Source organism: Hetaerina americana, unplaced genomic scaffold (genome assembly GCF_022747635.1).
Source record: "Hetaerina americana unplaced genomic scaffold, ioHetAmer1.1.p SCAF_2, whole genome shotgun sequence".
NCBI classification, from domain to species: Eukaryota; Metazoa; Arthropoda; class Insecta; order Odonata; family Calopterygidae; genus Hetaerina; species Hetaerina americana.
Genome location: NW_027286763.1, coordinates 102,848,230 through 102,920,318, shown reverse-complemented (window position 1 = coordinate 102,920,318; position 72,089 = coordinate 102,848,230). Strand labels below are relative to the sequence as shown.

Sequence of the window (72,089 nt, the reverse complement as noted above, 5' to 3'; positions counted from 1 at the left end):
TTTATGAATAATAATTACTTATTCAGAAAATTCCTGTTTCATTTGACGCATTCTCAAACCCCATCAGAGTGCTAGAATTTCTCGTAAAAAAGGAGAATAATCTTTTTTCATTTTTAAATGAGGATTGTCATGACCTCCAGATGAATTATGCAGGTTTTCCTCTCTGTTAACATAAGTTTGATGGCTCATTTTGATAAAATGTTGATCAACATTATGCCAACATGGAGAAAGCCCAGAAACCTTTACAATTCATCTTTCTCATTTACTAAATTTTTCAGACTATTGACAGACAGGCTCACTAACTCCCTCTACGACCCTCAAGACCTTGGTACTTGATTAACTACAATTTATGACAAGGATTTATGGGCCTTGCTGCAAACAAAACCAATCACATAACCATCCTCCTCATTTAAACATTATCTTGAGGAAAAGTATTAAGAAGCTAGCTTAATAAATTCTAAAATGGAACTTAAGAAGTAGTTGAGCAATTCAAACCACTAAGACCATGTTGAAAATAAATACTGATCCAATTGGAATCTGTTCAAAGGCTAACTTCCCAATATTAAAATAAAATCACTACAATGGTGCGTTCCTAATAACACAATTTTTTTTATTTTTATAGAATTTAAAAGTAATATTTCTCTGCCAGAATTTGGTTCAAAATTGCATCAGAGAGTTGGATTCTGGCCCTAGAACATGGATGAAAATAATAACAAGGCTGCAGATACAGGGAAGGATGGGGAAGGATGGAGTGTATGGTATTGGTGAGGTGGGTAAGGTGCCATTTTAGGGATGTGGGACCAAGAAAATGGCAAAATAGTTTTTCTATATGCTATATTTATCTTGGCACTTTATAATAATTCCTAAAATACAACAGCAAGTAAATTCTACACAGAGGGGTGCCATGGGAGAGAGATGTGAGCACTTGAACCCATGTTTATTTGCTCTGGGTGACAAGGACCATAGTCCCAGTGTGATACAGTTTTTTGAAAGTGCAATGCTGAAAAAGTATTGCTCATAAATTATGGAGTAAAAGTTTACACAAAAATAATTCCAATGGACTGAGGTGTCAGTAAATATTTTTCATGCTAAAAAATTCAACTCTCTTTTGGGTGTAGAAATGATAAAAAGCCATTCCCTTATTAAGGATAGAGGGTAATATATTTTAACAAGCCAGCACCATTAATACACAACATTTCATACCAGGTCAGAGCTCATGTTTCTGTTGCCTCAAAGTTTGTGAGACTGCCTACACATGAGCACAGCCACCAGTGGTGATGTCAGAAACAAATGACCAAAAACATTTACCCTATCCATACAATCTAGGATCCACATGACGACAAAGCAAAAGCACATCCAAACTAAACACACTTCATAAGTAACACCCTCCTAAATCTTGACTTCCTACTTATTTATTCTATTGTCCTGTTTGTTAGGCATGTGACATAGGACATAGTTAATTTAATGATACACTGAAATTAGAATTTGAACAATAAATGAAAATACTCACTTCAATGAAATATAGCTGTTGAAGCCATGAAACATTTTGAAAAATATATGGAAATACTAAATGCTCACCCATACAAGTAACACAGCTGACAATCACATGTTATCACTCATAAACTCATCCACTCTGTAATAACACTTCATTGATAGAAGCTTCTAAAGTTCAGTTTAAAACCTATTTACAATGGGTTAATTTTTTTATATTCACAGCCAATTTGTTAAAGTCATGTGGAGGATGGTGTGTGTCACTTTATCATCATTATTTATATCAATTTTATTTGTATCACTTAAGTTTTTTATTGCACATGACTTTCCATATAGAACATTAATTTGGATCTAGTAAATAAGCAATGATATTTCATATATTATAAAGGTAATTTTTCTAACCATAAGTGAAGGAATAATAAGGAATTAACAGTCAAACACAACATCATCAACAATAGTCATAATATGATCTGCAGCGAGGATTAATATTCTATGATGTTCTTTCCTCACTCCACAATCCAGATACTTGCATGCATTATGGTAGTTTTTACAGGTTTCTATGCCTGGGGAGATCACCATTTCCTTTTACCAAGCCATAATTTCAAGTTTAAGAGCCAGTAAGTGAAATTGTTCCTCCTATATTCAGGGGGGATTATGCAACTTGTGATCCAATTAACCTATTTTGATTCAAATTACCGAACTGAGAAAGTGTGCTATATTTAGTCCCTTTAAGCTTGTTTTCCTCCAAAAGACTCTAAACCATAATTAAAATTCCATGCCATTACCACATTTTTCCTCCTTGTGAGAAGTTATTTACATTTCCAGATCAACGTGTACATTTAAATAAGCATTTGTGAAGTATACGATTCCTTGTCAAAGAGGACAATGAGCCACAAAGATTAAAATTAAGAGGTTTCATACTACAATTCTATCATTGAAAGAATCCTGAATGTTACTTTCACTAAGTTTTCACACTTTTCAGCCAGTTCCCAAAAAAAGACAATCCTACCTGGGAACATAAATGTGTGCCATGGCGACCTAAATATTCTATTACATTTAATTTTTTCAGTGCAACATGACATTAAATGTAATTATAAGAAGGAAGGCCTTCATGTGTTAAAAAAAAGCTTACCCTGAGCTGTTTAAGAACATCCAATGCACACATGACATCTGAGTGAGCTGCTCGAAAAAAACACAGAGCATTCCAGGACGAAGCTGCTTTTCTGGTGTATGACTGAACCCATATTCGCAAGGTGTGAAGAGAATGGTCAAGACGGTGGAGAACAGGAATTTGGTCAGCAGAAAATGAGTAGACACCCTCTTTCCTGTATTCGTCAACATCCCTCTGGAGGGTGGCTGTAGAAGTTGTTTTGATTTCGCTTGCTTCCAACGCACCTCTATCTTCCCAATCGTTTGCCAAAGAAACAAGGCGGCGTAGAACCTAGAACACAACATGGAAACTGAAACTTCCGAACAAAATGAAAACAATCCATTTTCAACAGACCTATCCCAAATGGGTGACTATATCATCGACTTTTTAATAATTAAAACTTAAAATATCAACTTAGAATTATTTCTGGTTGACATTTTCATCGCAGCTCATTAATCTTATTTGTCCCATTGATCAAACTTTTTGGAGAAAACAGTTAAATCAAGTCTATGATGCATTTCCAGATAAACCAAAGCTATAAGCTATGGCCAATCATGGGATAAGAATATTATGTCATTTTCTAGTACCTAGTTTTACTTAATGCTATGTCTAAACGTGTGGCCAAATGATACAGATATTAAAAGAACTGGATATTTTGTAGCATGACTGTCCTATCAACCCAAGTTTAAATTTTAAAACTGACTTTTGATATTACTGTCTATATTATGCAAGGGATAACCAAATAAATGAAAGCCAATGACAAGGTATATGTGGAGATTAATATTATTTATCTTTTGGCCCTTGGATGAATCCCTCAGTAAACTTAAGTTAGTATACTCAGTAAATTTATAAGTAATATTGACAACATTTAATATGGTTTAACCATTTATCAAAATGAATAAAGTATACTATATTATTATATTAAATCACTTAAAGAGTAGCAGATTCTACATTTGAGAGTTTTCATTCAGGTGGTCTGAAGTCCTGATCTACCTACTAGAAGTGACAATATTCAAATTTGATTCAGCTTAACATTGGAATTAAATGAATATCCTCTAATCCTCTGTTTAGGGAACTTTAATTAATTCTCCACTTGATTGTGGGGAAATTCTCACTTCACTATTTTCCATATATTTATAAATGAAAAGGATGTTGCTGATGTAGGAAATCATACTCATGGATTAACAAAAATAATGAAAAAAAACAGTGCTATAAATGTGTAAACTAAGCAGACCATAATAACAGTAGTAAAAAATCAGTGGTTCCATGCTCCATTTGATGTACGGTTAAAACAGGAAAAAACAGGCAACAAGAAAATTAAGCTGATGCTCCTTTGCAGCATTGTCTAATAGTGGTCACCTTTGACTGGTACCAAATGGCAAAGATGAGAGCATTTGTTTACTAATAATCCACTAAATACTAAGCCATTGGACCATTACCTCAACAAATAACCTTCCAGTATATGTGCCCTTCTCAGCCCCAGATTGAACATCATCTTGCAAAGTGACTGGCTGTACCAGTGCCATTCGAAAGCTGTGGTCCCATGCAACTGTCATTATGTGAGATGACAGACCATCACAAAGGCTTTGAATTGCAGCAGCCATAACTCCTGGAAGAGAATCTGGAACAGAAAATTCAAATAAATGCGAGCAAAATAAATTATAAGCATTACCTTGAATTTCTTCAGGATCACTTGAATAAGTGACATGCAGAGCTTTTCTCAAAAAAAAATTATTCTAGAATCCTCCCATTTATTCAAAATTCCATCAAAATACCAGGCTCTGGAATGTAATTCCAGTTTAAAACAGTTGGAGATGGGTTCAGCCGTGGTACTGGTGATTTTTGTACTGCATGGGAGATCAGTGTATGGACTGAGGCTCTTACTTAGATAGATTCATCAGCAATTAAAAATCAATGCAAGTAGCGGTGAGTCCAACATAATGAAGCATCAAGGAACAAAAATTAATCTCAATAGTGCTCAAGTAGCATGTCTCCCACTTTATTCAGGGTTAAATTATAAATCATGTAGCTATACTAAAAGAGATTGAGTCCTAACATAAAGAATTCATGTGCCTTTACTGATGAAAATAAATTCAGTAATGTGGTCCAACATGTATCCTGTAATGACTCATTATAAATTTTACAATTCACGCAGAATAATTTATACCTGGGATTTTTGTTTTCTAACTATGCAGTGATGCCCAAGCCATTTCCAACCTAGTTATTTTTAGAAACAGAAATAATGTGGTTTACTTTAACCTTATGCATGACCAAGTAGTATTCCTTTCTCTTTAAACCATGATCAGTGGTGGTGATAAAACATTGGTCATAATATCAAAATAATGAGCAAATATCCCTAAAAAACTAACAGGTATTCACCTAATGTCATTCTCATATTACATCAACAGAATTGCACTTAATTCATGTACTTTTTTCTTAAAATCGTTATTTGTCAATATTTAACTATTGACCAAGCAGCATATAAGACGATCCACTCTTTTACGGCAAAATGCTTCATAAACTTACCATTTCTTGTTGTTAATTCCTGAAGCCAATCGCGAAGTCTAAGACATGTTTCGGGGGAATGGAATGCCAAAGGCAGGTCCTCACTGCCCTGAGACAATACTTGGTCAACCTCCAAGAGCAGGTCCACTTCCTTTCTTCCATCCATCCACCAAAGCATTGCACTGTCTATGACTGAACCAACCTCTCCCCATAAGTTTTGTCTAAAATACTCCACAGCTTTTGAAACTTTATCTGCATTCATGGCTCCTTTCAGTTCGTCATAACCATAGTTTGCATTATCACCATTTCTATTTGATTTGTCATCAAGGTTTTCAATCCTTAAGGACCTTTTCAAAATGTTTTCAACCAAAGAAGTTTCCACCGACTGCTGTTCAACTAAATAATTGGCATTTAGAGTTGGGGCAGGACTTTGGTAGTTTGGGAAGAGCTGCAAGTAGGGCTTTCCATAATTCACATCAGTTGCTATGGGAGGTAGAGGAGGGGTGACATTCCGTGTTAGGTCTCTGCATATTTCAATGCTAGTGGCGTGGGATCCATCAGAAAAACTCCCTTCCTCTGTAGACACTTCACTTTTGAATTTAAATTCTTTCGAATATGCACGTAATAAAGCAGCAACAAGTTTATGACTACTTACTTCCCCTCGACCTCGTGCTACCACACTCAATGTTCTTGCCATTGACAAACGTTTTAAAGGCCTAAGTAAAATAGGGCACGTGTTTGAGCACAAGTCACTGGCTTTTGAAATATTACCACAAAGTGTTTGATGAAGGACGCTGTCATGAAGTTGAGCAAGGAGTAGAATTGGTTCAGTGACTTGATTTGCAGCTAATGCACCAATGATGAATCTATGCAACAAAAAACAAAGAGATGTCCTGGCCTTAGATATCATCAGGTATACTTCCTGGGCCCGGTAGGAGGTAACACAATCAAACGATGGTAAAATGTCCGCTATTTTAGCATCATACATGTCTTGAGCACTTTGAAACCCTTTTAATACAATTTTAATGTCCCTCACAACACCATCTATCTCCAGACAGAAATCGAGGGTTTTATTTGTTGATTCAATTGTGCAAAAATGTTTCAACAGCTTACTGACTGCTCTTCTTTCTAACTCATATGCTTTAGATCTGTACTTACGGCATTGCACGAAAAAGTCATTAAGAATATCAATCTCATCCGGGCCAGGTATAAAGTCATGACAATTGCGGCTCATTACCCTTCTCCACCTTTGCTTCTCCCTTTGATCTATCGTTAAGATTCCATGGTCTTTTGGATATTTTTCTAGCCCTATGGTGAAAACCAATGATATTTAAAAAAGCTATTTTTTCTTTTGAATATATTATCTTAGGGCATATCAATAACTTCCTCAAGTGTGACTGCTCCACCTCTGATGATTTCCCATTAACACTACTCCCCATCAGTCAACAAACTGTGAATGCACAATCCGAAAACTGTATTTATTATGTCAATAAATAAGAATTCATTCCCAGTATCTACCAAATAGGAAATGTTTAAAGCTAATAACAGTAGAGCACAGTTTTTATGTCCTGCAGCATCATCACACTATGATGAAAATCTTAATGAATTTTTGGTAAAGAACTTCAACAGGAAACAAAAATAACCTAGAGATGTGCTGGATATTTATTTTATAACACAACCTTCAATCGTACCTGTCGAGGTCATATCACAAGCAATAGTTAGTATTTAATACGCACCAAATGAGTACAATATTTCAACGTAATATCATAATTTTTATGTCACACACAGAATAAAAATACTCGTGTTATATGAAATTACAGATTCCCATGCTGAATATTTTCCGAAAATAAGTATCTATATCACTTCATATTTTAAAAAATACACTGTTAACCTGACACGCAGCAGCGAAATCCAAACACATCAACGAAGAAACAAAAATCTGGTTAAAAAGTAAGGCGGCCGTAATCATATCTCACAGAATTCTAATATCTTTCACAGCTCTACCGCGCTCGTGTTCGAGAAGACTGCAGATGCGAGACCGGTGTGATGGTGGGTCGATAGGTAGTACCTGGCACGCGGTGAACCACGCAACGAAGCCACCGGCTTCCCACTGTACAAGGTCCCAAAGACGGGGAAAATGTGCCTTGGGCAGGTGGAAGAATGAAACAACTCCCTTATGCATTCAGAACCCCTCCCACACCACCTCCTGACTCTCGTGACCTATATGAGTTAATCAATTTCAACTCAACTCTGCCGACAGCTGGGTCCCTGCTCGGAAATACAATGTCTAAATCTGACATTTATAAGCAGAGAAAGTATTTTTAGAAAGGGAAAGGTTAACAGAGTTTAAGCAGTGCAAAGAATCGTCACCTGATTAAGTATAGCATAAGTTTTGCCAACTCTTTTTTCCTATGAATGCCATTTAGGTAGAACGTTTGTAAACATCGTTGCCATGGTCACAATGGCTAGCCTTCGAGCCAAGTTTGAGGAATGTTAATATTGAAATTAATCCGTAGTGTATACTCTGGTGTAGGTTCGATCGTTAATTCAATCTATCACTGGGTAATTGGTGATTTAGGAAGTACTCCAGAAGTCGGTGAGGTGAATACAGACGATAATGCAAGTAAGTTACTTCTAAGCATTGCGGATACACCTGAAAAGATATTATAACTTAATGTTTTTATTATTTGAACGCAGAAGCAAATCACAAGTAATAAAAATAAAGCTTTTTGGGTTAAATTTAGAGGTAGTTACTTTTGGTGTTTAATTGTTTAAACTGTTGCATCCGTCCGTTCTATCCGTCTCAACCTCCAAAGAAATTCGCGCCACCGAGCTACTTTGCACCGCTGGCGCGAATAGCAGACGCTATGATAAGAAACACGTACAAGCGAAATATTCATTAATGTCACCTAAAAGAAAGTAAACTAAAGTATATCTTTTTCAAATTTCATCCTCATCAAATAAATCCTGGAAAGACACATCCATTAATGTTCTTCCGCATCAGATGCAATATTTAAGACAAAATGCACAACGACCTCCGTGAGCATTCCAGTTCATGACATAATTATTTTCTATTGCGAATTCCATGACCATAGAGGTATGTCCTCTTTCGGAAAGTGCTGTCATCCTAAATGATTGAACTTCCACGATAAATATCCAGTTATGGCGTCTTAAGTTCCGTCTTCTATTGCAGGATGATGCCGAAAATTTCAGCTCATTACCATCTTCATTATGGGCAGTATTCACTGGTGCTTGATAGCGTCCGAAAGTGACATGTAATATAGCCTATCCCCAACGAAATGTATTTAAAATTCGGAAAATACTGACTCCAAATCCTATCAAATTTGAATAAACAATTATCAAGTTAAACGCTCTCCAAATTATATGTCTACCTTGCGCGCATTACAACATTACATACTTACAAATTAAAATGAAGAACACCAAATAATGTTTTGTGGAAATGTAATATTTTAAATTTTTAACTCCATGTAGACTGCTGCATATGAGATTGATAGCACCTCAAGAATATATGCAGCTTATTTCATGTTTCAAAAAATCAGTTAAATTTTTGAGCATCCCAGATTTCCTCAGGTAGTGGTACAGTTAAAAGCTTTTTTTTTCAAAATGCAATGAGAATGAATGCATACGTACATTCTCGATTTAAAAGAAATAACACATTACGGTTCTTTAACAAGAAATGGTTAAACTAATTAGCCTTCTTAAAACAATCACAAGAAAATATCTTATTAAAAAGTCCAATGGGAAATATTTTAAAACTTCCTATACAAATATGTTACATTCTTAAGGGGAAACGTTGAGGGTTTCCTATTTGTTGAGCCATAAAGGGCCATCTTCCGCCTGTCAGTACTTCTTGTTTCCCAATATTATCATTTGGGAAACAAGAAGTACTGACCAGATAGTACCCCACAGGTATTTTTCTGAAAGTGTCCACTGATGAAGACTTCATAGAAGAAATATTTTCCCTCATAATAAACTATCTCAAATCAAAATCAATTGTTATCGCACCGAATGTGAATAATTTGAAATTACTTATTTCTATTGACCTAATAATCAACCATCAGCTGCCCTTGAGGTAAAGTGGTCATTATACTCTATACACTATCTCCTGCCTCATTGACACAATACCCCACAAAAATAAGTGATATGGGTATTAAGGTGCAGCCTTTTCTGTATAAATGTTCCCTATGAATCCATGTACATTTTGGGCATATGCATTCATGTCTGCCTACATTTTGCAATAATGAGCATGCTCAAACAAAACATTGCATTAACTTTCTTAATTTAAAATATAGGAGTGGTTGTTTGATTTTGTTTGGCTATCCACTGTATGATTAACGAAATTGTACATACTTGAATCTGTCAGTAGAGGTATCTCATGATATATCTCTCATTTTACCCTGTTGATCCAACATATCAAGATATGCCTGTGTATGTCAGTGTGTGTGTGTGTGTGTGTGTGTGTGTGTGTATTTATATATATTTAGAATTGTTACTGCCCTGTATTCCTTGTTGAATATTTTCAATACTGCAAATTTTTATCACCTTCATTTTTATCGTTTCCACAAGTCCAATTTTGCCTCAGCCAATCGCAATGACATATACATTACATAAATCTTTAAAAGCAAGATTCTAGTGTGGTAAGTCAAAATTACATTGATTTTATTATCTTGAAATGGAAAAACACTGTACTATAACAAAAACACTGCCTTTATTATTTCTGCTATATATCAATGATTTGACTAAATATATTGAGAATAACAACATAGTTCTGAATGCAGATGATACAACTCTGGCAATAAGCCACAAGGGCCCAAATTTGTCCGAAGCTAAGCTTAATAGCTTATTATTGCTCTTGGGAAAATGGTTTAACGTAAACAAACTGTCAGTAAATTTACTAAAAACAAATTATATTCGATTTAAAAAAAAGAAGGAAAATGCCTCACATTAACCTCTGCTTCAAAGGCTAACTCATAGAAAGGGTACACAACAACAAGTTAGGTTTGTCTATTGATGAGTTCTTAAACTTGGGGATTCATACCAATGGCCTATGTTCCGCTTTGGCAAAAAGTGGATTTATTCTACAAAATTTTACAATCATTGTAGATTTAAAGATTCTGAGAAGGGCTTACTATGGCAACTTTCAGCCTCGTATGAGGTACATAATTATTTTTTGGGGAGTGGCACCTGGCATTCATAGAGTATTTAAAAAACAAAAAAGACGTATTAGGTATATAGCAAAAATACTCCCTTGGTATACTTGCAAATCTTATTTTAAAGAATTGAAAATTTTAACTTTACCTTGTCTGTATATTTATTACGAATGTATGTATGTTAAGGATAATATGGAACAACAAATCACCATTATTCAATTACATGGGCATAATACTTGACAGAGTGTTGATGTACAATTGTTCTGCCACTCTTTTGCTATGTGTAATAGAAGTCCCTTTCATTTGACCATCAAAATTTTCAACTATTTGCCACCAGGCATAAAATCTGCGCCTTCTGGGGATATATTTAAGAAATATCTCTAGCATGTTCTGATAGATAAATGCTATTATAGTGTGGGAGAGTTTCTGGAACACTGAAGCAGCTGATTGTTTATTCTTTGACTAATCCTATATTTTACTTTGTGAAGTTCTGGGACCGATAAAGTGTATTTTCTTTTATTTTAATTTATTCATGGGATTTTTTTCTTGGGTAGTGTTTCTTAGAGCATACTAAGACTTAATCCAAAATTAGAAGGTAAATGACTTAGCATTTAACTACGAGTCCTCAGAATTCTAATTGACCTTTCCATTATTTCCATGGCTTATTCATAGACCCAGACATGAATGTGCAACCTAATATTCCTCCAGTTCCTCCACCACTGGTAGGGCTGCAACTATTAGCAGACATGCAATTCCCATTTCTCAGGGGTAACCGACCAAGTTTGAGGAACCTTTTGGGGCCACTGGCTGAAGCTTTATCTGAACCTCCTGCAACTCCCCAGCCGCAGCTTCGCCTTGGCAAAAGATGGCGAAGAGAGAGACAAGTAGAAAATATGCAAGCAATTGAGAAGGCACTGGAGCAATTCGAAACAGAGGAAAATATTACAAAACGAAACAGTCAAGATTCTTTGGGGGATATGACAAGCAAAGATATTAGCAATGAAATTTATATTGAAAAGGATATAACAAATCCTACATCACTATGAGATAATGCATTTCTGTAAACAAATTGACTCAATAGAGAAATATGAATTATCTCACTTTTATATGCTAAAATCAGGATCATTGTTAATTATTTCATAACGTTGCTTTATACTCATATCTGATAATTTTTATTTGAACTACTCCCTATTGAATGGATTAATCAAGATAAAATTTGAAGAGCAAATACATGAATATTTATTTTAATAAAATTAAACTGAAATAGCAATTGAGAAGGCATTGGAGGATTTTTGAATAAAATGGTTTAATGGCTAACTTAGGTTACCTGCGTTATTTGAATATTTTTATATTCATGACAGTTTCAGAATGCTCTAGAGGAAACATTGATAAGTTTCAAGTTTCAATACCATAGCAATTACATCACTCCTTAAATCTCTAAAATACATTCAAATTGCCAATGCCCAGGAAAGGGGAAATAATGACTAAAGGGGGTTTTGGCTAATCAGAGGATAGCTTACCAGAAAAGGATTTGCACCAGGTGAATGGCATTTTAATATGCTTCTCTCAGTGATGTTCTAGCTCTGCTAACCATTGATGAAATATAAGATTTTATTAGGTCAGCACACCATCCAAAGGCTATATTCATAACTCCTTTGGTGATCTTTTTTACATTCTTTGGACAATTACTTGGTCACCAGTCCCATGGTGGACCCATATTTCATCCTGGGTGACCAAACGAAACAAGGAATAATGTAAGCACAAAAGTGCCAGAGTCGTGCTTCTGACAGCTTCACTTGGTGTCATTTTTAATCATCTGTTAGATTTTGCATGCTGAGACCTTTTCCAAGAGCATACTATAAAATGATGACACTGGGAGTTCAACCAGGACCCTTTAGGGGGGCAAGCAGCATATTTTTCTCTGCATCATCACAATCCCGACTATGCCAGACAGTCAGGGACATTATTATGGGGCAGGTGGGCCTTTCAGTGCTGCCTTATGTCCTATATTATATGTAGTTGTCCAAAAGGTTTGAGTAGGTTTTTGATATAACCAGAAATTATAACTGTACCACCATACCCTGAGTGACAAGACAGAAAACATCCTTAAACCCCATATTACAATAAGTAATTCTTTATCTCTGCATACTTTCCATCTCTTTTAATCCCACCCAAAATGTCTATTCCTTCCCTCAAGCAATTTTGCTTTCCAAGCATCATCCCCTTTTTTTACCATATTCAGTATTGTATTTCATTACCTCTTATTATCTCTTGCATCCACCTGTCCTGCCTTCATCGAATTTCTCACAGTAGCCATCTCTTCATGTGCTATGCATATCTTTCCTTGTTCTCCTTTTGGCCCATTTTATTTTTTCCATTCTTCTCCACGCCCACGTCTCAAAAGCCTCCCAACCATTTTTAACATCTTGCCTCGAAGACCAAGTTTCTGAGTCATACAAAACTTAAGTTCCATATTTAAGTGTTAACTGGTCTTCTCTTAAAATCTACATACAAAAAGTCTGTCATCCGACCCACTTGAAAAAGATGTAATTCTTCTTTAATGTCCTCAATATTTATACCATCCCTATAACATATCGCAAATACAAGAACTGATCAGTGGTCTAGGTTATTATTCCCCAACTTGAATGTTTACCTTGACCTTCCTATTTCTTGAGAATCTGATTACCTCAATTTTACGATTGATTCTATTCCCTCAACTAGCATTCTAGCAACTAGATTCTGCCACAAGCCAAATAATGATTGTATCCCTTTGGCAGACTGGTTAACTAACTCCTGATCATCAGATCTAACTGACCTGGAGAGCTACCTACCCACGTTCACTTGTCTCCAGCCCTTCCCATGTTCTCCGCTTGTATATTGAAAAGAAAACATGATAATGGACTGCTCTGTTTACCTCCCCTGCCCATCCTATCTCTCCATTTGGTATCCCCATTGGTGCAGTATGAGATTTGCACAAGCTCCATTTATTCATTTATCCCTCCAGTGTACTCCTCTATCTTCTCCAAAATATTCAATATTTGTGCCAGATTTACTTCGTCGAATGCCTTCTAAAACTCCATGAACCATACAAATACATCCTGGTTAACTCCACGTTCCTATTCTACAAGTGGCCCCATTAATGGTAAGATATCATGCATACCCATCTCTTTTTTGATGCATACATTAACTATCTCTTATAAAACCAAAACAAAATTCCAAGGAAGCCCACAAATACACATAGTGATTACTCCAATAACCTCAAGGAACAATGACACAGGTTCCTAAAATCACTTTCCCCATGATTTATGCATTATTGGTACGTGGACAAATACTTCGGGGAAATATTTAATTCCTAAATTGGATTTATTGAAATTATGTACTTCTAAAACATGCTAATCTTCATGAAACCTAACATACATACTTATGATGACTTTTGGGTATACACGATATAATTTTCTGTGAAAAACTGATGCATTGGTTAAGCTTGGATTTTGTTGATCACAATTCAGAGAAGTGGGATTTTACTGCAGATATTTAACATCATGATAACCATAATAGAGCATATGTATGAGGGAATTACATGCAAATATCACAGTAATTTTTTCAAGAGTCAATCAATGCTACTTATAGGTAATGAAAAAACACAGGTGTATGGATTTATTCATATTTTATTAAATGGTTTCAATTAAATTAGATTCACTCTAATATTAGGCTTTACAGGCCATGTCTTTATCATACAGTCCATTTTATGTAAATTACACAGAACTTCTTCCTACAAGGAATACATTAGACATCCTCATTATGACGGAAGTAAACTCTTAATACATTAGCCCTCATTACACATTCTTAACATTAAAAATACCTTTTGCAATGTCTCCATTATTTTTCCATTTGCCAAAACTAATTATTTTAAAGTAAAAAAAACACAAATTATTTAAACTGGGCCACTCAGTTTTGTCATTAAAAATAATTCAGCTGACAATTAAATTTTGCTTGAATTTGCAGTTGCTAATTGGTTTGCAAGCCACATACTCCACAAGCTTTTCCTGGGCTGAAATCATTACTTAGTTCACATTCCTCAAGATGATGTTATGAGACAAAATAAGAAATTCAAAAAGATATGAAATAGAATTCAGCACAGCCTTGGCACTGTTAGGCAGAAAACCTTTACAGGTCCTCAGTATTAGTAGACCAGAAATGCACTCAAGAGAAACTGCTTTGAAATCACAATACAATAGAAATGATATTATGGCATACATTTTAAATCCAGAATAGTAAATCATTTTGGCCTGAGATATTACTGATTAACAGGAAAGTTTACTTTTCTTTTACAATTTGTCTACCAAGTCACAAGTGATTTCATCTCCAGTAAGTAAAAAAGTTTGAATAATGAGCTCAAAATATACTTAGGTAATACCCACACTTCTTCCAGCATTATGAAACAAAATGTCATGGAATGTGTACTTTTCCACTGGTTTGGAGGAGGGTCTGGTGTCCTTCTGTTCCCTCCTAAATATGTAAATGAGGCATTGGAAGTCTAATACAACAATTAAGAATTCACATTCACGGAACCCAATAATCTGGGAAATAGAAGTTAAGAAAGAGTTAGTCTTCTATCCCTTCCATTTATTTAAATTTAGCAAGTAGCAAAAAAAAATATGCAAGTGCACATAGATCAACACATGGAAACGAACTAGGAGCAGATGAAATTGGGCACTTAGCACAGCAAAATCAGCGCATCAATGCACAAACCAGTGGTGATGGCTGTAAGGAATTGGATAGCGTAAGTTGACAAGGCTGTGGTTTTAAATGAATCAATTATCACTGGACAAGCTCAGGACACATCATCATATACGTCAATGTAAATTTGAAACATATCAATTCATTAAAAAATTCCAGAACGTACGGAAATGAGATAAAAAATTCTTCATTTTCTCTGAACTGCTATGTAGTTTATTAATTTCAACATGAAGTTACGACAACTGAAACGCGTGGGCATTATCCAAGCAAACAAGTTAATTATGGAAGCTTAGAACTTCACATTGAAAATCAGATACATGATTACAGAAATGTAAACAGGAGTTTAAATGATGCATATTATAGAATGTTTGGGATTATATAACCACAAAACATAACCATCAAAGACACATGGGAGTGTAAAATCATCCTATGTACAAAACTGAATTGAGAATAACACTTATAAATTTTTGTGTATTGACTAGCATAGCAAAAAGAGACTATGATTACAATGAGAAAAAATGCCAATACAAGACATTTAGGTGTAAGAAAAATGCCTATTAACTGGCATAACTCCTAACATTTTCAACAATTTTCCCCTATCTTTTACAGTGGACACATCACTACCAACTAGCTAATTTGACACAACACAACTCCTTTCATGAATGGCAGCATTGGCAAATTTTCCTCTGCAAAATAAAAATTCAACTTCTTGATCACTTCCCCTCATCTATTTTAAATTAACACATGATTCCATAATCAACCTCATCACATTTTTTTACAATAACAAATAAATTAAGAATTATAATTTCAACTGCACTTCGTGGGAGGATATGAAACTTTTAAGCAATACAATGTTTAAAAATGAAAAACTGCCAAAATTTACATACCCACAATAAGTACTGCATCATAACCCCACACAAGATAATGAACCACATGTGCTTGAGAGGAATTATAAAATACTAGTATTGCAGTGCATAGTTCTTCAATTACCACAATCTTTACATTTACAATTTTGAGTTCATACTAAAGATTAATTACAATGACTTGGTGCAAGTAATGAAAACATAAAAAGTATCCAACTCAATGAGTTTAAACTGTCAATGATGAATAATCACCCAATAATGTATACTAAGTGTATTAGGTAACCAAAAATGAAATGGTTGCAAGCAAAATATGGGTCAAACTTTTATCTTCAAACAGTACCCCGAGTACTTCCATATTTTAGATTTTTTTATACCTCAATTTCAGTATAAAAATAAGGATACATGATCAGGTGAACATAAACATATATTAACAAATAATTTGAAACTATAAGAATTGAATTTCAATGAATACAATAATCTATCTCACAACCATAACTATTTATTTGCAAGAAATATAAAATTGATGAAGAGGAATTGTAAAGCCAGTGTTGCAAGGCACAACATTCCTGCCATCAATAGTTATTCATAATCAATTATGTAAATGGGGTCAGCAGGGTTGCTTACACCTCAATTTATCAATCTCCTGATATCTCCAAACAAAATTTCACTAGATCCATGGTAACTTTAGGGAAGAGAGGCCTATATGAGAGCAGGAATTTTACGATATGAGTCAGCATTAGTGTCACCACAATGTTATGATAAATCACATTAAGTATTGCATGTTTAGAATACACATCCGATTTCACACCTCACTTCCATTTCCTACTCTCCTCAGAGACACTCGCACTCATTTCAACTATACAGGACTCGAGGATTTGTCAAATTAACAATGCCAAATGCCTGAAATTTTTTAACATGATCTCAATGCTTGTTTGCATTATTGCAGAATGCTGATCACTGAGTAGGCTAATGCAATGATAAGCAAAAATTCCTCCCAGACTGCCCAGGCACTGTTAACAACAAAAACTGCAGCAGAGTCACCTTCTTATCAGCTCACACAATTTATGACTACACCCTGATGTAACTACATACTGTGTGATGCAGGATTCCAGGCCAGTAATCTTAAGATATTATTTTTTTTAAACCATCACTGTGAAACTGTAAAATAAATTTTGTATTGCTCCAAGGATTACCTACAAAAATATCCAAATTTGATTCTATAAACTATTTTCATTCTTCCTGGTTGACCTGGCAAAATTTTCAAAGTTCTACATGATTTCCAGGTTTTCAAACTTACAACAAGGAGTACCGTGGCCCCACTTCATCATGGGTTAACATCATTATAATAAGTTAACTTCACTAAGTGCTATGAGAAGAAACTCCTGGGCTTACTTCATGACTGAAGACTCAAATTACAACTGTGGACATCTTTATCCAACTTTTTTTTATGTATCTATAATGACCCAATTCATTGGACTGAACTAATTACCATAAATCAGTGTATTATTGGATTTATGAGATAACATTATTGCAATATGAACGTGGACAGAAGAAGAACATAAACTGTGGGCATCATCTACACTTACTCCATGCTTGTAGCAACCCTGACATGAAAATTTGCAAGTTAAACCCTTTAAAAATTAGCCTCTGATCTCACCAAAACTAATGACCTAGGCTTATGTTGAAATTTACTACAATAATTCTTCTATTAACCAACAAGTATATCACATAATGTGTATCCTTTAATAGTATAACAGGCCAATAATTCACAAGGCATATATGATGTAGCATGAGCTCCCATAAAAACTATCTGCGGTCAAACATCAAATGAAAACAATGTTTCTATTTGTATAAAGCCATTGAACACACAAGAATGTACTGCAGTCTTTTAAACTTTCATGTCAAATATTAAAATTCCAATTATTAGGCGCCATGGGGATTACCAATGGAATACAATGGTGCCCCTCAAAGAAATAACAATCAGGATATTTTAAATTAAGATATATGCAAAATGAATACAGGGCTTCCATAAACATTTTATACTGCTTTCCAATCCAAAAACATATAAAAAATAATAACTTCATCTTTATAATCAATTCCCAATCACTGAAAGATCCTTAGCAATTTATTTTTGAGGAGATAATTTCATACGAATAAGAAGTTTATAATCCTAATTATGAGAGTAAATAACATGATTTTTGTTTCAAAGTTATCACTTACATATACAAGCTATAACTTAAATGAAAAATCATTTTATTTCAATCCCATCACTATCTCAATACTGAACAGCTTCCATCCCATCATAAAATGCCTACTTACATATAAATGGACACTACATACGTTTTACAATTTACAACAGACCTTAACCAACTACTTGTATCACAAATGCTCAACAATAGGCAAAAAAATATTTACATTAAACATCATTCAAGTAAATTATGGAAAATAAAATCATTTACATAGTAGTAATTAGCGGGGTTCTTCATAAGAAAATATTTATTGCGCCCTTAAAATGCATTAAAGGGCAATTCGATGTAAACATAGAGGTAATTCTTTGGAAAATATATATATTGCTACTTTTAAGAGCAGTCTTTCATCATAAAATATTTTGATAACATAAACATATCACTTAAAAAATATAAAATAAATATTACATACAACGCACAGGAAGACAAAAATTTGAGCCAAATATCAAAGAAATATAAATAGGATTTTATAATACGAATCGGGCTTATGGTAGGCTAGCAGAACTAGCCGATATTTGAATATTATTAATATTTAATTACATGCTGCAGCTCCACTTACAGCATCCCTAGATACAGGATTAGCTATTTGAAACCTAGAGTGACCTGCAGACCTGGGCACCTCTGAAAGCCCAATTTGTGACATGTGCAATGGAGTCAGCATCAGCTCTAAGGCTGCATCCTTCAGGTTTGCTCCCCTAAGATTTGCTTCCTGAAGGTCACTCCCAGAAAGGTCACAGTTCTGCAATAATACAAAACTTTGAAGTTAAACCCAAATAAAACAATAGTCATTTCTGACGATACAAACAGTCACCCACAAACACACGAGGTGGAAAAGGAAACATATAATGCATCGCAACCAAAATATTCATTCAAATAATTACATTCTTTAGATTTAAAATGTAAATCTATACAAAAGTGAGCAAACAAGATTCCTCAATTGGTTAAAATAGTCGAATAGATTTTTACATTACTTGTACAGAGTAACAGACAAAGAGCTTTTTCCAGGATTGCAAAAATATTATCAACTTCGGTTTATATTACACCACAAGTAGGAGAGTCCTAAAATTTTAAGGTCTAGGCCTAAAATCCAGGCCTAAAATTTTAAGGTCTAGACCAGATATCTGAAAGCGTTAAAGAAATAAAGATATTCCAGAAAAGCTAATATTCTCCCAAGTGATGTGGAAATACATATAATATGAGGGTCATCCGGAAAGTAGTACCCGTTCGTGCCGCATGAAGTGCTGACGACGCGAGTAGCCGCTGAACGAGGTCAGATAGCTTCAGTGGCTTGTCTGCCTTCTCTGAGCCAAGTTGCGTGACGCTAGCATTGCCTGTGTTGTTTCTGTGATTGTTTACAATGTTTAAAAAAATTGAGAACGCCGCCAGTTGTGAAGTGAGGGCAGTGATTAAATTCCTCAATGCAAGAAACGTTCGCCCATGTGATATTCATCGCCAATTAAAGGAGGTGTATGGAGACAATGTAATGGACGAGTCGTCTGTTCGGCGGTGGTGTCGCAACTTCAACATGGGGAGGGGGAACACACACGACGATGAGCGTTCGGGGAGACCGTCTGTCATTACAGACCAACTGGTGAGCTCAGTTGACGAATTCGTGAGGAACGATCGGCGCGTCACAATTGATGACATCTGTGAGCATTTTCCCAATGTTTCTCGAACAATTGTTCATGAAATTGTTAAACACCATCTGCATTATGCAAAAATTTGTGCAAGATGGGTCCCTCGCGTATCTCAATGAGCTGGCGGCGAAGGACTATGCAGCAGGAATACAGAAACTTGTCACACATTATGACAAATGCCTTAATTTGCTTGGAGATTATGTTGAGAAGTAGTTTAAAGTATCCTCTTTCAAATAAAATTTTTTATGTTTGTTAATATTTACTTTTGTCTTTTTATTTCACGAACGGGTACTACTTTCCGGATGACCCTCGTATATTTACGCATATTAGAGATGTAATGGCTTATGTCCAATATTTTTTCAAATCCTTACCGAGAAGTGAAAATTATGATGCTTTGACTGTTGATTCATAACAGTCAGAGCAAGATTACTTTTCGACAGATAAATGATCAAAAATGTACTTTTTTTTAGGACCAACTTTCAATAAATTCTAATAAGTTAAGGATTTTCACAAGTAGTAAAGACTGCTACCTTCCCAATATCTCAAAACTTCCAAAGCATGGTAAGCCAAGTTTCAAAATTCTCATATGTATGATATTTTATTATCTTTCAGCAACATATATAAATAATAATGTTAACATACTGTTATAATTTTTAGTGTTCATACATCAATTCAAATGTGATAGGCATGATTTAAAGCTGCTTAAATTTTTTTATAAGTCTCACCCGCAGAAAAATGTAATTAAGAATATTTTTAAATGAATAAGTCAATTTCAGAGGAGCTTAAACTTTCAAATACCTCATTGGGGAAAACTTACTGTTTCTGGAGACATTACCATTACTTTAAAAGGTTTGAGACATACAACAAATATAATTGCAAGAGAAAGTGAATGCACGTTGTATTAAATGATGCTTAGCTCAGTGGTCCATTTATGTACATAAATAAAAAACAATGGTTTCTCTCATTTTCCCAATGTGATAATTTTTGGCCAAAAAACTAGAATATTTGCCTTCTTTTCATTGTTGCAGTTTCGATGCATCTTGCTTGTTGCCTTGGGATTAATTTTTCTATTATAATTTTGATCAGCCCTCTTTGAGTACTTGCCATTATCATACGTAGGTCAGTAGTAACTAGTATTTTTTAGGCATCCAAGAAAAGAAAAACCTTACGACAGATGGTGATAATAGTACTTAGCAATCAGGTACGTTTAAGTGAATCCAACAATGTAGCTAACTATACAAGTACATTGGCGAATGAAAAGTTTTGGATCTATTGACCGATTTTGAAATATGACATCTGTTACCACTTAGCTTAATTAAGTAGCTTATTTCTGAATCATGATTAAGAAAACTGAGCCGAGCTTAATCATAATTTTTCATGCCAGTATTTTATTTCTTCTGCCACATTTTATACTGACTGCTCTGAAGTAATTATTCTTAGTTAATGATTGATCTGTGAAAATTTCCATTTACAATATTAGCAATAAAGGAAAAGTGAACACAAGTGCCCTTTCTTCCACCAGTTAAGCATTTTAGACCATTAAGTGACTTCTGCAGAAGTGACCCCAAGTTTTGTAATGCCTACACCTGATAAGGATACCTAGGCATTGCATTGCATTATGTATGCTACGGTATCAATTAATGGACAGTAAGGAAGTACATCTTCCATTTATCAAATGCCGCTCAAACATGACACGTTTGAATTACAACATGATGCTTAACTGCTGTTCAACTTTTTAGCTTTGATCCGCAATTTTTTTCTCAAAATAATTCAACATTTTGACTCAAAAACCATACATTTCTGACAGAAAATTATGCTTACCAATAAAGATGAACCATCAAATGAAAGCAGAATTTAAATCGATGGCACACAAATACATTTTCAGTTCAGAAGCACACTTCATCTTCCAAATCTTTTACCTCAAGATTAGCTCCAGCGAGAACGGCAGCCCTCAGTACACAGTTTTGTAAATTTGCATTCTTCAAGGTGGCAACCCGCAAATTTACTCCGGCCATATTGCTTCCTTCAAGATTGGCTCCCTTCAAGTTGACACCTACAGCATGGGGAAACGTACATTTTTAACTAGTGCGCGAGCATACTAATTGTTTTCAAATATTTACACATCGCACAAAACATTATCAGCAAATAATAAAGTCAGACCATCATTTTTTACAACATACTTCACATTCTTTGATGGGTCTGATGACACAAAACATGGTTTATGTATTTTATTTATTACCACAGTTGTCAGGCTATTCCACTTATTTTCCACTTCTGATGCTTCTCTAGGCATAACCCTTTGGTCATAACCCCTATTGTCATAACCCATATGGTCTAAAGTTCACTTCTACCCTTCCTCAAAATCATCAACATGAATAGGCGAATACCATCATTGTTTTTTAATAATTCCTTATTCAAAAATTAATGTCTTTGTGTCTCACACATTAAGGATCTCTGAGTACATTCATGAGGACTAGCAAGGTCGAGATTCCATGATTCTATCAAAATTCCATAGTAGCAGTGGCATAACCAACCTTTGGAGCCCGATTTCCTTCCTTCTTTGAATACTTAAACAATAACATTTACAAATTATTCTCAGCCCATCTCGTAACAACCTCTTCCAAAGACATTCTCTCATTCCCCTCTGCTGCTTCAAGAGGTTCATTCAGCAAACTAAAAGTGGATCTAGCTGTGCAATTGTCAACATGGTCCCAACATTTCACAAAAGTTTGGTAAGTTTTTGTTGAAACTTTCATGTTTTTTCAGCGAATAAACAGGAATGATTCTGAAGGCTGCACTTCCAATAGGCATGAAAAAATTGAGGATGTTTAAAAAGTCATATTTGATTTTTCAGATTGACAACATTCTTTCAAGCCAAGGTAAGAAAAGACTGTTTTCAAGGGAGAAGTTTAGAATACGTATGAGTTAACATAATTAAGTGTGCATACGAGTACATGGAAGGAGTCAAGAATAAAATTAAAACCAAAATTTCAGCTGAGCATCTTGAAGCTCTATAACCCACTCACTGAGACTTTCAACTTAATTTTTTTTTAATAGTAATCTACCATTTAAGTCTCGTTTTTCATGGACAAAGACTGAAGACGGACACACATTTATTAGTCTTACCTTACAACACAACCTGACACTCCTAACTACAATTAAACCCTTCTTCAATTTCACCTACTTCTATTTTCCCTTCATTCCATCCAACATGCCTCTCATTTTCCTCCCCTTACTTTGCCTCCTTAATGTTCCCCCCTTCTATCACAGTCTTCAACATCCCATTACCAATCAAAATTCTCAGTAACCACCTTTCATGCCTCTTTTGGATTTCTCCCAATCAATCTCCTATTACTTCTTCCAGAATTTCAACAATATCATTAAAATTATCCAGGGACCATTACTTGCTCACATTTGCCACAAGTGTTTGTATTTATTAAGCAGCCCAAGACATTAATTCTTCTGCTAGAGTGGCCAAGAAGACCCCAACGGTATGACACCACTGTCATAATTCAAATATTGCTTTTGGTCCATCATGAGTGTTTAAAGTGACTGAAATGAAAGTTCTCAACAGAGTCTATTTGAGAGATAGTCCAACCAATAAGAGCAAACAAAAAGCAGTGGTTGGATACAGGAGGGACAACATCATTCAATGGATTAGAATGGAAAGATGAATTGTCAAAGGAAAAATTACTGGTGGAGTTCGCTATTGAGAGCATGATATAAATAACACTATCTTTTAATGCCAAAAACACAGAAAATTCACACAGAAGATAGAGAGAGTCAAGATAAAATATCACAGGGAAAATACCATCCTACTGATATCACAACTTCGATTACTTTTGAAAGTTTCAAGTTTCAATGATGTCCCCTGCTGTATTCAATCATTAGGCAGACTTAACAGTCATATCACATTCAAATGTGTTTTTTAAATAACACCTAGAATAAGCTAGAATGAATTTCAGATTGACCTTTTCATTTGTTATCTAGTGATTAGGATATCATAGACCTAGCCTGATTGCCCACAGAATTGAATGAAATGTTGATCCATCATTAATTGGAAAGAGAACAATAAAATGGACATTATTTAAGGCTTAAAATATACACAAATATGAACTTCAGATTGCAAATAAAGGCTCCCAACGTTTGCTAGAAATTTCTGGACTTGTAACTTACGCATTAATCATGTTCTACCTCCTCGAGCAGAATATCTATGTTAGACCCGACTAGTTCTACATAAGACTAAATTTTCATTCCCATACTCAATCTCAATTTTGTCTGGACCCTCCCTTTCTTTAATTGTTCCAGGCCATAATATTATCTACCAACCAAGATTAGAACAGAATTTCCTTACTTTCCATATTAGCACGACTACCAGCAGGATCCTCAAAATTACAGCTACGTAAACTGGCTCCTTCTAAATTAGCACACAGCATTTTCACTCCCAACAGCTGAGCGCCCTCCAATTTGGCATGAGACAGATCTGCACGTTCTAAACAGCACCAGCTCAAGTTGGCTCCAACCATCCGACATCCATGCAAGCAGGCATACTATTTCATAGGGATGAATAAAATATCAACTATCATAAATACCATTAGAGAGAGAGAGAGCACACTGGGAAAACATATCTGTACAGCTAACCTTGAAATTAATATTTCTCAAGTCAAGTCGAGATAGATCAGCACCAGCTAAATTGACGCCTTGAAATCTCAGTTCAGTTGTGAATGGAGTGGTAATTAAGGCATTGACAACATCTCTTCGGGTTAGGGGAACTTTATCAAGAGGACACTGACTGCTGACGATTGCAGCTTCAAGCTGAGGAATTAGGGACTCTATCCCAAAGAACCGTGCTTCTTCCAAGATGCCTATAAAAAAACATCAATATTAACAATGAAATCGTTGCCATTCCCATGAAAACTATTTGGACGGGCAAATTCTAGTCTCTTTTCTTGCTGGATCTAACACAATAACACCGAGCATTAAAACATTCAAATGATATCAATCTTTACATCTACATTATGGGGTTTTTAGACTTGTTTCTTGAATATTTCAATTAAAAGATTTACTTGTGATATCATCAATTTTAACAACTCATGCACGGTGTGAAAATCAAATAAAAACTAACCTTCTGGGTTTATGTTTTTGTCGAATATCAACTGTCCATTACGGAGATAATTGAGAATTGGTTCAAAATAAGCTGGGCTTCTATCGATTAAATAGGCACCACTACCATCCACATTGCTGGGTATCATATTATAACCATTTTCACCTTCAGCAAACATCCTTAAGTAACAAAAAATTATAAAATAGCTGGAACTACAATATATGATTGAGGCCATATCGAAAGCGAAATATTACATAATGAAGATTCATACCTTGCCAGCATACTCATAGGTTCTTTATTAGTCAGTGTTGCTCTAGAAGTTGTAAATAGTTTTCCTCCGACATTAAGGGTTACCCAATCCTCATTATGGCGAGCCCTTGGCAGTGAATGTGTCGCATAAGAATAAATGGACTTTCCGCTGCATGAATTTAGAGACTGAGAGTTTGATGAAGAGTTATATTTCAGATTTAGGAATTCTTCCCCCTCCGAAGCATACAAGATGTCATCATCCCTGAAGAAATAACACAGAAATTCTTTGAAACTGAAATTTAATCAGTTTATTTATAATATCGCTAACTTTTAAGGTTCTTTCCTTCACCTTATCAGTTTAATATCATCTATTTCTCCACCTTGGGATGTAAACAGACGCTTCGCTTCAATTCCAAACTTGAAACTAGCTGCTGTCAACAGCTCTTCCAGCGAATGCGTGACAAGCACGACCTAAGAAGCAGACAGTGACATTTATTTCCTATCAAATTTTCAAAACGCTTCAAGAAATTTCCCAACCTACCTTTCCATCGACCTCGGTGCCATTCTTAAATAAAATCACACGCTTCATGATCCAATAAATATGGACAGACTGAGGATTCAATAACGCAGTGATTAAAGTTCTTACAACTTAACAAACTGATTTATACGAAGGTTGTCATGATATTCCGGTCTTTAAATGCGACTTAATTCTGTAAATGTCAAAGACCATACATCAACTATCAAATTTTGGATTAAAATCTGTACATATGCGTAATTCCATAGAGGTTACATGTATTTTCTTCTGTTATATACATTATGCTACACTATTTCATGTCAAAACTTAACTGTGGGATGATACACGAATGAGTGAAACATGTATGGCTTTGACGACTATAATGTCTTTACTCAATCCCCAAAAAAACTACATCCAGAAACTTTCACCAAAGGTCGTCTAGAGCGCTGTTCTCTTAGTAACTATATTCTCGTACAAATTACACTAGTTTTGTTTTCCGCAGATGTTCAAAACTCCGTTAATGGTCTAAATATTTTCATTTGTATAATCTAAAATTTCTTTAATGAATATTTGTTCAATTACCTCGACTATTTTAATAAGGGCTTGGCCGCCAGAAAGACATGGTGCATTAACCCTTACAGTTTACTCATTTGAGAATGCAACCAATTGTAACTTTTACAACGTAAATAAAAATATAGTAGAAAGCTAGAAATTCATTAGGAAATTTAATCAACAACTTTCCAATAAAATAATACAAATTGTAAATCTCTATGCTCGTTAAGAGTCGTAGTCAGCGCCATCAGCGTCGGAATTCTTCGAGAGAACATTTTCAGGCCTTCCACAATATCCGTTGGCAAACCTTTGCATCTCAAGCCGTGAAAGAAAACAAAAAACAAATACGAAATGAAATAGTCTGATTTTAATAACTATGGAAAATAAAAACTTTTAATTTTCAGTCACTCAAATATATTTTCAAACGTTATTAATTAAACCGAATAATAATATTTAAAATATTATTTTATTATTTGAGTCTATATTATTTCCAAATAATTAGCTTTCAGCCAGTAACATTGCTGCAAACCGGAAGTGTATCGTTGAGTATTGTTTTCAGATTTCACGTGGTGCTGTGAAAGATTATCTATGAACGATGGTAGGAATATGTGCGGGAAATTGATTTAAACGTGTATTTTATGCAAGCATCTTTCTTCGATGGTTGAATTTTTATTGTGATATTTATTTTATTACAGTCTCACCTTTATGTTTTATTTGAACATGCGGCCGGTTATGCCTTATTCAGAGTGAAAGAGTTTGAAGAAGTGGGTGTGCTTCTACCACAAGTAGAGGAATCTGTGACAGACGTTAGCCGATTTAACTCCGTAGTCAAGTTTTTTGGATTTTCACCTTTCAAAACGGCTGCTGTAGCTTTGGAAAATGCCAATAGCATTTCTGAAGGTGTGAAATGTTATTATCTGTAGTTATTTTCTTAAGAGAAACGGCATCCCTAAATATTTTTTTCCAATAGGTGTCTTACCCGAAGAGTTGTCCGTGTTCCTAGCAACTTACCTTCCTCAATCAACGAAAAAGTTAAAAATTATTTTGGGAGTAATTGAACCGAAACTTGGTTGTGCCATCCAAGAAGTCCTCCCTGTGACATGTCAACATGGTGGCGCCGTACCCGAAATTGTCAGGGGTAAGATGAAATAAGCCAACGGAATTATGCGTATTTCCTCAATCATGAATGTGCACTTTCCTTTTCTGTGGTTGCTTATGGAGTGTTTAAAAAATGAGTATACCTGAATATATTTCACAAGAATTTTTATTTTTGGAGTGGAAATCAATATATATCTTTTTAAATTCTAGGAATTCGCATGCATTTTCATCATCTTGTCAAGGGCTTTACTGCTAAAACTTCAGACATCGCCCAACTTGGTTTGGGACACAGTTATTCCCGTGCTAAAGTTAAGTTCAATGTTCATCGAGCAGATAACATGATCATTCAGAGTATTGCCCTTCTAGATCAGTTGGATAAAGATGTAAACACATTTTCTATGCGTATAAGGTAAGTTACTGTCTTAGCTGCTAACTATTAAAACGAAGGGGAAGATGTTTTTAATTAGTTGTGTATTACTTAATCAATCATAAGTGAATGTTTGCTGCGATTTCATCAGTTTAGGATAGTATCCAGTCACATGTATTACTTAATTTAAACCCCTCAAAGAGCTTTGGTCCATCTGTCGTGGCTGAGAGTGTAGTATGTTTTTAATGTTGACTTGTATTCCTTTGCTACATATTTATTCATTTATTTTGTATAAGTCCGAATATAGCAATTCAGCCTTAACATCACACTTTCAACCACGATAAAAAAATTTGGCAATTCGACGCCCAAGCCCTAGGTGGAGGAAAAATCACCTTTGCAGGAGAAGGCGTTAACCCGTCGCCACCGGGGACGGCTAATATCAATGAAAACATATTAATGCAGGCAACACAGTGGATAATTAATGTGCACCCCAACAAATTCTTCCCTCAAAAATTTTTTTCACTCGACTAAATTAAAACTGATGTAGTCAGTTTGCCAGGCAGTTTGCCCTTTGAAATGAGACAATAATTGAACGACTTTAAATCCACTACACCATTTTCAGATCTTTAAGAACGAGCAAAATTTTGTTGTTACTTAATCTGGTCTTATTGTGTCCCATCTGCTTTGAAAGTGGCTGTGCCATTCAAATTCCAGTTGGTTAATGCATGGGATTTTACAAACAAATATCGCAATCCGAAATTAATGTTGGTAAATTTCCTGGGTTCAATCGTTTTGAACGTTGGGCAACTGTTTGATGTAAGAGATGCTCAGGACAGGAATCTTAATTCTTGATTTGTAGGTACAGCTGTGTTAAAAGTGTCAGTTGCACCCTACCTGTTTCTGTTGGAATGTGCCTCCGGTTTTATAAACAATTTCATTGGCTTTGAGAAGGGCTTTTGTAATTCCTTGCATTGAACAGAAGTTCAATTTTTGATGTTTTCACTTCTAATGCCATTGTTAGAGAATAGTTATCTTCATAGCTGTTATAGTGGACTAAGGATCAGTTGAAGACTGTTAGCACTTCACACCACCTTTACTACCTCATGAAATAATTTTATTTGAGAGAAATGAGTTGAATAAGGAGGATTACGCACTGGCAATTTAAATTTCTTTCATGGCCACGGCTGGACAAAGGTTAAGTACTGTGGCATCTGTGAATCAAAACTCCAATTATAATTTATCATTAATTGAAAACATGGCATTAAAATAGTGAAGGTTAGTGTCCAAGCCCTCTGATACACTTATGACATCAATTAAAGTTCGTCAGTGAATACTTACACTAATGTATCTCTCAAGTTTACAGTAGAGATTTTTCTCCGTATAAATCAGTATAGTTTTAAGTAAAAGTTTGTCTTAAATATGTTTTTATATTTATATTATGCATGTTGTTTCATTGAAATTAGTTTGTGCTATTACAGATGTTATTTAAGTGTCTTTGGATACATTTTTTAAGATGATCCCCTGAGGAGTAATTTGTCTTATTCTGACTTAGATCTGAGCTCTGCAAAACATTTCCGTTTTTCTGGCAGGAACCCATTTTTTTAATCTCCTAAGGTATCACCAGAGTTGCTGGCTGTTCCTAGTTCAGCATGTAATTTCATTTAAGTGTTTATCTTATATTGTATCCAAAGGGTTGAAAGTTGATAGGGGAAAACCTTCAAGAATCAAACAAAAGCAAAAATCTGCAATAATATGATAAGAATGGTAGACATTTTATCAGAAATAAAAACATTTCAAATATGGGTGCAATAGATAAGCACTCAGATAGGTGGTGAATGGAATAGGGTTGGTGGGCCCCCTAATGTGATGTGTGGATTTCACACACCATTGTCCTTTGCATTATTAATATTAAATTTTTTTTGAGCGATTGAATGAAATCTTCATTGGTTAATAATTGTCTAAAATGCCTCACAAACATCATATTGCATGAGTTTTATGGGCTGATAAAACTTGTATTATTTTTCCCATCCTTTACTGAAGTTATTTTTTATTCTCTCTTCATGTTTACTTTAGAGAGTGGTATTCTTACCATTTTCCGGAGCTCATAAAGATTGTTCCAGAAAATTATCAGTACGCCAATGCTGCAAGGTTAATCGGTAATCGCAAGGAACTAACCGAAGAAAATTTAGAAGCCTTAGAAGAGGTTGTACAGGATGAAAGTAAGGCAAGAGCCATTCTTTCTGCTGCTAAATCTTCAATGGGTATGGACATATCCCCAATGGATCTCATAAATGTGAAGGTAATTCCACCTCAGTTGTTTTGCATGGAGAATACTGGAGCTTGTAAATGTCCTTCTATTCCTTTATTTTGGTTGTGAGGGACTGATGTGTGTATCATCATCTTTTGATAATTATTTTGGTCTTATTTAGGTATTTGCTGGTCGAGTGGTGGCTCTGGCTGATTACAGGCGCAAATTGGCAGAATATTTGCGTGAGAAAATGGTTGACGTTGCTCCTTCTTTGGCAACGCTGGTTGGAGAACAAGTTGGTGCTAGATTAATAGCCCACGCAGGATCTTTAACAAACCTGGCAAAGTACCCTGCATCAACAGTACAAATTCTTGGTGCTGAAAAGGCTCTCTTCAGGTAAATGTGACAATAAATTTATGGACTGCTGTTTTGGCAGTGCTATGTTTATGACTCAGTTTTCACTAATTTCCCTGTTATAAATAATAATTATTTTTATAACTTTCACAAGTTGAAGGTCTAATTTAAAAATGACTAGAGCATCAAGTCTTCAAAAGCTCAGTTGCATAAATATATGCATGCTACAAACTGGTGTTTGCAAAAGACAAAGCGCATTATAAATACAGGGTTGAGGTATCTGGGTATAGAATTAACAAGCATTGGATAAATTAAAAAGCTTTGGTGGCTACAGTTTGTCTGTAAAATTGTTTTGCTGTCATAATTCACCAGTCATCTCTGAAAACAATCCTAGAAATTCAAGAAATTGTGGGAGATGCTGCGACAGTAACTTTCAATGGAATCTCTCACTAAAAGTTGATTTTTACGCTTTGAAATTGTTGCATACAATCTTGGAAATTTTTTATCTAAGTATTGAACCATATCTTTGATGAAAGCACTTTTGGCTCTTGTATGAACTGCAAAAATGGGTATGCACTTAATTAAGGTTGAGAAAAAACAAAGTGATCAACCCAAAGTTTGGTATATGATGGAGCTCTTCTCATACTAAGCCAAACGTATTATGAAATTTGCACATTAGGGTTATTAGGGGGGGCAGTTCCTTTCCCTGTACCACTTGAAGTTTCACAGGAAGGTCTGGTAGCCAGGAAATCACTCACCTTGGTTAAAGCTGAGGGTTCCAGAGACATAACTCAGTATCAAAACCTATTATCCCAGCACTATATTCACTGCTATCAAACCCCTAAAATTGAGAGTCAACGTGGAAATGCAATTCAAAATCATTTCCTTTTTCATGGCTACACTTTTATGTGCAGTCAAACTGTTGTTGCAATCTGCCAGGGGCCATAGACTCTTCCAGAATATCTTCATGAATAATATTCATCAAATATAGATGCATGTTGTCTGCACTCAGCCTTTTGGTTTGTCACTCTAACTCCTTCAGGAAAATACACTTGGGCAGAGATTGTAAAAATAACAGTTGATATGTGTGGTTGTATATTTCAACAAACATGAGTTATTATTGCGTTATGGTATGTTTATTCAGTGGAGGTCTTACATAAATGCTACGTTGTTCATGTGCACCAAAGACCTCTGCACCCTAGCTCCCCCTCCTAACCCTCATCCTCCAAAAGGCAAACGTTTTTTGACCCTTACACCCATGATCTTAGCCACTCCTGAAATGTAGGGTCTTCCGATAGTTCTCCTATAACATTGGAGCAAGGGATCTTTGGGATTAAAGAACAGCTATAAGTGAGATGATTTAGAGACGTTTCAGAATCACTGGGTGTTCAGTGGAAACATTTTCAAAGTTAATTGCTTGGAATAAGGAGAGGGGCATGAGCAGGAGGAGTCATGGAAATTAAATGATAGATTTTAGTCTTTGAATGGCAGTTTTTGCTCTGCCTGACTTGACATAAAGATATTTGTAAACACAAAAATTTTCTCATTTTGCGTGTATAATTTTTTCAGTCACTGTTTTGACTGCTATATGTGGCCCATGGTGGGAGACGAAAACAGAGGATATGGGAATACAGAGGTTGGATGAAATTGAAGACTAAAACACTTTTCGGGAAATAAGTAGGGAAAATTTGTGATAACAAAGATAAGGTAGGAAAAATATAAGTTGGACTAGATAAGGTTCAAGAGAGATAAAAGGAATTACAGAAGAAGTGAATGGCAAAGAGAAAAGGCCAGGAGGCTTAGGTATTGCAAGAGAATATGATGCAGATGAGGATAGCTTGCTTACTCAATGAGAGATAGTAAGGTTATAAAAAAAACCATAAACACAGTAATCAACCCAAAGGTCAGTTTAGTAGTTCACCCTGTACTAAGTCTGACGGCGTGAGAAATTCCCACATCAGGGTTTGGGGGCCAGTTCCTTTCCCTGTGCCGGTTATGGTTTCCCAGGAAGATCTGGTACCCGAAAAATCACATAGCTTGGGTGGAGCTGCAGGTGCCTAGAGAGGCTTGTCCGATTCTGGGCCCTCTGGTTAGTAGTCCAACGCTCTTCTCTGGACTACCATGATCCACAGTTAGGGTAATTAGGGAATTGAAATGAAATAAGGCTTTGGGGCTAGACAACATTCCCCTGAAACTACTTAAAGGGTTCAGGAAAGGATGGGAGGAAGGGTTTTTGTGGACTAATTCACGAGGGAGGAGTTTGGCCTGAAGACTGTCGAATCGGTGTTAATTCCTATTCCAAAAATGGTAAAGGCTAAATCACTTGAAGATTACAGGGCAATGATTGTTTTGGTTCCAGGTCTTTTGGATAGCTGAAAGAAGCAAAGAAAAAGAGATTTGCCCCATTTGGACTTAACATGCCACAGGTCTCAGAGCTACAAATTTTTCCTCATCTTCAAAACAAACTTCAGCTTGATTACTTATAGTAAATTTATAGTTACTACTTATAGTTTTTGGTCCACCCAACTTTTCGTTCTACCATGTATGAGATGTATTATTATTACTGATGGGGAAATTATAATATTTTACCTCCAATTTTGCTGGCCAACTGAAAGGCAAAAGCTTGATTAAGACCTGGAAGAGTGGTGAACACCTGTGAATTAGTATAAAGGGATAGTAAGAAGTTCCTTTTATGAACATTAAACATTTTAGAGTAAAATTTGATGATATGCTATGTTCTTATTACATTGATCACATGACATATTGTTTTTCAGGGCTCTGAAAACACGAGGTAATACTCCAAAATATGGATTACTCTTCCATTCCACCTTTATTGGTAGGGCTGGGGCTAAAAATAAAGGCAGAATATCTCGCTATCTTGCAAATAAATGCTCAATTGCTTCCAGGATAGACTGTTTTGCTGGTGAGTACTGACTAAATTTGTTCTGTATGGTTATGATAATGATGGGTCATTAGTTAATTATAAATTTCCATATTATTCATTATGTGATGTGCCAATTGTTCTTTTGATTTACATTGTGCTTTATATTCTTGAAATTCATTCTGGTACTTCTTGCAGAGATTCCAAGTGCTATCTTTGGAGAAAAATTAAAGCAGCAGGTTGAAGATAGATTGAAATTTTATGAGTCTGGTGATATTCCCAAGAAGAACATTGATGTAATGGTTGAAGCTGTGGAAGAAGCCCTTCAGTTGGTAAGTTTTATAGCACTCTGCTACATCGCAAGTAGTATCACTCACTTCGTGTTACCGGAAATATTTCATACTAATTTACGTGGTCTGGACAGCTCTTCGTATGAAATAACAACTGTCACATTTGCATTTCGGAGCATAGAATTTGCATAAAATTATCCTCTGCCTCCTCTGGGGTAACATGATAATTTTTACTGTATTCTTTCCTTGGTTCCATTCATAACTTTAAGTTTTTATATTTATATTATTCATATTGCTTGTTTGGTAGTCCACCATGTAAGGTAGGTTTTGGTTGGACAAACTGTACTCTTCTTAAGCCTTTCCTAACAAGAAAAAACCCAACACTCTACCCTGCAATCAACTGTTCTTCGATTCCGCATAAATTCCATCTCAGTTCATTCTGTCCAAGATCCCTATCCATTTCGTAAACCTACTATGCTTTCTCAACAACCTCTCTTCTTTCACTGTCCTCAGCTTTTCATTGCCAATCAAAATGCTAATCTTCCTACTGTTCTTTAATTTCTCCCCACAACATTCTCTTCTCCCCCACCATGCCTAGCACTTCTTTGTTAATTTTCCTATTCATCCATTTTACTATTTTTCATGTTTCTGAACTGTACAAAACCATGCTCCCTACCAAATTTTTTACTAATCTTTTCATATACTCCTTTCTTTAAATCCTTGTCATTAATTCCATCCATTTTGTGAAATCTTCTTTTCCAAAAGAAATGCAATCCTTCCTCTTCTACCCATACTACTGTGACCATTTTGATCCAAGGCTTAATCCTTGACTTAATCAGAGTTAATTTTTTATTGGAGCCTTCTGCTCATATTCTCAACAGATGGTGTCCACTTTTGGTGAACAAAATTAAAGATGAGTTATGGTGCCACTATTGTATCTTGATTTAACATGTGTTAATCTCCACCCTGTACGCGAGTAGTTACAGAGGCATCATTTGTGAAGGTCAGGGTAGGGCAAGTGCCCCCATTCCGCGTGCATTAAAGGTGTTTATATGAATAAAATGCACCTATGGCATATTAACTGACTGCATGTAGATGTACAGCAGAATAATGAGTAAAAAGTGTTTATTAAAACTGTATATAAAGAAGAGTTCTGACTTATTATTTGGTAGTCAACCATTCAAGGTAGGTTTGGGATGGACACATGCCATTCACTTGAATTTTTTAGTCTTGCCCGACAAGACAACCGGACATCCCAATCAAGTGTTTTTCCGTTCTGGTTGAATTGTTTCTCCTTTCATTCCATGAAAACATGCATATCCTTTTTGTGCCCTAACATTGCTTGCCTGGCATCCCTCTCCCCCTAACCACTAATCAAAATGCTTTGTATCCATCTTTCCTGCCTCCTTCGAATTTCTCCCAACAGTCCTCACTCCTCCCCCATAATGCCTAGTACTTCATTTATTTTTTCCCATCATTTTATCTCTTCTGTCCTTCCACAATCCACATCTCAAAAGCAGCTAACCTATACCTATTGTCTGACTTCATTAGACCAAGTTCAGACCAAAAAGTGCATGACTATGCGATTCCTGCTGGAAACTGCTCTTTACATGAAATTTGTCATTTTGAATTAATTGTTTAAAAATGGCTCAATCTTTATTTTTTAATGAAAATGTTACGCTGAACTCTCTTAACCTCTGCTGACTATTACTGCCTTTGGTTTTAAAATTTTAATCCATTCTTTGCAAACCCTTAAAAATAAATGTCTCACATTAAATTGTGTAAACATTCCACTTCCTAAACAAAATTATAATATTGTGTATGAATAAATCAAAATATTTGGCACAGTTCTATGAAATTTACTTAGTCAGAAATTGGTGTCTTTTTTTTAAGGCTAAGGCTAAGTGTGAGAAGAAAAAGAAAAAGAAGGACAAAAAGAGGAAGAGAGAAGAAGCTGGTTTGGAAGAAAGCATGAATGGAGAAACAAATGTGTCTCTTGGTGGAAATGGTATGTTCAACATTTTTGCAAAAAAAATTGGTAGCTTAAGATTTCATGTGTAAGACACTGGCGAGTTGAGTAAAGATTTGTATTTAACATTCATTCGTTCATCATGAGGCATTTTTCTACCCATGATACTTGCTCAGATCAAATGTAATTGTTAGCATTATGGGGCCTATCATGGTGTAACAGGACCATCTTTACAAGTGATAACAGAGCGAGCACACTCCATGAAAACTTTAAAAAAATATTCTGAGAGAGAAAGATGGGATATCTGCTGGAAATTTGGCAGGATTGCAGTGATTTGATTTTATTTGGCAAATAATTAGATGTGATTGCAGTGAGTGCCATTTGATTGCATTGAATACCATGGTTTTTCCCATGCACTCTATTCTGTGTATTGGAATAACCTTCTGACAATGTTCAAAGCCTTACAAGTGTTTACGTTTGACGTGACTTCTTTAGTTCTGCTATTATCTGACTTATTTAGTTCTAAGCAATTTTTCCCCCATCTTAGTTCAATCATAATGCCTTTAAAATCACAACATCTTCACTGTTTACCTCTTTGTGCTCACCCTTCAACATCTTTCAGCCACATGGTGGTCAGTTTGTAGGAATATTAGGAAAAGTCTGACATAGCTCAGTTAGACCAATAATTTGTGAATATATTAGAATAAGTGGCAATTTTTTAAGGTAGTTGTTTTTTATATAATAGAATTAGTGTGATTAGGGAATTCCCTGTATGAATGACGTACCTATAAGTTTGTAAGATCGGGTCTTAGGCAATATCGTGAGCACAGGCTGCGACTAAAACAGAAATTATGGTAGGGTGGGCATAGGTAACACCAGCTTAAGAAATGTGTTGATGGGTGGTCCTCTCAAAGGAATATCTATACAGATTGTAAACACTCAGGAGAAACATCAGTAAAGAGTAGTGTATGTTAGAGCTTGTTTGTCAAGAAGAAGTAATTTATTGGAAAATGAGCGGTTATCTTGCAGTACCTCTCAATATCTTCTTTGTCCACTTTTTTATTTTAACTTGTGGAACCATATACCAATGTCCATGCTCGCCCATGACTTCTACATTATTATGGCTTCCTAAACACTATTGTGGCCATCAGTAGTCTCTACTGTCCATCGTCTTCATGCATTGAAACCCATTATGTGTTGTGTGTTCACGGGTATCTCTCGTCAACCTGAAAAAGTCTACAGTTGAGATATTGCAGTTAATAGACATTTGCAAAGTTAAATACGAATGGGTGACTTGTGAAGTTGTGTGTGCAATTCAATTAGGACACTCAATTTGATGGAAGTATGTACTCTATATACTCCCAGAGAAAGGCTTAACAAATGGGAAAAAGTTTTGTTTCTATTTTTTGGCTTGTGGCTGTGTATGACTGATGCTAGTCTTAAATATTGGTGCTAATATTGAGAGGAATTATTAATGATTGTCAATAGATAGTTATTTTGATCCCAGTTAAATTTATCAAAATTTTGTTAACTTTGGTTACTAACTTATTTTAGTGTGTTAGGTTTTGACTAGGTTTTTAGAAGTTATTAATGGGCGGACAATTAAGTGGTGCAAAATATACCACCAAAAATTTAACTCCAGTTTGTGCTCATGTTCTTGTGGAATTCAAAATATTTTGGCATTCTTACAGTTCCCATGACTTATGCAGAATTCCTTCTCTCCCTTTGTCATTCCATCTTTGAGAACATGATGATGGATCAACCTTTTTTTTGTATATCCTGGTGAATATTTACTAAGTAATGGTAATTTTGTTTCAGATGAAGCTGATGAAACTCCTCCCAAAAAGAAGAAGAAGAAAAGTAAAGTTTCCATGGGAGATTAATATGGTGCTGGTGAAGCATCATAAATTTTATTTGAAAGTTGCATTTTGTGCACATTGCACTTCCTTTTTAAAAAGGAAATATTATGTTATATGATAAAGAGGATTCATAATTAAATATTAAAGATTTACACATGATACATCAAGCTGTGTTTTCTTTACTGTGGCCCCATCTTTATAGTGGTGGAAAGGTAAAGATTTGAAGTTGTGTGTTGGTAAGTACAACGTGGAAACAACTCTCTCAACATGGAGAACACATTGCCAGATGGTGGCTTAAATGATTGTTGGCCTGTGCCAGTATAATGATAAGACAAAATTGTTGTATTGATTTATTTTTCTGTTGTTTGTGTGTTTCTATGTATTCACTCAAGAAATCATTAAACCATGCACGGCCAGTATCTCAACATCAATTTTACTTCAAACAATATTTCTGTGGATATTTACTGATTTGCTGCAGATTTCTCATGAATGAGAGGTGTCATTTATTGAAACCAAAGGTTTCAGCTTCTATTTTACAAGGTTTGCCAATTGAAATCACATTTGGTCTTCAATTTTCAGGAAATGCTGACAAAAATCATAATTGTAGTGACAGAAAATAGAAGTAATTTGTAATGTTAAAGAAATTGGAGAGGTGTGTACAGACTGAACCCAAATTTTGAAGTTACCTGAAATTTAAGTGAATTATTATGTTTATGTCTAGCATTTTCACTTTGGCCCGTTTTAATATTGTCTGCTCAGCTGTGATTCTTTGAAAGGAAATGTTTCCACAAATATTTGTAATGCTTCCCTGGACTCAGTCATTTTAGAGAAGCGCTTGATTCTTTAACTAATATCTTTTTGGTCTAGTATCATTTAAAAGAATTTTGCCTGATTTTCTTTTAAGCTGACATTTAAAAAGCTTAGCATGCCTTATCTTTGGAAATGAATACTCTTCAATGATATTTATTTATCGACATAATTGGGGGTTATTGAGACTTATAAGTCCCTTCTCTTCAGCATTACATTGAAGACCATTACATACACCAAAGCCATAGGTGGAATTCAACCCATTGACCTCTGGGTTGGCAGGTGAGGATGTTACCCCACTGTCACCAGGGTCGGTAAATGTATAAATTCATATTCAAAGCTTAACTAAACATAGAAACACTAAGGACACTAATTTGACGTTTCAATGGGTAGGCTTGGAGGAAGAACAGAGAGAATGAGATGGTGGCTATCTGATAGTTTTGGTGAGCATTATTAAGCTTGGGAGGTTTGAAAGATTCAGGCACCCTCAAGTGCACTCCTTTACGGGTTTAGTATTGCCAACCAAAACTATCAAATAGCTGCCATTCCCTCTCAAATCACTTCACCTTTCATCCCATAATCCTTCCCTACGTATTCTGTCTTTCACATACTCATTTATAACAAAATTTAGGAGATAGATACTTAAAAAGGGGTGACAGAAAAATGTGTGTGGAAAGGGAGTAATAAATACATAACCATCTTTATACCTTGAGACTATGGAGTCTCATCTACCTCCTAACCCATGGATCATTTGGTATGACGAGGGTGGTGGCTATGATAACAGAGGTGTAATAGTTGCCACCCTTATTATAACCCAACGCTCCATCGCTTACTTAGATTTTAGAAAATGAATGAACTGTTGGAATTCATGCTTAATGCTATGTACATGTAATTAATAACTGAAAATTTGGGCTCCCAATGCCTGATATAAAGTCAATTTTTAAGCACCAAATTATATGATTGAATTTATTTAGAAAAATGGTAAACCAAGTCACACCAAATGTTTCAATCGACTTAAATATTGAATTATCCTTGTTTCTAAGCATGTATGTGCTATGCATAATATTTAAATTTTTCTCTTCAAGAGTAACCATCTAAACTAAAAGAACAGAGTTGAGGGGCCTTGTCGGAACATGGAATATCCATAGACAACATGCAGGTGTACTTCACTTTCCACAATTTTATTAGACTGAAACACAACAATTTCCACCACTCTGTAGCATAAGCAGGTGTCAATATCACAGTGATTTCATTTCAGACGTACTTCTGGAGTGACAAAATGTTTGGATGTGTATGATTTTTAAACTTAAAAATTTCCATGCCTTTCATCCAATCATGTGATGCCATCACCCTCACCTGCAACTTGAGAGGTTTCCCAACCCCATCTCCATTCCCACCAATAAGTGACTATCCCTCAGTCCACCCTCCACCCACTAAGGAGGGAACAATCCATTCCCAAACCCCCACCTCACTCGCCTTCCTTTTCTTTTCCCTAAAAACCCTACTCTGTATTTTAACTCCCTTACAAATACCATACACAGGATTGAAACATGTTTGTGCCATTCCCTAATGAAATGAATTTCGCATTCACTATTAATAATAATGTAATACCTCTCTGGCCATCTTCACAATCAGTGATGCGATAAAATGCATGCAAGGCTTGTTGGATTATTTTATATAGAATACCCCTACTTAGGTAAGTGCGTCTTTTAAGTCGAATTTTCATATTAATTAGAGCTAACACAGAAGTGGAATTATGTTCAAAACGAAATGCAAGCATAACTAAAGCTTAAAGGAAGAAAGTTCAATTGAAAAATGTGAGATATATATGTTAGAATGTTCATAATGAGGTACTGTGTTTATACCATGGTCAATACATCAAATTCATTTTGAAAATCGCTATAATTATTTTTTTGTCATGTGTCCGTATCCTTAGGTCAGTAGAAGGGGAGCAGAACATTGAGTAGTTTGATCCATACCTCAGGTTTCCCATCCTTCCCCTTCAACCTCATTAAAAAAGGCACAATTTCGACTAACCTCATCAAGAAACCCTCCAGGTGGTCGACGTACACCTTCGCCTGACCTATGTAGTTAGTTAGATTATACCTCTATATAACATATCAACTGATTTTATCTTTGCCACGTATTACTAATGTAATAGCTCAAATTTAGTTTTTTCACTGATCAAAAGGGAATTATAGTCGAACAACTTCCATAGGAAATTAAGTTGTCGGGTATTGCCTCTTCAATGGATATTGTTCATCATACTGATTGATGGAACCAGTATTGCCAGTGAAATAAGAGAACAGGTGTAGGCTGGATAACAGAACAAGTGATGCTGGTATAACAAAAATAGTGTCATCAATCCAAGGATTAGATTGATCCCCGCAACTCTTCAATCTATACCCTGTCTACAGTTAATCCATTCCCTCAAAGCTGTTTGCACTTACATTTTCCATCACCTGCATCTCATAGTCCATCCTCCTCCCTCTCCAAATTCTTTCCTTTTATTTTCCTTCATTCATGGTCTTCATTACATTATCACACCTCAGGATGTGTCCGATTAGTTTTGCTCTTCTTGTAAGTTACTTTCATGTACAGGAACAAATAAAGAAATGCAAATAATTAAAGTGAATTTGATCTCATTGGTGCCATTGAAATTTATTATCCCCGACTTAACGTGTGGGGACTAGCAACTTTACATAACATCTTCATCATCACTGGCTGTCAGCTTGAGGATTGGTTTGCAGTGGCTTTGCAAAACCATGCCCTGTTCCCTGCCACTCTTCAATTAGTTCCCTTCTTATAAATGTCCCAAGGCTTCTGCCATCATCCACTCGTTGAAGTACTCCTTCGTTAGCTTATCTGCTCTTCTGTTTTATTTGCAACATTCTCTTGCACCATACACATCACTCCCAATCCTCTTTTCTTTGCTGCTCCTGCCGTACAGGTCCAATATGAGATCTGTCCAATAAATACGTGAACTGAGGCCATAAAAACTTTTTTTTCCAAAATTTAGTCTACATCGGTTTTATCCCCTTCAAAGTACACTCCATTCGTTGCTATGCACTTATTCCATTTTCTTTTCCATTGTTTAAAGCACCCTTGGAAGTCCTCGGCAGTTGGGCTTTTTAGTTCTCTCATCATTTCTCGCATTATTGCGTCCACATCTTCCCAGTGATGACCCCTCATCACATTTTTGCATTTTCGGAATAAACTGGAGTACAGATTGTTCTCCAGAAACTGGAGAACAATCAATGCTGAATGTGCACGATTTTTTTAAATCCAAATGTTCCATTAAAATAGTGTGCACTGTTGATTTTCCTCTATCCAATTCATCAGCTATCATTCGGACAGTTTTTCGACGATCAGTAAGGACAAGGCACCACACACGATCAATGTCGTCAGCACCACATTTGGTTGAAGGTTGTCCAGGCCTCGCATCATGTCGGCCATCTTCAAAATGCTAAATCCACTTGAAAACGGATGCTTCCTTCAGAGCATTATCACCGTAAACAGCTGTCAACATTCCATTTATTTCTAGATAACTTTTTCCGCACTTCACCAAAAAACTTGATGTTGATTTGTTGCTCCGTGATTTCATCAATTCCCATTTTCGAGATACAGTAAAAAAAGCACAAAAGAAACTAACATAACAGGCACCATACGCACAGCTGGATGATCCGTCAAGCACAGACGGCTCATTGGGTCTCAGACAACTAGCACCACTAGTGGACAGGGCTATAGTCTACGTCCAAGCCACCAGATTGCACCAGTTCACATATTTATTGAACAGACCACATATGTAGAAAATACAATTCCATAAATTTAAGTTTACGCTAGCACTCTTACATTAGAGCCTTAAATTTCAAAAATCAAGGGGGAAAATTAATCCCGAGGGTGTAGAAGAAAGGTTTTAAAGTTACAGCAGGATAATGTAAGTTAAACATATTAATATTACCTTTGAAAAAAGAGATGAACTGAGGTGGGAAACAAATAAGGCATAAGTACAAGATTGAAGAAGCAATTAAGAATATGGAAACCTAATAGATTCCGAGAAATGGTGAACTTTTAAGAGACGAAAACACTCGGGAAGTAAGCAGGGAAAATATATGCATTCTATTAGAGAGATGGCAGGAAAATTATTACTTAAACCAAGAAAGATTCAAGAGAGATGGAATTACATAGAGGATCTATACGGTAAATATAAGTGGCTAGTCAGTTTAGACATAAAAAGAGAATATGATATAATAGAGGATAGCTTAGGTCCAGACATGCTTAATTGTGAGCTAGAAATGGAATGTCTACAATTGAAGTGTGAAGCAAAAATCCATGCAAACAACCAAAGATATGTCAGGAAAATTATTAATTGAACCAGGAAAGTTTAAAGATAGACGAAAGGATTGTATGGTGTAACTATATAGTAAATGCAATAGGCCTGCAAGCTTGGACAAAGGATATACTGTAATGTAGATGAAAATATCTAATGTCCAGGCATACTTGATGGTGAAATAGGAAGGGCATTATGGGAATTAAAATCACATAAGGTTGTGAGGACAGAAAGCACCCCAGCTGAAGTCTGTTTAAAGGTTTAGGAAAACATTGAATGAAGAATTTGTATGGGCACCTTTGTAGAATTTATGGGGAAGATATTTGGTCAGAAGGTTTCATTAGATCAGTCTTAGTTCCCAACCAAAAAAGGGAAGCTAAGTGTGAACTACTGAACAATGAGTTACATTTTAAAAGCTGTTAAGCTGGAACTTCGATCATCAATAAGAGGATTAAGAGGAGGTCCAGTAATTACAATGATGAGGTCATCAATAAAAAGAGTAAAATCTGGATGTATTCATTTGTCTTATGGATTTTGAGAAGGCCTTCGATAGAGTAAATTGGACGGAATTAAATCATTTTAAAACAGAAAATAAGAATAGACTGGAGGTATGGGTGCAATTGTCTCACAGATGAATCAGGTACATGTTGCAGATGCGACTGGGATGGGCAGTACTAGGAAGTGAAGTAAGACAGAGATATCCATCAACATCCTTCACTGCATATATGGAGGAAAAGGTAAAAGAGCCCTAGGAAGTATTTACTGGATATGGGAATGATAGTTGATGAGCAATTCATATAATTTGTTAGATTGGCAGATAATCAACCTTCAGGCTGCCAAGGGATTACCGAGTGCATTAGAAAATGAATATGAGGATGGGATTAAAATTGATGTAAGAAAAACGAAGATAATGTGGTTTTCTAGAAAGAGGAAAGCTAAGTTTAATATTAAATTATGAGTTCATAAATTATGGCAGTTGAAATAGTTTTCCTATCTATTAAGTTTATTGACCAAAATGGTCGCAGTAGTAAGGACATAAGAAGAATTGTATTAGGCAAAGAAGCTTTTGAATGGAGAAGGGAATTGAAAACAGGGACCTTTTAAGTAAGGACATTCAGAAAACTTACTAAAAATCTGATGCAGAGTAAGCTATTCCATGCTGCACAAGATGTCAGTTCAATCAGAATGCACCCAAGAATTCAAATAGGCAGGGTTTCATATTTTTGTAACAACCTCATAAGTTTAAATTTGAAAGTAGTCTGAATGGACTTATTTTTCATTGATCAAGGGAAGTTGTCTTCAAATGAGGCCAATTTTTTCATCAATTAAATGGTTAACTTCTCAGTTTCAAGTCCTCCCTTCCAAGTTATGTCTAGTTACTCAAAGTTACTACGCACAGTGGCATTCGGTGAAAACAAACATAAGGTTCTTTTTTACAAGTTAAGGAACAATGAGACAAGCACAAGCACAGTGAGGTCAATAATTTCAATTTCTTAAATAAAAGCATCCCAGTTGTCCTGATGAGAGTATTCATGATTACTTTGACAGACATTATTTGAATGGATAATTCCTTCATTTATGTGCACAACAATCTCGGAAGATTACTCCATTATTTTAACCAACAAATGGCTGAATATTTAGACTGATAAAGGACTTCATTTATCCATGGAAATCTTGACAAATATTTAAATGCCCACTTTAATAAATTTTTATGATTGTATATTAAAAAAAACAAATGTAATCGCTTATTCAACTCCATGCAAGAGACTAAATTGATGTTCAATCATACCCTTTTCTTGCTATTTCAGTGCTCATCAATCAACTCCTTAGTGATCACAACCATTTCCAGTTAACAACACGGTCTTTTTCCTATCATAAACCCTTCCCAATTTGAAGCACAGCAATATAATACCCCAACGTAATGTCACAATTCTAATTTAGTTTATTTTGCCATTATCAACCTGGAGCCATTCAAAGATGCTTAACCAATACTTAACAATGGCATGGCGGCAACCTGAGATGACATGGGCACACAAAAACTGCCGAATAACAAAATATTAAGCAAGGTGTTTGTAAGAACAGATAGTCAGACAGTGCTGCTTGATAATAACCAATGATTAGTCAGTAATGGACAGGCAACATGCGAACAGAACATCAAGAAATGCCTCAAAAAATGTCAACAGAATTGCATGAACTACATTGCTCAACTTAACATTGCAGGAAAATAGTGAAATTTAAAGTAATTCAATAGCCTCTTTGAAGTTGGATTTTGCTCAAATTCCATCCTGAAGCTGGAGAAAATTTAATCAAAAATATTATTATTTTGGTATATTAGACCTGAGTCAAGACATATTATGTAAAACTCCAAGTTAACTGATAATTTTTTTTATTTTTGTGGAATTTGAAATCTTATTGCATCAACAATGAACATTGAATATTAATACATGTAATTTTCAACGCGGAAGGCATAAACACAAATAAAATAATAATTATTATTATGAACACATACAAATTTTTAATTAACTACTTACCAATCTACAAACAAAAGTTTTCAAAGAAAATACAAATACTTAGGTTCACTAAACACAACAAAAGATTTTTTATACTTGGGTTTTTTAACATTGAACTGTCCAGTAGGTATGGTTCAGGAGAACAAGTAATTTGTTAATCATAAAGCACTGATAAAATTCCATTAGCACATGACAAAAACTTGTTTGAAAAAATGTCTTAGCCTGCAAAAAAAATGACCTACAACCAAATTTAATGACATATGAAATCCATCCTTCTTCACGACAAATAGAATGGAAGAAAGGCATTGGTTTGTGGGCAGCACAAATTGAATTACTGAAAAATGTAGGAACCACAATAATTTGATTATTTACAAAATACTAAATAATGACTTCACTCTTGTCTTTTGACAAATATACCTATGCAGAAACAAAAAGAACACATACTTTTTAATTGACAAGCTATCAATCAGTCAATGAAATGAGTCAGTATCTCACAATACTGAGTTTAAGCAAATAATCCACCACTGAGAACATCAATTATTCCTCCTCCAATAATTACTATTTTTCATAAAACTTCTGAAACAAATAACTCTTCAAAAAGAGGGGAAGTTTTTTTTTAATCTCTTTTGCTTAGTGTGGCACTGTGTAGCAGTATTGTTGAGTCTACTTGGCTGTTTAAATTCTACTGGAGAATTCACAAATCCTGAAGACTGACCCTCACGAAAAGCTATTAAAAGATTTAACACATCACCCTTGGAGAGATACTTCACTACACCATGTGCAGAGTAACTGTCTAGCACAACCCTTCTTCCTGTAAGACCCTCATCAGAAACATCAGATTCTGTATACATCTTCAATCCATTACATAAGGATTCATTTGATACATCTCTTAAATAAAACGTTATTTTATCCAATATTATCTCATGATAAACATGATAATTGGAACTACTTAGTATTGACAAAACTTCATCATTAATATTTTTGAACCCTCTTTTGGTTGAAAACATTACTTCCTTGCTTAAATTCTTGGTGATCATAAACTCATAGAGTGAGAGGGATTCATTAATCTTATCCGCTTTCATTTGAGTCACTTCATGGACGCAAACTTTTATAAAGTTAGTAAATTCATTGAATGTTGCCAATGCTTTATATGGAGTTAAGTTGATGATCTTCCTGAAATTCTTGTCAAAATTCTTTAGAAGAGTTACCTTAATAAGGAGCTTAGCACATTGGGGGTTATTTACAGCATTATCTAAAGGTGAATCACGACGGTCAGGAAAACAGGGCATAGAACAGAACATGTTTCTTATATTAATATCAGCTCCATGCTCTAATAACTCTTTTATTATGCTACCTGTATATGAAAAATGTCTGTTTCTTACAGCAATATGCAATGCAGTGTCACCTTCCCAGTTTTGCTTGTTGACATCAGCCCCATGTTTTAAAAGCTCTCTAAAAAATTCTACTCTCTTGCAATTCACTACAGCATTCATTAATGGAGTGCATCCTTTAACATCTTGTCCATCGACTTGAGCCCCTTGTAACAAAAGCATTCTGGCTATATCTACATCATAAATATAATGAAGTAATGTGGGTTCAGTGATTGGTACTGTCACATATGATTTCCCCCCAACAGACCATGAATGTTTAACAAATTGGAAATCTAATTTCTCGTTTCCCAATTCAATGTGCACATTTGCCGTCATGATTTTATAAATTTCAAAACTATCTCAAATGTTACTTATCATTTGATATCAATACACAGTTTGTGCACTTATACTATTGAAGGCTTCCCAACAGATTCCTAATTATTTTTCATAAACAGAGATATTCTTTGACTTTACATTCCTGATTCTTTTTCACAATACAGGTAAAATACTGAAGCTTTTAGGTCTTTTGCAATGCCCATTAGATAAATAAAATATGAAATATTTTCCAAACATCACCATACTAACAAATACATTTCTTTGGGTTCACTCCTCGAAACAATATCTGCTAAACAAATTTTCTTCAGACTTCAATTACCCTTATTGTTGTCAAATGCTGCAGTCACTGAAATAAATTATGAAGAGCAGCAGTATTCCTGGCAGGATATGTCACTGAAATTTAAAACAAAGATTTGAGGAATAAGATTTATTAAAATTGACATGCAACACTGACAAAAGAGAAGGAAGTAAATGAGAAAATAAATATATTCACATTAAGAATAAAATTTCTGCTTTCAGCAGATTCCCTCCATTTATCGGGTGGATGTAAGTTCAATACTGTTGGCACCTACAGGGTAGGGTTATCCTTCATTAGGTTCATGAAAGATGACAACTTCTTATAATGTACTGGTGCTAAAAATAAAAATGAATCTTATATTAGTGACAAGTAAAATATTAAACAAAATAATAAATTTTAGTGCAACAATTCAAAGAGTAAAAATCATTCTCCTTGATTGGGATTTGAACTGGGATCTCTCTGACATCCTGCTGAGAGCTAAAGCAAGTTAAGCTAATTAGGTCTCCCATTACACTCCGAAACTAGAGAGTTAAAAATTACTTGCCACAGCATCTCCTGCAGTTTCTTCCATATATGGATTTAATACTTCACACGACCATGGTTTTCGATGCTGCACATCATCATTGTCACGGTATTGAAACCATGCTCCTTTGAAGTATTTAATCTTTATGTGGAACAGCAAAGTATCTTTTTTTACCCTCATCATGAAGGAATTCCACACAGTTAAAACCTGAAACTGTTAGGTTCCTACAGTTTCATTGAATACAATAATTAAAAACGCGTACCATTGGATTAACAAATCTGCATTTTTGGCCTAACTCAATACAAAAACCAACTTCAAATCAAGAGAAGTCGGAGGCAGGCCCATATCATGTCGTGTTACCTTCCTTCTTTCTTGAAAGATGTGTTGCTTGAACATTACACATTGAGTTGCAGAGATATCTAATAATGAATTTTGTGACCACTGACCATTGGCAATCAAAGAAATAAGGGTAGTTTGTAGCATATTTCACAATCGCTATTGATTTAAGATTGGTATTCTAAGTTTACAAGACAATTTAATTTCACTATGAATGCCGGGTCTAAAAATAGATGAGAAACTAGGATGTGGAAGCTGTCACCCTTATTTATAAGATGCATTGGTTAGTTTCCTATGTTATCATTTATTAGCCCTGGAAATGGAATGCTAATAAAACCGAAGTCTGTGATTGACAATTCATTTATAGGCATCGCAAGTGACTATCTCAGTTTAGAAGGATTGATTGGCACCTTCATAAATCGATCATGAAGGAAGTGAAATACTTAAGAATATTGGGAGGATCGCAAAGTAAGGTGTGACGTTGGCATTCAGGAAAAAATAGGAATGAAATTCTCTGTAATGAAAGGCTGAAAGGGGAAGGACTACTCGACTCTGTACTTTCAGATGGTGTGGGGGCTTATAACCCCGTTAACAGTTACACAAGCTGTATGGACTCCTTATCTAAAGGAATGCAGATTATGCTCAAGTATTCAAAAGGTACCAAACCATGAAGTGACAAATGGAACATAATTTCCAGTCTGACAATGGAAGGGACTTAGACGCATATTACTTCAGTTATCAACTGGAAAATATTAAGAACCTACATCATCTCTCTAATTTGTGCCTCAGAAAAATGGAATGACATGACTGGCACTCTTAAAAATTCCCTCAAACAATTTAAATGCTGAGCTAAAATTCAAATACCTTGACCATGCATTATTGCTGTATCTGTGGATTGCATTCAGTTTACGGAGTGACAAACATTTCAACGTTACTTTCCAAAATATCTCTGTTAATCTGTTTTAAATACAAAACAAAATAAGAGGATTGTCTTCAGCAAGCAGATTGACTGTGTAGAACAGGTTACATGAACAACCACTTAATTTTGCGGTGAGATTATTCACATTGAATTAAATTCTCAATTTGATTTACATTTCATAAAAGTAAAAACAAAAAAAAAAGTTTTTCACAGAACTCTAAAACTTAGATGTTTCCTGCAGAGCTTAATATACACCATATATTTACCACAGTTATTTCAATACCTTCCTTCATCATGAAATAGCTTTTATTTTCTGTGAGATGGACTGGTTTTTTTTTCGTTTCCAGTCATAATCCACAATTACCCAGAAATATTATTAGAAATATTTTGACATTTGTGAAAAAAGTAGTTTTGCACAAACAGAAAGTATCTCATTATAATTGTATGGCCTTAATTGGGAATCCTGATAGCTAGATAGATAGATTTATTCACCATGGAACAATACATATTTGTATGGAAAGTGTCTGAAAGCACACTAACCTGCATGAGGAAATGTTTTTTCACCAAATTATCAAGGTTTAATATCACTGGACCATGGAGGAGATGCAGGCTACAAAGAGGTACCAAACTTCAAAGATAAACCATAAACAAATTAAAATAACAATAACATGCCAGGGATAGACAACCTATCAGGGATGATATTTACAAATATGGTGGCAAAACAGGCATTTTTCATGATCTTTAAAGACTGGCTAACAAATCTAATATGTCCATTTGATTAATGAGAGGAGAAACCTGCATAAGAAAACTACAAGTAGTTGCACAGCATAAAAGATATTCAAAATTATAATTGAGAACAGACTGGAAACATAATTGGAGACTTGACATTGAACAGTGCTGTGATACTGATGTCTTCTCACCCTCAAGCCCTTATCTCTACCCGTTGAAGGTCACCAGCTGACCAAAATAAAATTATTGGAGTTTCTTATTATTGGCTATAGGATTTTACCTAATATAAATTTACAGCCAATAGCTGACTTTTATTCTTTATATAATTGGAGCTAAGCAGACAAATTAAGGACTTAGCATATCAACTGTGAATAAACTGTGCACAGTAAAGCAAGCAAGTATCAGAGATATTGTTGGACTTTAATTTGGATCTTCTTGACGGTTAAGAGAAGAAAACACTGCCTAGAATACTTGGGTTTGTGTATTGTGGAAGAGAATGGAGATTTTAGAGTGAAAAAATATTCAAATAATGAACCCAGTATAGCTAACCCAATAAAACTAATGAGACTGCTGATGGGCAGGGTACATCCAGAGTTTGCTGGAAGAATCTGTAGAAAAGAAGACTCATACAGCACAGATAAGGAGGGGATTAGTTGGAAAACCAGGAGGTATGTTGACAGGAGGTACCAAGAAATTAGGACATGAGCTATTCAGGGCAAGGATTTGGAGAAGAAAGGAGTAGGACATGTATCAAATTGAGGATCCAAAGTGAGAGCGCCATCAAAGAAAATGATGAGCCTAGAGACCGCTAGTAAAATTATCTTGATAAAATGACAGAGTAATCCTAGCTGTTTTATATATCATGTAATTCTGGAGAGAGGATCAATAGTCTCAACTTTTAATTTGCCTGTTAGGTTGACTGAATTTTGAACCAACTAATAGGGTTTATCATTATGTCACCCTTAAATCAAAGGTTTTCAGCTGTTTGAAATGTGAACAAATTATTGAAATAATATCCCAGCAAGAGAGAAATTTCATTTTGATGGTCTCTGTACGCTGATAAACATAAATCTGAAACTACAGAAGTGATACTGCTACCTAATAATCAGGAATAGGTTTTGCATTCTCCTCTCTCAAGTAAGTAAAAGCAATGTAACTGTTAACTGTTAAACCCACTAAAGTAAGTCTTTATTTACTTATATTTTTACAGACTATATGAGACAAGGCTATGGGATGGCTATGAGATAGGCTTACTTTATTTACTTACTGACTGAGCATAAGCTTAAGTTTCCCTTTGACTGGAGTAGCTCAGGAAAATGGCAATTGTACTTTGAAACCTATTATATTGATAATTAATATGCTTCTAACCATAACTATGGGCTTTAAAGGACATGTGCCATCTTTCTGTGATAGATTCAAGATGTTAAAAAGTTGGCAATAAAAGATCCCTTGAAGTTAAAACATGAAAACCATGAAGTAAATTGCAAAGAGTATTGGTTGTTAAAGGTGTCATGCGTGATTAAAATCTTCCTTCAAATGACATGCCAATCACCAAGAGATGACTTTGTTCGTAACTCATAACATCACAAAGCAAACCTTCCATACAATGAATTCACTTGATTTAACATTGAACACACAATCCAAATTTTCGAGACAAGAATTTTCTGAGGAAGAACGTTAATATAACTGTTCTGAAAAAACTTACAAAGCAAAACTAACAGAGAATATGATGAAGGCGCTTAAAACAACGAATACGAGAAAAAACTGGTAATTGCTTGATTCAATTCAACTTTAACATTAATAATGCATTTCCGAAAATTCCTTTGGAGAAAAGTGGCGGTCACAATTCATTGGGGATCTCGAAAAATTAACAACAATTTAAGAAAACAATTAATTCTCACGGAGACACAACAGAATTGTTCATGATTCGGCAATACATTTCCTTATACCATATTTTATTGCCCCTAGTGCCATAATATCAGGGAAAAAACAAAGGCCAAGACTTGTCCCATCAGACACTCATATGTAAACAAACGACAACCGGTCCCACGATGTTAAGAACCCTCGTCCTGGATGAATAATAACACTGAACCGCCTCCGCGAGAACTTAAGTTTGTTGTGCAAATTACAGAAAGCCCCCTTTCAACTACGGCTTATTTGATTTACTGACATTTCACTGCGCTCCACGCTCTTCACACGACAACACATATTTAATTTGTATCTTTTTAAATTGACTAAGTCCATCCAACAACATGGACCATATTTCAAGACAAAATCCGGTTAAGCATTTGAGTGATCGATTACTAAGGATGAATTTGTACAATGTTTCATTATTGTTTGACTGCATGCTGCTAAGGCCAAAAATTATTTCAATTTCGAGAACAAGATTGTATTATTATACATTGAAATTACCTCGATGTTGTTGTGAGGGAGGAATAAAGGCTTAAAATTGTCCGGGACTCAGTGTTTCAAATATTCCACACGATCTTCCGGCAGAACTTCTAGCAGGGAAGTCGTCTGTAAACATTTCCTCTGGAAGGTTCGTTCCTAAATGCCCCACTATGGAAGAACTGCGCCACTCTGCAGCATTGGCCATCGCAGAGCAGTGAGATGCAGGGTTGCCAAATGTTTTCAACCCCCTTATAACTACTAAATCGCTCTCAGACTAGTCCTGCTGGGAAGACGGGATTTTCACTCTGTAGACCCAAGAAAAGCACGCGTATGCACTTAATGAATAATCCTTGCGATCAACTCTCCCAGAAGTTCGTAATGACAGGTGAAGATATGAACTTTTCATTGATCATGATAGGACAGGTTTTGAATATGCTAATAAAAATGCGTACAGTTAATCATAAGCTATAGTCCCGAGTTTTACCTACTTCAAGATGGCATAAATCCTTGTAAGGTACTGCTAATGTATTTAGAATGGAGACATGCCTACGCCAGATATGCGACTTCAAAATTGTTTACATAATGTCCGTAACGCTAAACTAAATAATGCAAAAATTAAAATAGTTTTCATAGCAGCGTAATTGCACTACGGTATCGAGTTCGAAAGTATTTGAGCATGCGTCTGAGATTTGCTGCTAAGAAAGAAAACATTAAAATAAGGGTCGATATATTAGTGATCACGAAATTCATGATCGTCCCTACCAAAGGCGCGACAGGGTTAGTTTACATTTAGAACGTCATCGCAAAAAAGACCCGCGCCTCTGATTCATACTAGACATCTAATTATTTTTGATGATAAGGCAATTTGTCTTGGCTTCTAGAATGGCAGGTCACGATCTTCCCAAACCTAGTGGTTTTTCAATAGACGAGAGCGGGGAGTACCATGGCGCGGAAATAATTAGAGTGGGAGAGAAACATGACAGCTGGGAGAATCAAACTCCTTTCCCATCCATAACCCACGCTATTGCGCAACAACTGGCTGTGCTATTGGTGTGGGGTGAAAGATTCCAAAGAAGCAATCCTGGGGCTGCGAAGAAAAGATAGAACATGATAAACCACCCGTACGGAACTGCTTCATGTGAAGGCAAACGTGTCGATTGTGATGGAAAAAAATCCCTCATCTAAGCAACGTGTCCATGCGCCAGTGTGAAAGCTGACTTAGTATCAAATCAACTATAGCACGCTGGCGACTTACAGGACTATTCATTATAAGTTTTCGCCCCCTTTTCTTGGTAAGTTTGATAATTTTTCATTCTTAGAAACTGGGTGTTTAGATTGAAACGGGATATCTCTTTCTGAAGAAGGAGATAAGAAAGTCTGGAGGGAGAGAAATTAAAATATTGTAATACGAGAGCGTAATATAAAATCATTACCGGCCAGGACATTTATGTATTCTCGTTAGGAGGGGATGACGGTAAGGATGGGCTGGGACGGGGGGAAGTGGAGGGGGGGGACGGGGAAGTATCGGTAAGGAGGCGGTCGCGTGGGGGCTTGGGTTGGTACAATGAGGTTGCTGACGGTGGAGGGGAACATGAGATAATGTGTATTTATTTATATTTACCCTGCAAGCCACCGCCAGGGTGTGTGGCAGGGGCTGAATACACACCATAAAAATTTTTACCCGAACAAGATCCCTACCGCGGTCAGACAATCTAATTAAGATCCCTTATCGTTTGGGGAAAAATGACATATTTAATCCATCTGTTCTACACTTACTCTCTTTAATTTTATTGACATGATTTCTCCTACCGCAGTACGATGAGGGTAATATACATTATTAACATCACTGCTATAAGGGACGCCCTTCCAATTTATGCAAGAGCTTCAATCTGTAATTTAACCTTCGCTCCGTGAGTGATTTCCAGCCTAGCTGCTCCAATATTTTGGATACGCTACTAAGTTTATCATCATAACATTTTACAAATCTAATTCCTCTACACTGCACGCGATCCAATTCGGCAATTAATCCATCTTATAAATGTTGTCCGACCTCGGTACGGGTAAAAGTATTCGGTTCAAAGTAAATCTGGTATGTTTTCACCCACTGCCACACACCCTAGCGGTGGCTTGCAGGGCGCTATAATTAAAGTAAAAGTAAGATGACATCGGCGTAAATGTCAATCTCAGAAGGGGGCCGAGGAATGGTATAAAGAAATCGGTCCTATCTCTGCAACGCCTAGGACCGACGCGACGTCGGGGTCATTTCCAAAACAAGTACAACCCCGCTAATGCTATTATTCGGTGGCGACCCCTGGAAATCATCTATCATGCCCGCAGCAAGCCAGTATTTATATTTGACAGCTGTATTTTTGTGAAAATATCATATCGGTTTCTCCTCACAGAAATTGACATGGTCCTCACTTAAAATCAATCGATTGAAAAACAATAAATACACACCCAGGTTAGTATAAATATTGTTATGTTATTAATCAAAACCTAGGATTTACATTAACACTGATTTCTATGCTCGAATTTTAGGCTCTATTGCGAGAAATTAACGGTGCCGCAAAGAAAATCCACCTGAGGAGTCATCCTAAAATGCACAACGACCTAAGTTCATGGAAATTTAAAAATGTTCTTCCCTTTCAATTAATAGAACTAAAGGAGCCAACATACAGCACAGATTACCCTACAATAGAATTATATAAATATAACAAAATGTTCCAACCAATTACAAAGAAAACCATTATTTCACTTATCGAAACAAGTAGAACCAATTTGTCAATAATTGACTTCCGCATGCGAACAATTTGTTTATTCTACATGTGAAACAACTTTTATTGATTATTAAAGCTAAAAGTGACTCCTTGATTAATTGACTGGCGACGCATGCGTAATGAGTTCGTTAAATTTGAATCTCTTTACATCTACTAAATGCACTGAAAACCACCCGGAAGGTGTGTGGCATGCATATCAGCCATACACAGGAAATACGCCGTCAGGCTTAATACTGGGCGAACTTTACCATCCCCTACCAAACCAACCTCAAGGCTGATTACCATTGTGTTTATGGTTTTATTACATTAGTTCACTCTACGGCGACGGCTTCAAAACTTCTTCAAAGATTCATGTCATGTAGCTGGTAGTAGGGAGCCACTCAAAGGAAAGAGAAAAACTATACATATTTGTAGGCATCCATGTATTTATTTATGTACGTACCCAGCAAGCCACCGCTAATTGTGAGGAAGGGTATGAATAAACATCAGCATAAATTTTACCCGAGGAAGATCCCTACCGTGGTCGGACAATGTCATTATGATCCCTGAACGTTCGTGGAAAAAATGATATCTTTAATCGACAAGGCTGCTGATCGAGAGCGTTCCTCAGAATATTGTAATACGAGAGCGTAGTGCAAAATCATATACATGGCCAGGACATTTATACATATTCTTGTTAGGTGGGGAGGTGGGTTATGAAAGACAGAGGGCGGGGGGGGGGAAATGGTTGGGGGAAGGTATCGGTAAGGAGGCGGCCGCGTGGGGATGGCGGGTGGGGGCTTGAGTTGGTACAATGTGGTTGCTGATGGTGGAGGGAAACAAGAGATAATGTGCACTTTTTTATTTATATTTACCCTGTAAGCCATCGCCAGGGTGTGGCAGGGGTAAATATACCCCATAAACATTTTTACCCGAACAAGATTCCTACCGCGGTCGGACAATCTAATTAAGATTTCTCACCGTTCGCGGAAAAAATGACATCTTAAATCTATCTGTTCTACACTTGCTATCTCTTAATTTCATTGATATGATCTCTCCTACCGTAGTCTAAAGAGAGTAATATACATTTTCAACAACACTGATCAAAGAGACGCCCTTCCAATTTATGCAAGAGCTTTAATCTGTAATTTAACCTTCGCTCCGTGAGCGATTCTCTAATATTTTGGATACGCTAGTATAATATGCTAATATTGCGCTACGACCTACACTAATATTCGATACGCCAATTTGGCAATTAATCCAACTTTGTGAGGACCCCACGTACTTGCAGCATATTCTAAATGAGACCTCACCAGCGGCAGATAACATTTGCCTTTGACCTTTTCATCAAATTTACCCAGCACTCTTCTAAAGAACCCTAATTTTTTGTTAGCTTGTCCACATCGTATTCCACGAATTGTTTCACCCCGGAGAGATCGTGAGCGAGGGTAACCCCTAGGTATTTAAGGGAGTCTACACATTCAGTTTCGGCGTTCCCGATGCAGTAGGCGTTCGGGTGGGAATTCATCTTTTTCCGTAAAATTATATATATATATATATATATATATATATATATATATGTATATATATGTAATAATATGTATATATATGTATATATATGTATATATATGTATATATATGTATATATATGTATATATATGTATATATATATATATATATATATATATATATATATATATACATATATATATACACATTCAAACACGAAATCCCGCCAAACGGCGAATAAATACTCATATATACAGAAACAGATATAAGGAAAAGGGATAGGAACACATATAAAGGACGAACACAATAGAGGTGGGGAAGGCAGAATCGAACGGATCACAAGAGTAAAAATATTTCCTCAACCGGGACTCGAACACCACTTCCACTTGCCGGGCGGATGCTCTTAACCACTTGAGCTATCGAGGATAGTCAATTTACCCTGAGATCCGTGGGTCTAATATGTCGCCAAGCGCCCCGATTCTTTCAGCCAAGAGATGGCGTCAGGGGGCAGTTTCACCCACCAAAGGAGAAATAGACAATACACAAGGAAAGGAAAGGACAGTGGGTTAGAATTCATACAACATCATACAGGAAAGGAACAGTGCGTTTCGTGGCACGCATAGCCAGAAGAAAGAGATGAGCCACATTGGCCAAATACACATTCAAACATATATATATATATATATATATATATATATATATATATATATATATATATATATATATATATATATATATATATATATATATATATATATACTGAAGGATAATTGCTTATTATAATTATTTTACGTTTCAAAAATATAAGGCAGGGGCGGCGAGTTAGAAAATGGAATGTAGAAGCGTTAAATGGGTTGAAAAGGAAGGAATACAAACAGGCGGTAGAGAAAATCATGGAGGATGGTAAAGGGCTTAGTACTATCGAAGAAAAATGGGAAATGATCAAGAAGGGGTTGTCTACAGCCGCAAAAGACATTATTGGAACCGTTAACGCTAAAAGGACTAGGAAACCATGGATCACGGATGAGATGATTACAAAGATGGATGAGCGGAGAAAATGGAAGAATATAAATACAGAATTAGGCAAAATGAAGTACAAAGAATTGAACAATAAATTGAGGCGGGCAACGAATAAAGCAAAAGAAGCATGGTGGAAGACGCAGTGCGAGGATATGGAAAGTCTGCAGAGGAAGGGTGAAATCGGTGCGCTGTACAGCAAAGTTAAATCGTTATCGGGAAGTAAGAAAGGAAGAGCTATGCTAACAGTTAGAGATAAGGCGGGTAAGGTAATAGTTGACGCAGGAAAGATCCAAGAGAGATGGAAGGAGTATATAGAAGAACTGTATGGTAAAGAACTCAGACCAACAAAGTTAGACATTGAAAAAGAAAATGACGTAGAGGAGGACAGCTTAGGTCCAGGCATACTAGACCATGAGATAGAAAGGACACTAAGGGAGATGAAACTAAATAAGGCCGTGGGGGTAGATAACATTCCCGTGGAACTTTTAAAATGCTTAGGAAAATGGTAGAGGAAGAGGCTATATGGGCTGATCCGTAGTATTTATGAGGAGGGAATCTGGCCGGAAGACTTTGTGAGATCAGTTTTAGTTCCTATTCCGAAAAAGGTAAAGGCCACGTCATGTGGGGACTATAGGACAATTAGTTTGATATCCCACGCAGCTAAAGTTGTTCTCAGGATCATAAACAAAAGGATAGAGAGTAGGGCAAATGATTACTTAGGGGATGATCAGTTTGGGTTTAGGAAGGGGAGAGGTACGCGTGATGCCATTGCCGTAATGAGATTATTAATCGAGAGGAATATAGAACACAACCAGGAGGTATTTGCCTGTTTCGTAGATTTCGAAAAAGCGTTTGATAGGGTGAATTGGGAAAAACTAATGAGTATTCTGCAGAAAATAGGAATAGATTGGAGGGAAAGGAGGCTAATCCGCAACCTGTACATGTCTCAGACTGCTCAGGTGCGGGTGAGAAACGGGGAGTCAGGATGGGCAGTGTTAGGAAGGGGTGTGAGGCAGGGTTGCCCATTATCACCGTTGCTGTTCAACCTGTATGCAGAGGAAATGATTAAAGAGGCATGGGAAGAACTCGAGGTAGGAATGAAAGTGGGTGGGGAATTCGTAAAATCAGTTAGGTTTGCTGATGACCAAGCTTTAGTATGTCAGTCAGCCAAGGGGCTGCAAGCATTGCTGAGTGAATTGGAAATTCAGTGCGACAGGTATGGGATGAGAATCAATATTAAGAAAACAAAGGTTATGCGATTTTCTAGAAAGAAAAAGGCCAAGCTTAACATTAAAATAGGAGGGCAAAAACTAGAGCAGGTAGAGCAGTTTACGTATCTCGGTAGTGTTTTGGACCAACACGGTCAAAGTAGTAGGGACGTAAGGAGAAGAATTGCGCTAGGCAAAGAGGCTTTCACAAGGAGGGAGTTGATGACGGGGACTTTGAGTAAGGATGTTAAGAAAAGACTCGTAAAAACTTTGATATGGAGCGTAGCTATGTACGGTGCGGAAACGTGGTCATTGAAGCAGGAGGATAGACGTAGACTGGAGGCTTTTGAAATGTGGGTGTGGAGAAGAATGGAGAAGGTGAAATGGACAGAGAAGAAAACAAATGAGGAAGTACTTGGTATGGTGGGAGAAGAGAGGGGTTTGTTGGGAGAAATCCTGTGGAGGCAGGAAAAGTGGATGAAGGGGGTATTGACCGGCAGTGGGATGTTGAAGACTGTGATAGAGGGTAGAATGTTGGGCAAAAGAGGAAAGGGAAGGAACAGGATAGGGATGTTGGACGGGATGAAGGGAGGAAGAAAGTACTCAGAGATGAAGAGGGACCTGATATAGAGTAGGATGATGGATTTTGTGTTTTGTTAGGAGTAATAAAATATTTGTTTCGTAGTTGTGTCCATCCAAAAACCTACCTTAACCGGTAGATTACCTTAAAAAAAAATATATATATATATATATATATTATATAAGTAACCGATAATACATATTATAGGTAATGACCCTACTACTCAGAACAGAATCAATAATTCCTCTTCCAATAAAAACAATTTTCATAAAACTGCAGGAACAAAAAATTCTTTCCAACTGACATTCAGAAGAGGGAAAGCTTTTATCTCTTTTGCTTGGTGCGGCGCCGAGCAGTAGTGTTCTTGAGTGCATTTTGCTGAATTAATGCTCCTGGAGCATTCACAAAACTAGTAGATGGATGTGGGTCTTCGTGCAATGCTATTTTAAGATTTAACAGATCATCATTAGAGAGGTACTTTGCTACATTATGTGCAGAGTAATAGTCTAGAACCACTCTTCCTCCTCTAACTCCCTTATCTAAGCCTGTATAAATCTTCAATCTGTTACACAAGGTTTCTCTAGTTACATCTCTTAATCCGGACTTAATTTTCTTTGAAATCATTTCACGATACACATGGTAATTAGTGCTATTTAGTATTATGAATACTTCATCGTTAATCTTTTTGAGCTCTCCATCAGCTGAAAACAAAGCTTGTGTATTTAATTTCTTTGTCATCATAAACTCATAGAGTGAAAGGGATTCATCAATCTTATCTGCTTTCATTTGAGTAGCTTCACGGATGCAGTCTTCTAGAAAGTTATACAATTCACTGAATATTGTCAATTTAATATATGGAGTTAAGTTGATAATATTTATGTAGTTCTTATCAAAATTCTTCAGCACAGTCAATTTAATGAGGAGCTTAGCACATCGTGGGTTATGTACAGCATTATCCAATGGTGAATCCCCATTCTTACTAAGATGGCTTACAGAATTTCTTATATTAATATCAGCCCCATACTCTAATAACTCGTGAATGACGGCAGCTGAAGAAGAGAAATCTTCTATTCTAACAGCAATGTTCAATGCAGTGTCACCTTCGTTGTTTACCTTATTAACATCAGCCCCATGTTTGAAGAGTTCTCTAACATAGTCCAATCTCTTGTTACATTTAACAGCATACATCAATTGAGTGCACCCACTACTATCTTGTCCATTAATTAGACTATCAAAAGACATACACCTGTGTTTCTCCATGTTGTTCACGCAATGAAGTAAATTAGGTTTTTGAAGTCTATTTTTTCAACAGTACCATCCCTTGTGATCCGTATGTTTTGCCTATCTCATACCTAATTTGCTGGCTTCCTAGACAATTCCCACATCAGACACTGCACTGCAATATATATCGAAAGCGTATCAAATTATGCTTATCATTAGATATTTTTATACAGTTTTATACAGATACTCTAAAGAGATCTTTTTCACTAAAGAGGTACTATAAGGTAATGGGTCTTTTGTAATGCACAATAGAAAAATAAAACATGGAAAGTGTTATATTCCAAAAATCACTGTGTTAACAAAATGAATAATATTCGGTCTATCTTTTGAAGCAAATATCTGCTCAACAAAATTTTCTTCAGACTTTCATTGCCACTAAGGTTGTCAAATACAGTGATCACTAAAATAAGAAATAAAGGACAATTACATTTTTAGTGGGAAATGTAACTGTGATCACAAACAAATACTTGAGAAAAAAATATTTTTAAAACTAAAATACAATTCTAACATGACAGAAGGAAGTAAGATAGGAAATAAATAGCTTTACGTCAGAAACAAAATTCCTGTTCCCAGTAGACTCCCTCAATTTATGGGAGGAATATTAGGATCAGTTTTGTAGAAAAATTTACGTTTGCACCTGCAGGGTTATCCTTTATTAGGCTCAAGAGCAATATATCTACTTAAATTACCCAGGAGCCTAAAAAAATGGAGCTTTAATTAGTGGCAAGAAAAACAATGAACAAAATAAAAAATTTGCCAATATTTAAGTGTATCATTGGATTAACATTAAAATGTGATGGTTATATTCAGGAACATTGGCAATGAAAGTCTATCTAGATTAAGGGCACAAACTGGAAGGACCCACCATGATTAAACGGTGTTGGGGTTGTTAATGGGATTAATACTTAATGAGGCTACAGGGCATGCTGCACTGTCATTGATTAATCCTCACACATTTCTCTCCCCATTCTGATCAATTGGAGAGCAGATATTCTAACAGTTGCAAAAAGTAACAATTCAAAGTTAAATGAGAAATGGAAACAAAGATATCCAGTCTGATGATGGAAGGGAGAACTTGCTGTCAAAGATTTAACTCGAAATCATCTCACTGCCCAATTTGTCTGATTGAAAAATAAAACGACTCTCTCTTAAAAATACCAGTAAACAATGCTGAATGAAAATTTAAATTCTTTGATCATGTATTACTGCTGTTATTTGGGGATTGTATTCCATTAATGTGGCAACAAACATTTTTAATATGAATTTCCAAAATACCTCAGGAAATTTGTTCTAATTAAAATAAATAAGGACATCTTCATCAAGCAGGTTTAAAGGATAACACAGGATAAAAGGAAAGATTGGTCCTGGGTTTTTTGTACATCAAATAATATTTGACAATAATACTGTCTCAACTGTTACTCTGTTTTACCTAACCATTTGGACAAAAGAATTGTGTTTAACACCTTCATACACAGCAATGAGAGGCTTTTTAGCTGAGCATCACAAACTTTAACAATTTGCTAACATATTGATGTATAATCCATGACAGATTTCAAAGGCAGATTGGATGTTTAGTCCTTTCCATTCATCCATTTGCAATGTGTGGCCAAAAATTCACTCCCATTCATATCAGGGGTTAAGGATTGCTAAGGGTGGCATCTTGACAGCAAGTTCCCCTGAAGGTCAGCAATATATCATAGCATTGAAATAACTGTACATAAAACATAAAAATAATGAAAATATAGAATCACAATTGTGCCTGCTAATGCAGTACAATGTCAATAAAAAAGAAGGGGGTACTATTATACTGTACTTAAAACCAGACAATTGTATGCCATCTTGACTACTTCAAAGGCAGAAAATATTTGCCAGTCCAATAAATCATACGACTAATCACATTTAATCACATGCATTTTCAATACTATTACATTAGAAGAACCATTTTAAAAATATTTCTGGTTTATTTAATGATACTTCGCAACACTATGCAGCAGGAAATTAGCTCTCCATAATACAGACCCCCACACAGTTTTATTCTAAAAGTTGCTTAAACCATCTACAATATTTGTAAGATAATTTCTAATAAATAGAGAAGAAGTGAAGTAGCAGCAAATTTTGGGCATAGGATCCCAATCAAAGGTTAATGTATCTCTCCAGGAAGTGAATGCTTAAAAGGTGAAATTCAATTAATTCATCTCCACTGTTTGGAAAATAATGAAACATTTTATATGAATTCAAAAAATCCTCAATTAGATATTCAAATTCCAAGGGATGAGAGAAATTTAAATTGTATGAGTCACCATGTGCCAATTAATATACATCTGAAGCTACCAGAAGGTGCTGCTGAGTAATTGCCATCCACAAGCATGTACCCTTAGAACCAAAAACACTAGGTATAAAACAAGAATTAATTCATACAATACACAGCGCATGAATTGGTGTTTACCTTAAACTTAAGTGATGTTGGAGCAGCTCTGGAAGATACAAATTACAAAAGGGAACCTTTTACAATGATAATATATCTGCTTCTGACTTTCACCATGGGCTGTAATAGTCACGTAACAGCAATCTGTAATAGAATCAAGAAGTTATAAGTTGTCATTTTAGCAACAAACACTGACAACTTTAATTTAACAAATGATCTCAGCTGTTGGTCGCCTCACCTGAAGCTACTCGGAGAAACTGGTATTTGCTATTAAGCCTTGATTCAATTAACTTTAGAATTCGTTTTCAAAGACTGCTTGTGAGAAAAAGGGCGTCAGCACTTAATTAAGTCCACGAATAATTATAAACACAATGAAAATCCTGATAACTTATGCAAATATCATTATTTCTCAATGAAAAGAAATAGAATTTTCACAATTTGCTCCCCTTGTCAACACCTTGGATATTATGTTTGATGCGGTAATACGAGGTGTGTTAAAGAAGTAAGGTGACTACGTTTGAAAAAATACCTATTTTTTATTCAATATTCAAGTTGTCCCCTTCAAAGTAATCCCACCCAGATATAATATACTTGTGCCGACGCTTTTTCCAATCCTCGTAGGAATTCTGATAATCACTTTTTGGCATAGCCTTGAGCTCTTCCAGAGATGCAGTCTTTATATCCTCAAATGTTGCAAATCGCCGACCTTTCATGGGTCTCTTCAGTTTTGGGAACAGGAAAAAGTTGCAAGGGCCCAACTCCAATAAATATGGTGGTTGAGGCATTATTGTGGAGCTGTTTTAGGCCAAAAAATCTCTCGCGAGCAACGATGAGGCAGCAGGTACATTATCGTGATGCAAAAGCCATGAATTGTTTTTGCACAATCCCGGACTTTTTTCCTATTACTTCTCGCAAACGGCGCATAACTTCAACGTAATATTCCTTATTGACCTTACGACCCTGTGAAAAGAACTGCCGATGCTCTACGCTACGGCAATCGAAGAATACCGGGCGAAACTTCGACATCTGAACGTACTTGGCGTGCTTTCATCGGTCTTGGTTCTCCTGGGTTCTTCCGTTGGGACGATTGGGATTTTGTTTCTACACCATAACCATACATTCATGATTCGTCCCCAGTTATGATTCTTTTGCGCAAAATCAGGATCACAATAGACGTCATTCAACAGCTCCTGAGCGATGCTCATGCGACGGTTCTTCTTGACAAAATGAAGACGTTTCGGGACAAACTTCGCTGACACACGCTTCATGCTCAAAACATCCGAAAAAATTGCATGGCACGAGCCAACCGATATGACAACATACTCCGCAACTTCTTTTGGAGTGAATCGACAGTTTCTCATAACAATTTTCTTCACTGCTTCCACGTTTTCATCTGCTGTTGACGTGCAGGAGCGCCCAGAGGGAGGTTCGTTATTGGCATCTTCTCGGCCATCTTGTACCACTTATTAACATTTTTCACTCAAAGCAGACTCAGTGTATGCCACTGTCAACATTTCAAGTGTTTTGGAGCACTTAATTCCATTCTCACACAACTTTCGATGCAAATTCCTTGATCCATTTTTATGATAGCAGAAAATCGCCCTACACACAAAACACGTCTAACATTTGTATCTGTCAGTAACAAAATAAATATGCTATATTGTTTAAGCTGTAAACAAATGGTTGCAACGTGACCCAACACAACAAAACAAAAAAGTTGAATGTACGTGGTCACCTTACTTTTTGAAAACACCTCATTTACTCTGAACACCCAAAAAAATTAAACAGAGCCCTCGTCAGAATGGACAAAAACATCATTTAACACAACCGCCCACCTCAGGATTAGAAAAACCTGACTTATTAGAGGCATAGAATATTAAGAAGTCATTACCCGTCACAAATGATAAAGTTGGAACAGATTATGAAAATGCACATTAAAATACGGAACCTTTTACAATCATAAAAGAATTTCTTTAATTTATTCATGAAACTACTAGAAAACATACAATTTTAATTAATTACTCCACATCAGATTTAGACATTAGACTGCTACCGACGGATTTGAAACGACCACCCAACTTTGCGCAATAATTTACAACTATTTAATTCACTTGATTTCATTACAAAAGGTGACAAAGAATTAGAATGAACGATCAATGACACTAAATTTCAACAGTTTCAATTATGAACTACGGCATGCTACCTAAACCAAATGATGTTTCGATTTCGTTAACAATATTGTTGAGTCAAATAATGAAATTAACTATACTGGAATAAAAGCATGAAAAACGGCCGGGACTTACGTTTTTTAAATTAACCACACGACCTCCCAGTATTACTTCTCACAGCGGAGTCTACCTGGCACCCTACCTGCAGAAGTTTCGTTCCTCACTGCCCCATCGCGGAAGAACTACGCCACTCTTGACCATCGCACAGAAGCATGATGCACCGTTGCCAAATGTTTTCAAAAACTAATAGCGAAAAATATCAAGTTTTCACCGAGGGTTCCTGGCCTGGTTTTGAATGTTATTCGCTATCTGTACAGCGAATCATGAGACGACGTGGGAGTTGAAATTTGGTACGCGGGTGTGTGCTATGAAAAGATTCAACACTAGGCGTGTGGCTTCAAATTTGACAATGAAATGTCTGTTACGTAAGTAAAAATAATACATGCTTTAATTCATAACAGATCTCTTAACAGGTAAATGCACTACATTGTCGAAGTCGGGATAAATTATCTACGCGTTTAAGATGAATTGCGAGGGATAATAACTGCAAAAAAAGAATTGCTATATGAATGATCAGTTAGCTAAGAAAAAAACTAATAATTTATTTACTGATTGCCTGCGTTCGGATTCATCCTCTTCCATTATATTACGCGGAAAATGACAAATTCTTTTAGTACCTTCCATGCAACGCAAGGGTGTGTGGCAGCGGGTAAAGACTATGATAGACTAAGATTACTAAAGACTAGATAGACTAAAGAAGATGATAGACTATTAGGGATGATTTCTCGAGCAACAGAAGTACTTGACTTATTTCCCCAAACCTCTCTGATGTACGACCAAAATTCTTCCAGATTCTTTGAACATTTCCGCTCATCTTTTCCTTTAACATTCGCTCAACGCTTTCCGAAATTCCTTTGTGGCATTCGTCTTAGATATCTCTCAATCATCAGTGATCTCAATTATTTTTTCGCTGGAAATGACGTACCTAATAATTTTCACCTGGGCGCGACATAGCCTTTCACGCCTCAATGCTTTTCTAACATCCGCGTTGCACCATCTGGATTCTGTGTTATCTTTTGTAAATTTACTGGGAATAAACTTGTTGACTGCTGAGCGCGTGATTTCAAGGAACGGATTCCACGTTTCCCCAAGATTTCGATGATTCACAAAAATACAAAACTCCTGTCATTTCTTGTACACCCTATGGGTATCACGTTGTGTTACCTAATATTCAATCACATGGTAATTTTCACTCTCTTCTACCGCTTTAAAAATTGGTATTTCTTTCGATTTTTATTGATGAAAAGAAGCTATTGAATGTTATTTCATTTTTAGCCTGTAAAAATTTCAAAGATGCACATCGTATAAGAAATTTTATGCGTTAAATATGGCATAGTTGCAAATGTAGCAAAGCCACCTTGGTGAAGTGGAATGAATCAAATACACATTCCACAAAGGTATTAGATTTACATAAATATCCAACCAGAATAATTCTGCTTGGTGCAATAGATCTCGAAGTGGGCTGAGAAATTTACCACATTCCAAGTTTTCACACCAGCATGCAGTATCTCTGCTGCCGGAATGTTTTCCCACAGATAACAAACCTGTACTCCTAAGGTTTCTTTCTCGTGTTTGGGATCCTTCTGATGAAACTCCATCATTTCAATCAATCAAGGCACAATCAACAATGTGACTGCCACATAGTCTGTTATTACACAAAAGAAAAGTCCCTTTCAGACAAAAGTATTGAGTTTTAAAAAGAATACTTGTCCCTAGCCATAACCTCTGACTCATTCATGGCCCACCATCTAACCACCTAATCAACTTCATAATAAAAAATGTATGCACACAAATGAAACAAAATGCAGGCCTAAGGGCCCTTCCCATTATTCATGATGGCAAGGTGTTGATGGTGATCAAAAGCCAGTCTAACACATATTTGACGACTGGTGGATCTTGAAAAAGGACCCTGACTGACCCCTCTTATTTATAAGCTTTGAATCTTGGGAAAAGAGACATGGAAATGAGAAACAAGCTGTTTACAGATATCATGAGGTGGTCCTCTAAACGCTCTGGCACAGCAACACATACTCCATTGTGAGAATTACAATATGAATTTCTTTTGAAATTCACTTCAAGTAAAAAATGTTTAGTGAGTGTGTAGGAAAAAGTCAAACCATTTGCCTGCTAAAAACACTCCAATAAAATGTGATATAAATAAAAAAAGTATCAGTCAATATTTTACAAAAGCAGATTATTTCTTTTTTGAACGACACCAAACATGCAGATATCATGAAATAATATCATCATCATCAGTATTTCAATCCTAGGATTGGTTTACTGGAGCCCTCCATTCTACTCTATTCAATGTCAAATAATACAATGGTTTAAAGAATTAAAATATGCAATAGTGCGCTGTGATATTGTGGCCACATAGTTAGATGGCAAGTCAAGTCTATGAGCGATGTGTATTGTTGCGAGGAGTGGTGTCCGCTACCTCAGATAAATTGCAAGGATCTTCTTTCTGAGACTTTGCTGGAGGGAAGAGGTCTTTTATAGCACCATGGAACTGTAGAAAAGGTTGAGACTTTCCTAAAATGACACACTCTCAATGAGAATGAATCAAATGATTCGTCATTATTGATGATAGATGATTCTACTGACTTCAGGTGTCAACCTATACGCAAGGGTATATGTTCAGTAATTCATTTAACATTCATTCAAGAAAGGTGAGGTATTTGGATGACTGTAAATGAAGTAAGAAATATGAGGAAAGCTATAAATATATTATTGACATAATGCTAGAATGCAGCATCATTGGAATATTTTGACAAAAGTACCTCTACAGAAACAAAATCTGTCATAAAATTTAATTATAAATACAAAAGACCTGGTTCATGGCCTGATGTAATTCACAAATACTTTTCTCAAAGTGAATAATATTTTCATTACTATTGCTGAGACATGTGGTACTTTTCATGGTCAAAAAAATACTTAGATCCCAAAAAAACAATTGCTCCCACTCAAGGAATAAACTAATAATAAATTGGTGCCTTACATCTAATATACAAGGCGTTTGATGAATTTCCTTAGCAGGAATTTTCTAACCTTATAAAGTGCAACTTTCTATAACTACCTCTTTGAGTCTTCATTCCTGATGTTGTATTTCCTACATGGGAACTGACAAAACCTTAAGAATGATTGTAAAATGCTATTGCAAGGTTTATCAGTTCATTCTTAGACAGGAAGTTAAAAACACCATGTGAAGAATAACAGTCAAGAACAACTCTTTTTCCTTTCACATTTCCATTGGAAACATCTGATTCTGTGTAAATATTCAATCCATCCAACGTATTCAACAAGATTCCCTTTGTGACACTTCTTAGACAAAACTCTATCTTATCTGATATGATATCTTGGTACACCCTGTAATTGGTACTATTGAGTATCGCCAAGACTTTATCGCTAATCTTTTTGAACCTTTCATTGGTTGAAAACAATACTTCTGCGCTTAATTTATTTGTGATCACAAACTCATAGAGTGAGACGTACTCATTTATCATATCTGCTTTCATTTGAATAACTTCATGAATGCAATCTTTAAGAAAGTTAGATAATTCAGTGAATGTTGCCAGTGCTTTATATTGAGTTAAGTTGATGATTTTCCTGTAGTTCCTATTAATATTCTTTAATAGTGTCATTTTAATGAGTAGTTTAGCACATTGTGGGTTACTTATAGCATTATCTAAAGGTGAATTATGATTCTTATGACCACGAGGTACAGAATTTCTAATATTAATATCAGCGCCATACTCTATTAACTCTTTAATAATGTCAAAATATCTTCTTTCAACAGCAAGGTTCAATGAAGTATTGCCTTTACGGTCAGTTTCATTAACATAAGCTCCATGTTTTAAAAGCACTCTGACAAATTCCAATCCTTTGTTGCATATTACAGCATTCATTAATGGAGTTCTTCCATTCCTGTCTTTCACATTAACTGGAGCACCACATAACAAAAGCTCTCTGACATTTTCTACATGCCTAGTAGAATGAAGTAACTCGCCCATCACACATATTAGAGTCTCATTATTAAGACCACCTGGAAACACAATGTTTTCCCATAATCTTCCATCTTCTCTAATGCCTCCAATTTCTGGCTCTGCCATACTCATGGTGTTTTAATGCATTACCACAAACCTGACAAATTATAATTGTCATTAGATATTTTAAATATATTTTGCAAAATACTTATTATAAGTATTCACTAGCATTCATAATTAGCATAGATGTTGCATGAGTGCTCGTTGTCGCTCCTTTTCAATACTATGTTAGAACTATCAGGGTATCAGAAATTATCCATTCTTGGGCCCACATGAAGATGAACTCCCATAATTTGTACAATTACTGAAAATAAAAAAAAGCTAGGAATAAGTGCCCAGTACAAAATCCTATACCACAATAATTGCATAACAGTTAGAGGTTAGTCAAATTGAATTTAAAAATGCATATTATCCAAATAATTTGGTCAAAATTTACAGATATTATATTTATTTTTTGATATTAATTAATTTTGACAACCAGATAAATAATTATGTAAAAAAGAAAGAAATGCTAGGATTTATGAATCAACAGTTAGACCAAATGATAACTTATGGCAAAGAAGCTGGAGAGACCACAACATAAACCGATAAATTACCAGAAATAACCGAAATTGAGAACCTCAAATAACTGGAAGTGATGGAATGAACAGAACAGTAATATAATATAGGAATGTAAAACAATATTCAATTCTTCCCAGCTCAACTTTGTGGAAATTCATGTTAATTAAATGAAGAATACAATGTGTCTTTCCACTGTCTTTTATTCACATACAACTAGTTTCAATGCTCAAGCGTCATCATCAGGTACATTATGAATAAAGGACAGTGGTAAGACACATTGTATTCTTCATTTAATAATGTAAAAAAACACTAAAATCAATTGGACTAAATAGCATGGAAAGATGTGAATGGATCATATGAGCTGAATGGAAACAAATAAAGAAAAGAAAATTTTCAGAAATCCAGTGTCCAGAAGAAAAAAAAGATGGGTGAAGTACGAAGAGATGGAGAAAAAATTTGCGAGAATAATTACTTGATAAAGACACTCTGGAAAGCCAACAAGGGGAAGAAATCTTATTTTGATTTCTTTTCAGTTAAGGTAAAAATTACCATATTTCCTACTCCAAAAGACACTTTTTTCTCTCCAAAATTTGTTCTTGAACCATCCTGTGTGCTATAGGCCAAGGATATATGGGTAAAACTCCATCATATTAGTTGCAAGCAGATTCTCCCAGTAAAATACATTCTGTATTAAGTATTTTTTCCATCATCAGGCATAAAACACGCTTGTTTTTATAGCAAATGTTGATAATAACACTATTTTGAGCGATAGCATTACACCAGCTGAAATTTTGCTGTCAAATTACAATGTCTATCGATTAGATCGAGGTGGGAGGGGCAGAGGAGTATTAATTTGTGTTTGCAGCAACATAATAAGCTTTTTAGATTGGCAACAAAGTGACTGTGAGATGATGTGTGCAAGGATATGTGAAGCAGAAAGTGGCAAATGGTTAAAGATAATTAATTGTCTCTGTGAAGAAGTCCAAGCAAAGGTATACACTCAGTGGAGATCATAGCTGACTATTGCTCTGAAAACCCCCAAGATAACATCATCATAGCCAGGGATTTAAACCTTACAGAAATAGGGTGGGGGGGCAAAGCAGCAGGAAGGGGTGGGCAGGCACAAGACCTGGTAAATCGCCTCATTAACGAAGAGGGGTTTACCCAGGTAGTAAATAAGTCCTCTGGGAGAGAAAACACCCTCGAAGTTTTTCTTGTTAGACCTCCAAACCCTTATATTATTGTAGATGTTTTTTCCGGGAATAAGTGATGTTCAAATGGATTGATATAGATCAACAAAAGGAGGTTTGGGGGATGAAAAGAAAATTTGGCAATATACCCGGGCAGATAGGCAGGTGACACTGTTGCCAAATGCAGCGACGACTGTAACCATAAAAGGGTTTTAGTGTGTTGAGGATGATGCCGTGGTATGAGCTGGGTTGGTATAGAGAGTTTGACTACATTTATGGGGCGAAACGAACTCCCATCCCATAATGCTTTGACGCACACTATTGCTGTGGGTTTGCGGAGCAGGATTCGGTTCCACCAAAGTTCTGAGAATGTGAAGCAAAGATCGAAGGAAGTGATTAAATGGAAAAAAGTACACCTTCCAAAAAGAAGTAGAAAAACCATGTTAAATATGATTAGTGCCCTGGTCGAGGCAAGCTGTCGTTTCGTAGCTCCAAATTGGTAATGTACAAAATAATAAGAATTCATGTTCATTGATTCGAGGGTGAACACCAGTCTCTGTAAATCTTTTGGACTAAAATATCAGATTTAATGATATTACACACCTATATTCTTTTCCGCTAACCTTTCTTCCACGACATACACATTTTCCCCTCCTGCAACTTTTGCGCCCATCGTTCTACCATCATAACTATCGCTTCTGTGGGCATGGAACGGGGAGTCGAGCTAGGAGCCTGCCAATTGCATCAGAATTTTTTTCATGCTAAAAAATGACACTCATTTGGAGCTGTACTCGTTAACTTATTATGCTTTGACGATGTATCTCTCCTGACATATGATGGAGACGCGTACTGGTCTGCTCATCGAAAGAAATATGGCACTCAGTTCTTCGTGAGGGTTGCATTATTTTGTATTCGTTGAAACTGGGTTTTCGGTTGAGAACGTGATATATTTTTCTGCCGAAAGATATCTTTTTCTGAAGAAGGAGATAAGAAAGTCAGGAGGGTAGAGTTCACCAGGCCTAATGGAGGGAGGAAGGAAAATGCTGTTGCTCACTCCGACAGATGTTTTCCCACGCACCATCGGACACCTGATGTAACTTGATTGGCAGGCTACGGTGGTGTAACTAATGGTCGAATTAGTTGGAAGAGATATCCAGCGCTGACCCGGTGACCCTTATTTATTCGTTAGTCTCTGGTTTTTTGAAGGCTTTGACGCACACTATTCCTCGAAAGGAGGAGGGCTGTCGGTTCGTGGAGGAGGATTCGATTCCACTTCAATTCTGACAATGTGTGGCAAAGATCGAATGTTATGATTAGTCGGAAAAATGAACACTTTCCAAAAAAGAATACAAAAATCATTTTAAACATGATAAGTGCCTTGTCGAAGCAAG

The 72,089-nt window shown here is 35.9% G+C and overlaps 3 protein-coding genes across 5 annotated transcripts; 1 reads left to right on the top strand and 2 right to left on the bottom strand.

Annotated features, from left to right (window-relative positions):
* Window positions 1–13,979: 13,979 nt before the first annotated feature.
* On the bottom strand, window positions 13,980–26,002 carry LOC139688354 (BTB/POZ domain-containing protein KCTD9). The gene is made up of 8 exons (XM_071585882.1): window positions 25,698–26,002; window positions 25,506–25,627; window positions 25,179–25,418; window positions 24,929–25,086; window positions 24,445–24,668; window positions 24,158–24,353; window positions 21,723–21,856; window positions 13,980–18,905 (listed from the first exon to the last, which is right to left on the bottom strand). The coding sequence occupies exons 1-8, from the start codon at window positions 25,743–25,745 to the stop codon at window positions 18,699–18,701; spliced, it is 1,329 nt and encodes a 442-aa protein (XP_071441983.1). The 5' UTR covers window positions 25,746–26,002; the 3' UTR covers window positions 13,980–18,698.
* A 712-nt stretch (window positions 26,003–26,714) lies between these two features.
* Nop56 (Nop56 ribonucleoprotein) lies at window positions 26,715–37,449 on the top strand. The gene is made up of 10 exons (XM_071585045.1): window positions 26,715–26,820; window positions 26,918–27,122; window positions 27,193–27,360; window positions 27,531–27,729; window positions 29,761–29,986; window positions 30,117–30,331; window positions 33,064–33,212; window positions 33,369–33,502; window positions 35,354–35,468; window positions 37,248–37,449. The coding sequence occupies exons 1-10, from the start codon at window positions 26,818–26,820 to the stop codon at window positions 37,310–37,312; spliced, it is 1,479 nt and encodes a 492-aa protein (XP_071441146.1). The 5' UTR covers window positions 26,715–26,817; the 3' UTR covers window positions 37,313–37,449.
* Window positions 37,450–44,873: 7,424 nt separating this feature from the next.
* On the bottom strand, window positions 44,874–52,000 carry LOC139687761 (85/88 kDa calcium-independent phospholipase A2-like). 3 transcript variants are annotated; one of them, XM_071585042.1, is made up of 3 exons: window positions 51,859–52,000; window positions 47,135–47,274; window positions 44,874–47,034 (listed from the first exon to the last, which is right to left on the bottom strand). In XM_071585042.1, the coding sequence occupies exon 3, from the start codon at window positions 46,639–46,641 to the stop codon at window positions 45,529–45,531; it is 1,113 nt and encodes a 370-aa protein (XP_071441143.1). In that variant the 5' UTR covers window positions 46,642–47,034; window positions 47,135–47,274; window positions 51,859–52,000; the 3' UTR covers window positions 44,874–45,528. The 3 variants fall into 3 exon arrangements, with proteins under 3 accessions (XP_071441143.1, XP_071441144.1, XP_071441145.1); XM_071585043.1 differs by lacking the exon at window positions 51,859–52,000 and adding an exon at window positions 50,714–51,078; XM_071585044.1 differs by lacking the exon at window positions 51,859–52,000 and adding an exon at window positions 49,258–49,298.
* Window positions 52,001–72,089: the final 20,089 nt, after the last annotated feature.

Coding starts and splice junctions, on each gene's coding strand:
- LOC139688354 (XM_071585882.1), bottom strand. CDS start 25,745: ATGAAGCGTGTGATTTTATTTAAGAATGGCACCGAGGTCGATGGAAAG. Junction 25,419..25,505: donor GATGATATTAAACTGATAAG/GTGAAGGAAAGA, acceptor TTATTTCTTCAG/GGATGATGACATCTTGTATG. Junction 21,857..24,157: donor TAGTCGTGCTAATATGGAAA/GTAAGGAAATTC, acceptor CCCATGCTGTAG/GTGTCAACTTGAAGGGAGCC.
- LOC139687761 (XM_071585042.1), bottom strand. CDS start 46,641: ATGACGGCAAATGTGCACATTGAATTGGGAAACGAGAAATTAGATTTC.
- Nop56 (XM_071585045.1), top strand. Junction 27,361..27,530: donor CGTACCCGAAATTGTCAGGG/GTAAGATGAAAT, acceptor TTTAAATTCTAG/GAATTCGCATGCATTTTCAT. Junction 29,987..30,116: donor TGGATCTCATAAATGTGAAG/GTAATTCCACCT, acceptor GGTCTTATTTAG/GTATTTGCTGGTCGAGTGGT.